This window comes from Brachyistius frenatus, unplaced genomic scaffold (assembly GCF_029030835.1).
Source record: "Brachyistius frenatus isolate BFR_SWC_R1_liver_20210118 unplaced genomic scaffold, ASM2903083v1 Contig_21, whole genome shotgun sequence".
NCBI classification, from domain to species: domain Eukaryota; kingdom Metazoa; phylum Chordata; class Actinopteri; family Embiotocidae; genus Brachyistius; species Brachyistius frenatus.
Window position 1 is genome coordinate 5473924 of NW_027210620.1, and position 72089 is coordinate 5546012.

Here is a 72089-nt window from a genome sequence, read left to right on the forward strand (position 1 = left end):
TTTTCACAAAAAAAAAATCGTTTACCTACCAAATCAATTATCGCAACTTGGATTAGGAGACTTTAAAGACCTACTAGATTTTCACAACATCACCTCGCTGACATGGTTTAAAGATACAGCAAGTAAAAATCAATGGAGCAGCTGCTCCTTTCTTTGAAATCTATCAGACTTGTGCAGCTTCCTGGGCAGCCCTGGTATCTCAGGGGGGTCAGCAGCTCTAAAGGATCTCCACTGTGCTCAAGATTGCCTGGAGGTGACAGCCGCCCTCTGATCTACCAGCCCTCTGAAGATCTAAGGACAGACTTTGCCCATATCGTCAGTCGCAAGCGCTGCTCACATTAAACAGTGGCACTTGAGCGAGCCACACAGACACCCAGCAGGAGCCCTTCCTGAAAATAAAGAGCGAGTTACAAATGCAGAAAAGGAGACAGATAAAACCAAATCAGTCCAAGGCATGTACTGAATAATTCTAAGGTTGTCTTAATTAGGCAGTCATTATCCAGAGGCTCAGTCGGTGCACAGTAGAGTCGTGATGGAAAGCATTTTAACTAACACCCACCATGTTTCACACCTCGGATGTTAGAATATGCTGAATGTTATTTTGTAGCCCTCAGCAGCAGCTTTAACACAATTTGTCAGTCGCTGTTAAGAAATGATCCAGTTACCACGCAGGAATTTTATGCTTCAAAATTCTATTTTCTGGTCAATTTAAGAGAGCAAGAGGAGGCTGCATGACTGAGCTGCAAATTAATTCTACTGTCTTTACACTGGCTTTCTTTCTCCTTTCCCAGGGGCTTTGGGTGACACACAGCTTTCTGTCACCGCCACCCGCAGCACATGGGCAGCAGATGTTGGCGGTCTGTGTGTGCCAGGATGATATTGGTACCATTACACCATCAACAGATGTGGCGACGTTTCAGGTGGAGAGTTTGACAAACACACCTGTGGCCGGGACCACCTGCTTTTGACGACCGGCGCATTCTCGCAGTTCGCGGTAAGTGGACTTAAAGAAGCTGTTCTGAGTTCGCTCTGTGTGTGTGTGTGTGGGTGGGAGGAGTGGTGATGCCACGCTCCAGAAATAAATCCGCAAGACCAGCCCTGTGCGCGGCTCTTTGAAGCTACGAGCTAAATGCTAAAGTCAGCATGCTAAAATGCTGCAATTCTAACTTGGTAAGGATTAGCAGGTATAATGTTTAATGTTGCGTTCGAACGGAGCTCGTGACCTCATGGTAACTGCATCGAAAGTCGTGTGTACAAAAGCAAAGAGCTTACCAAGTAGCGGGCGGGTATTTTCCCCTGTGATTGTAGTCCGGACATGCTCAGCCACTCTGAAGGCCGGACCGAGCTTTCAGCCTTTGCATTACCTGCATCACGTCACTCGCCAGCTAACTTGCTAATTTTCGAGCCTCTGTGGCTTCGACACAGCATCCATGTTGCTGTTGGCCAGTAACGGCGTTCTCATGACTTAACCTCTTGACCTCATGCCCACAATGCAAACGACCTCCGCAAGCTCGATTTGAAGGCAGCAGTGAATGCAGGAAATGCAAACGCGTAATGACAGCCGTTGGGAACGTGGACATTTTCCTCTGACATATTATGAGATTAGGAAGAACCAAGGATTCATCCCCAGGAATAGGATGATAGTGTGTTCCATATTTAATGTCAACCCATCCCGTGGCTGTTGAGATATTTGGTTCAAAACAAAACACTCAACCTTGCTGGTGGCAATACAGGAAAAGTCGGGGGGGGGGGGGGATTCACCAAAGTCAGGAGGATTTCTCCTCTGAGGACCCTGAATGTCTGTGCAAAATTTCAAAGCTATCCATCCGTCGTACACACTGATAAAAGCTGGAGATCATTGTCTAAAACTAAGAGAAGATGCAACTTGTGCATGAAATATGACAACTTAATGAGCAGTGTTCAGGATTTTTTTTTTTTTTTTTTTTTTTTTTTTTTAAATATTTAAAAAGATGTTTCCATGGCAGAGATGTTAAATTGTGAGAGATTTCTCCTCTGTCTGCTTAATAATGGAATACACCAGGTAGGCACATAACTAGCAGAAATGGCTGGAGACATTGTCTTCTGCTTTGAGCGTTTTTTGTGCGGATCAAACGATCATCATTCGGAAGTGCACACACTCCAGACATCACTGTGACAGCCATGAGGAGTTCACAAAGGCGAATATGTCTCTGCCTACTTGAGAGAGGATGAGCAGATTTCAGCATAGTGGATACGAGCTGCAGAGAGCTGGTCCATACATAGCCGGCAGTCACAGTCAGTCTCCTCATCTTCCCCCCAGTAACGGTCCCAGGGGAAGCAGGAATTGACGTGCAGTTAAAGAGGCTTTGAAGAGAAGCGACTGTCAGCATGATTGCTTCTGCTTTTTTAGCAGTGAAGGAAAGGGAGCGGGTGCAATAAGGACAGAGTGAACAGCTTTGGAAATACATCTCACTATGCTGTGAGGCAGGAGGGAAAAAAAAAAAGGTGGAGCTGTCGCTAAAGCAAAAACTGTGTTAGAGAATTTGAAGTTTTTTCCACAGACAGAAGATAACAAGAACAAAATAGCATAACAAAACAATAAATAAAGATCGTTACCTGCAAATGTTGGCAGACATTTCCCACTGAACACACTGCGCGTACACATATTAATACACTGCGAGACAGCCAGAAGCATAACTTGACATTTTTTATTTTTTTAAATTTTTTTATTCTATACAGCTTAAATTAGAGTACATAAGTAAACGAAGTGAAACGGTTGTTGTCCCAAATTTCAGTTTTTCCATAACCCGTGATATCACAGTCCCAATTATTTTTGAATGTACACACACTGCTGGGGAGCCAAGAGTAACCAAAACCACAATGATGTCATGAATGACCGGTAAAATGACTTGGCAGAGGAGATGACCTCATTTCCTGTGCGGTTGCCATGTATTTTGGAGACTTTCTTTTAAGGACTCAAAGTTGTTTTTTAAAAAAAAATTAGAATTATACAAAAACAGAATCATGCTAAGTTTTTACATCAGATGCTGAGATGGGTTGAATGTTCTTTTAAAGGCCAATTCCTGGTTTCTGCCTCAACGCGTGCGGTTCCCTTTAATAGTCTACTACGACAGTCTGCTACGTAGACGTGCACATTAAACAAAGGTCTGTGTAACTACATACTTCCCTTTCTTTGCCAGCAGGTATTCTCATTGCTCTTCAGGGTTTCTGTTATTTCTCCCCAAGCCAACACCATCTCTGTGCCCTTGTTCTTTTTTCAATGATAAATTATAAAGGTGTGGACAATGGCGAAGACCAGCACGCAGCCTCTCCTCAAAACAAGCATCCATCCATTTTTTTCCCAGCACATGTACAGTTGGGATGTTTGCAGTGCCGACAGTTCACACGGTCACAAAGTTTGGGCTGCAGAGACTCTTGCGGTAGATGCCAAAATGTACGTCACACAACTCTTCCAAACATGCAGACAGCATGACTTTGCCGTATGATAGGCGTCGTGGCAGTACTCAAAGAGTCTACAAATATAATGTATGGATGCATCATAGCTGTAGAATCACGCATGTCATAAATATTATACTCAAAAGCCTTCTCTTTTTGTAATTGTTCAGATCATAACACATCCAGACAGTTTATGGCACACATCACAGCAATCACTGAAATAAATAGTGTTTTCTTGATTTCAGTATCATTGATGCTGAAAGCTTTCTGCCCCATTTTGTATGCTCTTCCTTGAATGATTTTCCTCATTGTTTGGCTGCTGAATCTTTGTGAAAAGGCGTGTGCCCCACCCCTCCCTGCTTGGTAGCACAACTGGTGAGGGATCAAAAGAGTCGTGTAAACAACCCATGAAAAGGGTTATGTTACGGATGACACCATCACTTAATTACAGGATCTTTAACACAAAGCAGACTCTTGCTTCTTGGTGTGATATACAGCCGAGGATCCAAATGATGTCTGCTGTTATAAGGCTGAATTTGTTTTCATAGTAAACCCAATAACAAAGCTTAATAGAAAATGAAATGAATGTGATTGGCCCTTGTACTGAGTTGCTTATCTTGAATGTTGTCACTCCCGCTGCCAACCACACCGCCTCCTTTGATGTATGTTACTTAAATCACAAGTCCTCAATGTGGTTCAAATAAAGAAGGATTAGGAGTCCAGCGGTATGAGACGACCTTTGACCTTGTTTGTGTGTTTTCTTCCCTCCGGGCACGACAGGAGATCAGAAAGTTTATTGTGCACAAAAAACAGGCAACCTTCTTCTGACGGAGCTCAATGACATTTCTTGCTCATTCATAATGACCAAATGTCAGAAAAAGCATACATCTCCACTATATCTGTAGCATGTCATTGTCATCTTCCTACTGAGTAAATAAAAAGCTGTTTGTTGTCTTTGTATTTTACATTTACAGAAGGAAGTGAGATAAATCAGTTTGTACTCTATTTTCAGAGATTTATTTAAGTACCGAATGATGTAAAAACCACAATAAAAGAAATAGATGATTGTCTGTCACTTGGCTGATCTGACCTTTAACCCCATTAACCTTTGATCAACGAATGAGCTCTTCTCGTGGTGCTCTTTAGTAAACCCCTCAATTAGTTTGTCTATTTGGTCCCATTCGTGAGATAGTTTTGTCTATTCATAGTTATTCTGCTTTCGTGAATGTAATGTCGTGTGTTGACGAGACCTTATGTGGTTATCTTTGGTGTTGGCTTAATATTTTTAGTCCTTGTTGCTCTCTCAGGGCGGCATTTCCAGAAGTGAACCTCATCTGTCCAAACTAAAACTCAGCCTTAACATTTACATGCTGACTTCATTTTCCTGAGAAACGCCCTACAGGTTCTCAGTCTGCAAATTTTTGGAGGCATGACTTTGAAGTACCCCCACACTGATTTAGACCAGGGAGTGAATGTTTGCTCAGTAGGTCAGGGCAGAGGCATTCAGAAGGACAGAAATAGCTGCAAAAACTTTTCCCGCTCCTTTTGGTGGGTGGACAGGAATTTGGGGTTGAAGCGGAGGTAAACAATGACATCAGGATCACCTACGCATATGCGGGCACACACACACATTCCAATGCTTAGCCTCAGCGTGGCGACAAAGGCATCGACGCATCAGGATTAAGTGATGTCATCCTTTAAGCAGCTCTTTTGTGGTCTCCCCGTGGGACCCCTGAGGAGCCACCTGCAGGTCATAAACATCAAGGGGGTTTTTACAGGAAGATCACCACCCAGGTGGCCACCGTTGGGCGTCCGAGAAGTAAAGGGCCACTGAATCATAGCATTCCTGTCACGTGACCAGATCGGGGGGGAAATCCACCATAGAAATGTCTGTTACTTCATTGGCTGAAACCAGTTGGGTCACTGAGTTTGAGACCTTTTAAACTGATGACAGCCCCATAATACGGTGGCAATGCCACCTTGTTAGTTTTATACTTTATTTTTCTCAAATTGATAGAAAGTTCTATTTGAGATTCTCATGAAGTACTACTACTTGTACTACTACTGCTAATCCGTTTCTTCTCAGCTGGAGTACATCAGAAATGTTTAATACAATTTTTTTTTTTAAATCAAGTTCCACTTACTCCATTTTACCGGGGTTTCAACTGCAAAGAAAAAACATTGCTTCAGAAAAAGTGGACCTAGAGTTGAGGGAATATTGGGAAATACACTTATTTGCTTTCTTGCTGACACTTGGATGTGATACCATTTAATCATGTCTGCAGAATAAATATAAGGTTACAGCCAGCAGCCTGTTAACTTAGCATAAAGACTTGAAACAGGTAGACACAACTAGCTAAGCTCCATATGAATACCCCCCTCACATCTCAACATTTTCTGAAACTTTCAGAGACGCAAAGCAGTTTATTAACTTTTATTTATTTATTAACTGACGGCTTATAAAAAAAAACTTTTGACCTCCTCACGTTCTCGTAAGCCTTCAAAGTTATAGGAATTGATAATATTAGTCATTAAGTCATTAAAAAAGGTTGTGGGTTTCTCCCTTTCTAACGAGCCATCAAGATGAATTAAAGAGGCGATGATAAAGAGGAGCAGGGAATACACCATTTGAAGGGATTTTCAGCAACCTAAATCTGTCATGAATGTCATACCGCTGATCTATAAAACATTACCAACTGATTTAATTACTGCAGATAAACTCAGCAGCCTTACTAGAGAGTAAAAACATTTTTCTCTGTTCACTGACTTGAACTGATTACCTTGAAAGTTCTTCCAGCAGCACCGTACCTGTACTGTGACTTATTAATGTGAAACTAAGTGCAGGAACCCTTGAGATTGTTTAGTATTATGTACCTCAGTGACTCCTCAGGTGCAGCAGAATATCTCTACATCTTAATTAGCTCTTCTGCTATCCGTCCAATGCAGGGAAACTGTGACGCAAACAGCTCAGGGGTGAAGGAAACGGGCCCACTCCTGTACAGACATTGATGCATGTCTAATGAGTCCATCAGCCTGACAGTACTGCATCCTGGGGGACCCCCCGTTCATGATTACCAGTGTATCACGTCTGAATGTTCCTGGATTGAAAATGCCATCTGTCATTACATCTGACTGTGTGTTTGCCAAACAGGGGTTCAAGGTAATTCATGTGCAAGCGCACCTGTTTGTTGTTTTGGAAAATTAAAAACAACCCCCCCCATCACATGTCACGGCACTCTCATTTCCTCTATATCCTCCACATGCCAAATGTGTGCGTAACAGAGCCATAGGATGAGTTTATAAATGTTAAAAGCCACCAGACTATAAATGATTTACCAGCCATACCTCAAGAGCACATGCTTTATATTAAACTTTCAATAATTGATTGACATGCCGTGAGTCACCAACACAATTTTCACACATCAGGTGGAAGCAATCAAACCGAAAATAATGTATATTGAGTTTATTTTGCATTTCAGGACTGAAAAAGGCCCCCTGGGGAGACACACTGAGGTGGAACGACTCGCGTAATATAAAATGCTTTTGCATGCTACACATCAGCATCCTCTTCGCAGCACTTCATGCTGAATGGTTTTACCTTTCAGATTCTGTCAACACTTGGATTGAGCAATTTCCTTTCTGCTCTGAGCACCGTAAATATTTGAATCCTCAGTTTGAAGATAGTGAGCTTTTCATCAGTTGACACAACAACAAGCATGTAAAGATCACATTACATGTCTTCATTCAGCAATTTACTTTCATCTTGCACCGTGTACAGGTGCACTTCTCTCTGTAGTGGTGTAAAATCATAAAACCAGGTCAAATAAGATGAAAAAAAAAAGAGTGTGAGAGTGGGTGGGTTTAATTTGCCAAACATGATTTAAACAAACACACTTAAGCTCTGTGAAGTCTCCCATACGGTATGTATCCATCAACAGCTACTTGAAACAGCACTTTGTTGTAAAGGAAACTAATCCTGCAACCGTGCTATGAAATATATACCTGTATTATACACTTAACTAAAACTCAATATCACTGTTATGTATCAAATTGTTTTTACAGGGGATGTTTTCAAATGCATTTCTAAGGCTTCATTTGCATGCTAATATTCTTGTTTATATTCATCACAATTGTTTACTTCATCTTTCAAGTGTTTTATACTTGTGGAATTCAATATTTGCAGCCACCCCAAAACGAAGTATTACAGGAATAACTAGAAGACCTCCACCAAGGACAATAGTCCACTCTACTATGTTCTGCAAATTTGCATCCGCAACCACTATATATATTTGGATATATTTACGATTATGGCGATGTTCCATTTTCACCGGATGCAGTTTGTCCTGATTAAACCAGTGCAACCAAGTTCTCACAGTGGTGCACTGTCCATTGGACGAATGCAGATGCAATGGTGCACCGTCAAAAACAAAAAATCGAGGATGTTTTTACAGATGCTGTCTGTCCCTTTACCGGCCTTCTCTGTGTGCCTGTTATTCATGGTGCACATGAGAGCATGCTGCAGGCTGTCTGGTCCCAGCAGACAAGTCCAGGGCTGAATTTCTTCCCCAGTAACCCTCTGGTGCTCCATAATGACTGCTTGCTGTATTTAATTTGAGCAAGTACATGTGTACCCCAAGGGATTACTGGTATCCCTGAATGTTGATTGTCGATGTCGTATTTTTAGAATGGCCTATGTTTTTTTGTCACGATTGAGATTTACTGCCATCTACAGGATTTTTTTTAGATGTTTGGTATTTAGAAGACCAAATGCCCTATCTGTCATTGTTAATGAAAGTGAAAAATGATTTGGTTCCACCAATGGATTTGAATGCACTCCAAACTTGAATGGGTTCTTCCTCTGCCCATGTTACACCCCTCCTTCACGCTTCAAGAAAATCAAGCTGAGAGTTTTACTGCTGACAAACAAACAAACTGAAAGATAACTTCCTTAGCACAGATAATAACTATAGCATTGAAAGAACAAAAATAACAACATGAATTTTCACATCAACAGTTTATACATGCAATGTATCAGTGAATAATAAAGTGCCATGTGTTTAGCTGCCACGCTGCCTTGTTATTGCTCATGTTCATATTCCACACACATTTGTGGACAGTTGTTCTTTCTGCAGCTGTAACACACGCTCTGGTTTCGGGTCGACTTCCTCTAGGTGTGAAGGGAAGCCTCCTCTGCCCCGTGATTCAAGTGTGACATACAAAAAGCAATCATATGATAAGGCCGACGCTTATGGTTTCAGACAGCTCTTTTTGCCCAGATACAGCCTGTGTGTGTGTGTGTGCGTGTGTGTGCGTGTGTGTGTGTGTGTGTGTGTGTGTGTGTGTGGCGGTGGTGTGGGTGGGGGGTGGGAACTTGTTTACAGCTCACACACGCTGCTTTGAGTCCTCTCGACAGGGGAAGAAAGACAGCGTATAGCAGAACTTGGCGGAGTGAAAGTGCAGTGCACTAGCGGTGAGTTTTCAGGGATAAAAATACTGCCGGTGAGCAGCCTCGAGCTCAGCGGTAAGACTAGAGGTGCAACAGCCTTTGGGCTTTGAAGCATCACTTATCTATGGCAATCAGCCCAGTGTGCTGAAGTAGGTTAACCAAATCTCCATAAAATGCAAATGCCCGGTAAGTCTTCAGATTCAACTTTCTGGGAAGTGGAGTTGCCTTTTTATATCACAGGACTCGTGTGTTCGTGCTGATGACATATATTTATATTTTGTCATGGCTGTCTTGTTTCAGAATCCATTTTGAAAGAAGAATTCTCCCACAGTGTGCATTTTCTTACAACCAGCAACCGGGCTTTGGAGCGGATAAAACCACTTAAGCCCTAACTATAACACATAGCATAATACATTTTTACAGAGAAAAAAAAGGTTGTGTGAAGCCAGGGAAACCTTAAATGAGCAGATCCTGAGGGTGAGGAGCTCAGCGAGGGACTCGGTGCCAAACAGCCCTGCAGCCTGGCAGCTCTCTGCTTGATTGGTCTCAGTGGGAAACTGGGATGGAGGGCAGAAATCCCATCTACATACACATGCACGCGCACAGCCGCCATAGACACGCAGGCCATGCTGGCACATTTCACACATTCAAAGGGATGTGTGCACATGCTTTAATAACATCAACCTGAACTCATGTTCAAGCTGACATCCTGAAAAATGACGGAAAAACAGCATAAAAAAATATATATATCCAAACACACAAACACACACACACTCCCACATATTCAAACACATAACACCCACATTCAAACACATGACACCCACACACATTAAGAGCCTTACACACCACAGCTATGAGCACAGCACAGGGGGGGGGGGGGGGCTGGGTTCACATTGCCTGCATGTTCTGTTCCTATTCAAAAGCTAATTCTCCTGCTCTGGGATTCAAAGAGCCTGGCCAGCCACCTGCACTGAGGATGAGGAGAGGAGGGAGGGAGGGAGGGAGGGAGGGGAGGAAAGGGGGGCAGACAGGAGGGGAGAGAAAAGGAGGAGGAGGTAGCAGTGGAAGAATGACATCACCTTCCCTGAAATGTCACCATTATCTCAAGCCTCGGCTTAGCTGTCTACAGGGGTGACATCATCCTCTCTTCGCCCCTCCCCCCTCTGTTCTCTCCAAGGCCGTGTGGTGTGGTGAGTGAGTGTGTTTGTTTGTGGTGCATGTGCATGGAGGCGTGTGTGCAGGGAAGTGTTTTCAAGAGAGATACAAGCATGAGTGGATGTTTTTGTCTTGCGCTGCCTCTTTCATGCCTTCATACTGACAAAAAGTAAAGCTGTGCTTGACTGGCACTGTAATGGCTTTTTGCCTCATTTAGTGATGATGCTTTAACACACCTGAAGCTTATCATGCTTTTAAAATTGTGGTTCTGTTTTTGGGGGACGTGTTGCTTTTCACATATTAGAATGTACTTTATGCGTATAATATTGAATGTAAACAGTGCAATGAAGTCACACCGGAAAGGAAATATTAAAGCAACAGTTCATCCAAATTAGACAAATAAAAACATACGTGTTTATTGTTTATTTGTTAATTTGCAGGAGATGATGCACAGTGAGCAACATTGAAAATAAAATAAAAAAATATATGTATTTGTGTAAACCCAGTTTCAGACAAACTTTTAAATTGTTAGTTTGTTTCCGTAGGCAGAGGTTTGCAGTGTATCAGCAACTAGTTAAGTGTTTATATGACCTGGTTTTGATCCATCAGTCTGTCATTTCTGATTCCACCCTACATTTGAAGTGTACGTCACTGCTTAAAGTATAGAGAAAATTGCACGAGAACATTTCAGTGCAGCTTTGATATGCTGGATAATCCCCAGACCTCACTGCAAAATTATTTCACAAGGACTGTTTCTTTTCTCTGTTTTTTTTTTTTATGACAAGCTCACACTTATCATATGTAGCTGCTCCGCCTGCAGCCACTTTGAACCAAAGTCACTTCAAGGACAACATGTGGGGTTGACCCCATGTGACTTTGTGAAACTGTACGAGGTATTTTGACCAAATTTGATTGCAGCCTTAGTTGTGGTTCACATTGTATTTATTATTATTAAGAAACACTCCTTCATTTCATCCATGTTAAAGACATACAATAAGTTTCCCTCGTGAATCATTTCTTTAAATTATCTCAGGTGATTCAATCTGAAAAAAAATCATGCTGGGAAGTTTGCTAATTCACGGATGACATTTTTCTGTTATAAGTTAAGTTCAAGCAACTCAGTCTTCCAGCTCATCAAATCAAGTAAAAAGACGTAGTTCTGAGGTGACCTGAGAATTAAAACTGGAAAACTACTTTCAAAACTTGAAATTAACAAAACATATATATTAATGTTGATGAGTAATGATCAGTTATTTCCACTGAGAAAGTATTAGATCACAAATAAATATCCAGATAAATAATAAACGTATCTTTTCAGGGGTGTGCTGATGACCAGGATGAGGGTGTTGACCGAGGGTACACAATCCCTAGTTCACGTCCGGTTCGGGACCTTTGTTGAATGTTATTCCTCCTTCCTCGGTCCCATCTTTTCCTGTCATCGTCCTCTATTGATCAAATTTATACTTTTCTTCTAGAAATTCCTTCTCTATGGTGTGTTATAAGGCTTTGATGATAATACATGTCACACAATCCTTACAATTTACGGCGTTACACAGATGCACACTAACAAATGTTCTCCATGAACTCATTAAGCCGCTGCTCCTGTCTTCATCATGTGTCTCACTGCCAGGATTGACCTCTGTCATATCATCTGATGCCCTCGGCAGCTGACGCTCGTAAAGGCCACCGAAGCATGCCAGCCATGCCATCACTGGCCTTTGTACGTGTCCCAACACTCCCCGAATATTCTCCGACTGGATGACATCCCACGAATGCCTTTGTTTTAGATGGTGTAGAAGGTGTGACAGGTAAATGTGCCATCTGACCGAACTCATCTCGTTTAATTAAAATAAATCTCAATTCTTCTTTTTAAACTCTCCGCTGTTGCATATAATTGTGCATAAGGGGATCATTTCCATGCCACGCTCAAGTTGTCTTACGTTCTGTTAACTTGCTTTACTCTACTTGGAATCTGGAGGAAACCTCTGATCTTTTGGTGTCACTGGAAAGTAAAATAAAGATCTAACAGGGCAGTGACTTTGTGGAAGCAAAAAGATTTTGGTCAGCACACCAAAAATAACTTCATATTAAGGCATTTGTAACAGCTGTGTATGACCTGGCATTTAAACCTCACTTTACCACAAGTCCTCCCACAAAAATGTGATAGGTCAACAGAATCAATGCCCCTTTCATTCTGTGGAGCATAGCTATGTTTTACATCTCAGTGAAAGCAGTGCTTAACGTTCAGTTTAAAGTTATTCTAATCAGCATTTTTGTTTTAATAATGGATCAAATGTGTGTAATGTAAAATGGGTCACTTGTAGGGATTTATGCCCGTACTCTGCATGTCCTTGTGGTTTTAAGGAGCAATTTAGTTTTTTCAGAGTGTGAATACTTAAATTAATCAGATGGACAGAACAATGAATGAATGCTAGTTTGGCTCAATGTCTGCTGGATGTGTTTTTGTAGACAACAGTTGGCGAGCACATCAGCCATATCAATTTTATTGGGTAATAATTGTTGTGTTTTCATTGTTCAAGTTTCACATTTTGGACTTAAGGACAGTTATCTTGGGACAATGGAATAAAAACTTCTTCATTCCTGATATTAGTGATATTATTAGACTCACTAAAGACACTAAAAGTATGTCTAGCTTTCATTTTGCTGTTACATATTTCAATGTCTTTACTATTTACAGTTTGTTTTACTATTTACAATATTTTTTACTATTTACTTTGGTGATTAAATAATTTTTTTCATGCTTTACACATGTATTGTAGATCCTACAAGTGTATCTTGCTTTGTAGTTTTTAAAGTCATTTAGTAGTTACCAGTAACTTTATACCAAGTAGTAGTAATGAAAAAATATTAAGCATGATAAAAGAAATAGAAAATAAGACAAAATAAAAGAATAAGTATTATATACGAGATAAAAAAAGAAGTTATTCTCATCTTGTCGAATAATTTGAATCACTGAATCTAAATTAAGAATTTGTTTAACTTCATTGAAAATTTACTATAATTTTCTTTCTCTTATGATTTAAAACAACTGAGCTTCAGTGTTTGAGTTTTTTTTTTTTTTTTTTAATCTATTCAGCAACTAATGATTCTTTAATAGTCAAAGTCAATCTCCTCAACGTTTGAGAGTCAGTGTGAAAACTGAAAAGTCTTTTGTGATGTTATCAGTGTCGTCTAACCTGTCTTTAATGACCTGCTGTTTTTTGATGTTTTTACGGTGGGACCCATTTAACCACCACTGTGACCTTTACTCTTTCCTCCAGGGAACTTAATTGTATATCATTTGAAACAACAGGCCTTCTATTCAGCATACTTCTTTGAGGATACGCCTGGTATATTCTTGTGCATTTCAACTTGTTTGCTGAAGCAGTAATGCAGGGCCCCTGCTGCTTCTCACCTTTATTGTAATGCGGGGCCGGGTTTATAATCCAACTCTGGCCCGGGCCACTTCACACCTCAGTGAGCTCTGTGGCCTCCTACTGAGTTTGATGGGGACTTTTTACAGGACTCACAGACTCACACACACACACACACACACACACACACACTAGACCTACACACCTGCCACCCAAACCAAATAACACCCCCTTCTCTCCTGCGCTGTTCTGTTGTACGATCTCTTTGTCTTGCAGGTGTCCGTTCGACGAGTCAAAAGGTGAACAAACAGAGAAACAGGGGCCAGTCATGGCGAACCATTATTCAGAGAAGTGATGTCAACAACGCTCTGACCTCAGAGGTCACCACTGGAGGACTATGGGCTTAATGGCCATCGAGGGAAAGATAAATATTCCAGACATTATTAAAGAGACTGATGGGCTTTCTATGACAAGTTGGGAGGTGGCGAGTGAGGGTGGAGCAGACCTGTATAGGATCAAAGCATTCCTTGTCAACTATTTGCCCAGCAAGCGCTCAGGGTGGGGACTTTGGTCATTAGAGCGGGATGCTTGGACAGCAGTGGGAGTCATTAGAGCATTTATAACAGTTCATCCCTCTTAAAAGAGCAGCCTCTAAAAATAGGGGCAAGTTAAACCTATTCAGCCATAATAGAAATATTTGCTCTGTGGGAACTCAGCACCACCGTCAGATGTTCTGGGCAAAAGTGTCACGTTGGAAGAATTAATTAAAGCCTTTAGACATAACAAACCACATTTCATGCATCATCAGATAATTTGTGTGATGGACCCTCTTGTGGACAGAGAAATAAATGTTCTAATAGATCATCAATAAGGCTGGCAATAGAAAAAGAACTATAAAATGAAAATGGAAATCTTAAAATACACACACTTCATATTTATGGAAAGTAAGTAGATTTACTTAAACCTGCAGTGTGGCACTTTTCTCTCCGCCTTCTGCTAGTGAGAGTTATTACAAAAACGCTGTGGACACATGCCAATGTAATAGGCGTTGTGGCATCTACTGTTAAGGCTGTGAAATGGTGAATAAATTGTTGATGAATGGTGAAATGAATCAAATAAAAAGGGAACGCAAGACCCACAAATAAATTTGTTTCCCTGTCAGAATTTGATCCAATTAGGTCAATAACATTTAGAAAGTCTAAAGGAGCTGTGTGATTGAATTATTATATCCCCATTTAAGTTAGCATAGGGCTAAACTGGAAATTAGCTGCTCAGCTGGCTAAAGTCCTCTCATGCTCTGTAAAATACAAAGAGATTTATCTGGCAGAGATAGGTTTAATCAACATTGTTTGAACTCATTTAGCAAGGGTTTTTAATGTAATGAACGTTCATTCATATGTAAAAGTGCTGTATAGTTTTGAAGTACTTGACTCAGTAATTTTGATTTTATGTTTCTATGGATTTTACAGGGAAAACTTGTCTTTTTACTCCACTAAAACTATTTGACAGTTGATTTACTTTTCAGAATAAGACCTTACAACTATTAAAGTACATTCATACGTTTATGAATCAGTAAAAAAAACAAACTCAATATATACAATAAAAACCCTCATTCAATATTTTTCTTGTTGTCATTACATCCCATGTAAAGACCCCAAACCAACAATTTATTAACCATTTCTGTGACAGTGTCAGTTTCACAGATCTTTATTGTTGCCCAAAAATGATTAAGACCACATCAGTGAGCCCTGCAGATGTTTTTGGATGAAGGTAACGTAGGTATCAGGATTTTAAAGTTCGATGTGCAGTGCATACATTTAATATCACTGTGTCACAATCACCAGCTGTGAGGTGAACTCTGTGAGTGTGTCAAACCAGCAGCCAGAAGTTATTTTAATACACATAAAGGATATATGCTGTCACCAACATTAAGGGGGAGACTTTCTTTGGGTTCCAACATATTTGAAATAAGGATCTTCCTCCCTGACACATTAAATATACTTAGATTTGTGGAGTTGTCTGTGACACCCTCTCCTCACACAGCCCTCCCCTCTTCTCTGGCTGTGTCTCACCCTGTGCTGCCTTTCTGTGCTAGAGGGTTTGGAATAGCTGTGTGAAATAGTGACAGCTGTGAGGGAGTTCAAGTCTGGGGCAGAACGACACCGAACCACACCCAGCACCCATGCACACTGGAGCGGTGTCAAGGCCAAGGATCCACAACAGGTGCCCGCTGAGCTTGGATTTGCATGCATTCAGACAGTAGCAGGCACGGGGCGCTGCCATGGTGAGCTTCGGCAGCTACACTGGTGTCACTGTAGGCTGTGATCATTAACACGGACTTTTTAAGACCCTCTCTGCCCCCCGAAACGCCTAAATTATCGCCATCGCATCCCCATCCTTTTTCATTTGTGCCCTGCGTGGAGCTGTGCCAGTATTCAGAGACGTGAACTCAGGGTACACAGGTGGCTAAAAGGCACGCAGAGCGTCTTGTGCACCCCTCCCTGGGGGAGTGTGAGGTGTGCAAAGGGGAACGTATCATATAGTACGTTATGGCAGTGCATAGCAAAGGAGCTAATAATATGATTCAGTGCTATTATAGTCACCCTGTCATCATGGCTATGTAATGTGAGGATGGAATGAAAAACATTCAAGCAACATGAAGCTCTTATGTTCTGCCTCATGTTTTGTTAATTTTATACACTGTTCCTGAAAAAAAAAAGAAAAAACATGTGTATTTCAGCTGTATTCTTAATGCTCTGATGACAACCGCAAACTTATCATACAGAGTTGTGATAATTTAGCCAGTTTGTAGTTTTAACTACATTTTCTACTTGTGCTTTTCTGCTAAAATATGCAGGACGTCTACTAGTAGTATGAGTATTTTTACACTGTTTGGTACTTCTAAATACTTCTTCCACCATTGTCCATTTGCTTTTGACCAGCAAATTCCCAAACTATAAAAATAATCACACAAAGTATAATATATTTATTACCACTTTTATAGAATACAAATTTTATTTCTATGAAAAATGGTGTCTCTCAAATGAGACATCATTAAATAGTTGTAATTATCTGTTTGGTTCTTATTTATTTGTGTTCATGTCTGCATTTTTACACAAAATATGTTATTTTTCCATATATGACTTGAAGTGTACATGAATAAACTCAGTTACAAAAGGGTTGGACCTTTAAAGTCAGATTTTCTTTTAAGCACACACCGCCCTCTGCTGTTCAGATGATGCAATTGCAAACTCAAAACAACAATATTAGATTTCAGTGACGACGGAACGTAATTGTGTAACTTGTGACTTAGATTACAGACCAAAATTTCAATGTAAAATTACAATATTTTGCAACGTAACTTTATTAAGATTGAAGTCATTATTTTCATTAAAAAAAAATGTGTTTAATGACGTCTTTTGCGCATTTCGTTATAAAAAAAAAAATCAGTCATGCCATTTCATAATCATAACTTTTTGGAGACAGCAGACAAGAGACAAAGACCAAATCATGCTACTTTGAAAACTAGGTAGCTGTCAGTCGGCCACGTACAGCCGCGAACTTGAGATTCCTGAAATAAGGAAGTGGCCCACTTTCGTCCAGGACCGCAGAGGTGAGGGAGTGGCCACCTGCAACCCTCTGCTCATTAAACAGTGCGAGAGACCAAAGTGGCAGGCCTGGACTCTCCAGGAGGAATTACGGTTGTTGTTGTTTTTTCTTCTTCCCCCCCCCCCCCGTCAAGCTTTTCTTCTCGGAGGAGTTCAGTCAGAATCAGGTAAGATTAACTCACGTTTGTGTTTCTGTCAGCGCACGGATCTTCAGCTCCTGCTCAGGTGATTTCAACAAGTCATTACAACCACTACAAGTGTCGGCGACGGCCCCACGTGTAAAGAGGTAATTGAAATAAACAGATTGGCCTGCTTTTAAACAGTTACCTTTTTTTTTTTTTTTTTTTTTTAAAGTCCGTATTTTCGGCATTCAGTTGACCATAATCAACATTACACTTTATAAACGATTACAACATCGTCAATGTGATTAGAGCGACGTGTGAAACTTGGGCTTTGAAGCTTTTGCAAAGTGTATTTTCAAAACTGATTTTTTTTTTTTTTTTTTTTTTTTTTTTAATGGCACAGTGTAAAGTAGTGAGTGCCGTTTTCTCCCGGAGAGAGCGAACTTTGTTCATTATCAGAGCATGTCTGTGCAGGTGAAGCGGCAGCCAGCCGCATTCCAGTGCCTGGGGGTCATGACGGCGCAATGTGCAGACCCTTCAGCTCAGCCCTGTTTAGAGAGCAGGCCTGTCTGAATGCCTGCCTGTGTGGAGAAGCACCCAGCAGGAAAACAGGCTTTACAGTAACATCTGTACTTTTATCATGTGTATATACTGTACCTTTTTTTTTTTTTTAAAAGAGGAGAAGTAACTACTTTCATGCTTGTTAAATCAATTATGTGTCAGCAATGCTCTACATTTCCAGCTAATATTGAACTGTAACACTTTTTATATATATTTTTTAATATATATATTTTTAATATATATATATGTATATATATATTAATTTTTTATATATATATATTTTTTAAATATTTATTTATATATATATATATATATATCAAAAACCTTCTCTTAAAGTACCTATTGAAGAAAATAATAAAATGGAAAATGCGGTAAAGACACTTTTTTTTAAGTTTTCCTTATCATGTCAATCCCAGGATAGAAACACCATGTGATGATACTTCTGGATGTTAACAGTCAGGACTGCATGTCGCCCCGATTTTGACAAAGTGTCTTTCGTTGCACCACTGTGCACTTTACGTCAGCTGTCAAAGGCTGTAACCTGAACGACATGCATTTTGAAATAACCCTCGAGCACGTATCTCTTCCCCACATATAAACAAAACAAAAAATATTTGTACGTAATAGTGACTTAGATGCACACTGAGCAGGACATTTTACAGGTAAAAACTGTAAAAGATTGAACTTTGTTTATGTGACTTACAGGACTGTAACTATGATTCATTGTATTTCTGAATTTTTTTTTATATTTAATCAATGAGTCATGTTGTCCATTTTAAATGTCAACAAATTGGAAGAAAATAACCAAAAAAACTCAAAATGATATCTTTTAAATAACTTCAACTTATCTTTTTATTCTGTTTTATAAAGCAGAAAATATTCCCACTTTATAAGCTTGAACTACAGCATGTTTCATATTTAAATAACTATCAAAATGTTTTTCTTGCAACCGACTAATTAATTAATTAACTAATCTTTGCAGACACACCGACACATGTAAGGTAGATATTTAGATGTCGGTCCGACTAAGTATTGGGAACTTTCCAAATAGAATGAAGGTAATCAGCAGCAAATCTTTAGCTGTTTTCAGAAAAGAACTCGTTGAGTTAACAAAAAAAAGCCACTTCCTTATGTATGTTATAGGTGGTTGTAATTATTCCTCGATCTTTTTTTTTTTTTCCAAGTCTTTCTATGAACAGGAGCTTCCTCTTTTCTCAACTGCAGCCTTGTTTCAAGTTGTTGCCTCTCTACCAGTCGCTGTGGAATTTCATCCTCATTTGTCATCCTGAATCAGATGTTGTCATTCGCCCTCTGACATCCCACCCGCAGATACCGTATAAAACAAGTAGCCACAGAAAGACGGCAGTAATATACAGGTGTAACTCCTGAAACAGACTCGCGTTGGAGTGATGAATATTCCCATCTATTGTCCCACCGAGGCCTCTGTTGTGGCGGAGTTAGTTTTCTCCACCTATTTCTCAATTTGTGAAAGGAAAAAACAAAAACAAAACAAAAAAGATTCTCCCTCGGGAACCGTTGTTACCATAACAACTCAAGTGCCAGCATGACAGTGTGTGAGCGAAAACAACACTGCATGCCTTGCAAGTGTCGCCTTTGTTCTTTTATGAAACGAAACTGGAGTGTTTTTACAAACAAGCAGAAAAAAAAAAAAAAAAACGACTTCATGGCTGTCTGTGATTTTAATGAGGGGATTTTTTTTTTTAAAACTTTTTTATTTTGCATTTCATTGTTCAGACTTAATATTTGTTAGCCTTTTATTTCGTTGTTTCACCACTGTAGATTCTCTTGCTTGGAAAGTGAGGCGAGGGGTGTTGATTTTGTTGCAAATCTGCAACTTCACCAGGAACACTTTTCTGAGTCAACACAGTATTTTGAGTTTCAATATGGCCTGTTTGAGGAATATGAACCAAAGTAATTTATTATATTAAAGAAATAAGGCACATGTCTCAAATGATAAATGTTGTATAAACACAAGTTTTTACATCTCCAGCTGCAGTCTGAACCTGGCAAAAGTCAGATTTAAATCTACAGAATGAGTAAGCAAGACTACACATCTCGCCAGACATTTGGTGTAAGGCTGCAATTAACGATTATTTTAATCATTGATTAATCTACCAAATGTCAGAGAAGAGTGAAAATTGTCCATCGCAATCACTCGAAGCCCAGAACATTTTGTTTTTCTGACCATCAGCTGAAATGTAGAGGAGGTTTAGTTTACAATTACATCAGATAAAGAGAAGCAGCAAACCTGCACAGTTACGAAGACATAAAGAGGACATGTTTGATATTTTAGCTCGACAAATGATTCAATGAATATCTAAATATTTGGTCAGCTGATGAATTGTTTCATCTGTGGATGCATGTTTTTTTTTTTTTTTTTTTTTAACCCTACTACAGGAATACTGTAGTTTTCTTGGTTTTTAAAAGCAGTGTTCATGTTTGGTACTCGGCTCTGTTTAGACCAGAACCTGCTGATCTCTGTGCCTCATTGTTCTGGGTTTTAACGTTTAGGTGTTACAAACTTAAACTAGACAAAAATTGAGTCTCGCTCACTTGTTAACTGAACTACACTGGAGGTCACAGGAATTCAACAGAGACACATGGTCAGGTTTTCACCAGTCAGCCTCATTTAGACCACAGCTTTTCTTTCCTTGCCTCCCCTTCGTCTCATCTCTGTTTATGTTTTACATAATTGATATTTTCAGTTCAAGCCTTACATTAGCAACTCGTCATTCATCGTTTTCTCTCTCGGAGACATGCAAACTATTTTGGCACAGGAGGTTTTGTCACGTCGTCTGAGCATTCGTAGCTGTAGGTAAGGATGCATACAAGTCATTAGGTTTACTGATTGTTTCTGCCACTGGAGCCGAGGAATGTATTTGTACATCAGATCCTCCGCATGCTTTAAATCCACGGATGTTTTTTTTTTTTTCTTCTTCTTAGAAGTCATTTTAAACTTCACCGTCTCTCCTGAAACCCCTCTGTCAGGCCGCCCACACCCAGGTGGTGGTGCAACCTACCGCCCATGCTTCACACTCGTCTTCTCTCTCCTCCCCCCCCCCCCTCTTTCTCTCTATCTCGCTGCACACACGGCCCTGCTGGGGAATTCATGGCCTCAGGCTAACAAAACACGACCTAACAACGGAAAGCCGTGCGAGAAACTAACACAACTCGGCTCCCTCGCAGCTCACAGCATGGAGCTTCAGTTATGAGGAAACGCGTTGTGACAGTTGAAAGGCATTTGTCTGATGGGCAGTATTGTGAGGTGGGTGACTGGTTGATATCTCAGCCACAGAGCGTGTGTTGACAAGATTGTTTTTAAGTATTTAGCCTGCTCATGTTCTGTTTGCTGAGTCAACATGCCCTCGTTTCTTTTGCTTGACCGGGAAGCATCTTAAGTTTAGAGAAGCTCTGAATATATTTTTCAGGTGTTTTTTTTTTTTTTTTTAATTTATTTATCGTTTGGTTGCTGCCTCTCTTAATGTCATGTAACCTGAAAATTCAATCAAAATGTCTGCAGGGTTTAGCGTTTCTAACTAGTGAATATGCTGACTTGACTTTTACAGTGTATGGTTGTGGCTTTGTTTGTATTCCTGTGCGCTAAAGTTTTTACAATCTCATAGAGTCCCGAGCCGTCAACCATGTTGGTTTAAATCAAATGGTCGGAGCGGTTGCTGGGGTCCATTTCTTCATAGAGGATAGTTTGACATTTCGAAACACGCTTTGTTTTCTGAGCGTTGAATGTGAAGATTAATACCACTCTCATGTCTGCATGCAAAGTAAAAAAAAGTGGGGCCAGGAGACAGTTAGCGCAGCACAAAGACTGGAAACAGTCTCCAGGAAGTCACTGCTGTCGACCAAGAGAGAATATCACAAATGTATATGGCAGCTTGCTTGGAGTTAACGGGTGGCATTTAAAAAAAAACATCTTAGTGCACAAGGAAATCGATTCTCCGATCTGTTGAAACAAAACTTTTTGGCCAGAACTCGCAGCACTATGTCTGGCAAACACCAGGCACTTTTCATCTTCTGGCTAATACCATCCCTACAGTGAAGCATGGTGGTGGTAGTATCATGTTATGAGGTTGCTTCTCAGCGGCATGGACAAGGAGACTGGACAGACTTGTGGGACGGATGAATAAAGCCAAAAACTGAGAGCTGAGCCGACCTGAGACTGTGGTTCAGTTCACCTTTCAGCCCGACAAGAACCCGAAGCATTCCGCCTATTTATCCATTTAAATCCACAACACAATAAAAAAGTGCTGAAACTGAAGGTGTCGAAATACTTTCTGAAGTGATGGGTTTTTTAAACAAACCAGATATAATGTGTATGTTTGTGTTTTACAGGTGCCAGTTGGCAGAATTTGATAGCATACCTTCGGACTAGGATTGGGCTAGCCGTTTCCCTCCCGTCTCTCGGCAGTAAAGCGAGTAAGAGTATTTCCCAGAATGTTGAATTGTACCTGTGGGAAAGAGGAGCTGCTTCCCTGCTGTTTTGAAATCTTTTCTCCTCACTTACACATCTAGAACAAATCAAAACGGGTTACATAACGGCCGGAGGTAAGAAGCTGCCACATGGATTGGCTAGTCATCACTGAGTCATTCACTGTACTTTGTCTTCAGATGGTCTGTAGTGTTTATGTCTTGGTTTGCAAGTTTTTTTTTTTTTCTGTAAACAGGTATTTTGCCGCTGGTTGGCCATTTTGCATTTTCAACATTTATGTAATGAAACGCAAGTTGTATTTGGCTTGAGAGAGAAGTCTTGGTTTTTCTGGCAGATGATACAAGTCTCTTCACTTTCACAATTTTTTCTAATGAATCACACAGGCTCTCACTTGAAATCACAGTTTGGAAGGAATGTAAGCAGCAGATCTGAGGATTAAATGATGTGAATCATAGTGACCACATGATACAAGATCACAGCCAGAATGTGAGGCATATCACGACTGTAGTACTACGATGAAGCAAGTCACAGAACAAAGTGTACCCTTGTGTTGAAATATGCAGAATCCACTTTGAAGGTCTTCTTTATCCTGAACTGCAGACCTGAAACCCAGCACCATTTATATAAAAGAAATGTATTTTTCCTTTGTCTGTTGAAAAGATGATGTGGATATGATGACGCCAACCCAGCCTTGACGATGTACGAGGTGATGTCCGGTGACACCCTGTCCTGGAAAGTGCCCAGTCCAAGACAAAGTGAGACGTCCAGCCCTGAAGCGCACTTCACTGAGGATGAAGGACCTGTCAAGATCCTCAAAGTGTGCTTCTGCACGAACAACAACCTGGGCAAGAACTTCAAGCTGGTCAAATGCGACAGCTCCTGGCAAATTAGGGTGAGAGTATAGAAAATATAGGGAAGAGTGTGAAGGAGGAGTGTGTTTTATTTTTGTGTGTTTTAGCCAGAGTGATGTTTTATTTGGCCTCCTCAGCCTGCAGGGAATTCAGGTATCAGCTTTCTTGATCTTTCAGGCCATCATTCGTTCAATCCTGGTCAGCGGTCGACTGGGGCCAAATATTGAACACGCAGGATGTTACGGTCTCCTGCTGAAGCACCTGAAGTCAGAGGAACTTCACTGGCTCCATCCAGATCTGACTGTCGGAGAAGTGGAGCAACGCTACGAGAGCCACCATGTGGAAGCCGAGTGGAGGTACACATAGATTACTGGGATGTTTATCTCTGATTTTACGTCAAAGATGAAAATATTTCAGTTGTTTTCCTTTTGTCTACAGGTATGACCTTCGGGTCAGATACGTTCCCGTCAATTTCCTGGAAAAATTTAAAGATGACAGATCTACGTTGATGTATTTTTACCAACAGGTAACCGGTATCAGGCACTCGATTTATCATAATGACAGAAATTAAATTACACATAAAGGGGTAACGATTCAAAAGCCTTTTACCTAACTATCTGGTTTAGTAATCTACTCAGCTGTGCAAGGCCACAGAGTGTGGGAAAGGTTAGGCCAATTTATGCACGGCAGCCTAGGTCATTTAATTCATCACTATATAAAGTAAAACAGGTAAACTCAAAGCTCCCGATACAATTAATTTATGAACACCACAACACCAGTGATGTTTCAAGCACATTGCTCTTTATCAGCGTTGTTAATACATTAATTGCATTGGGAGCTTTACGTGTGTGAAATTTACTTCTGCTCACTCCTCAACTTCGTTCCTGCACCTGATTCAGAATATTGGATGAGTGTTCTTGGCTCACTTTGATTTTTAATTAATGCCAGTGTTGGTATCTATAAGATGAAAGTCTTTGTTTGGCCCTGCATCTTGTGTCATTGAACCGCTAAATAGGTTGTACAATTGGCAGCCATTCTAATAACACCAGGGGATTATTTTTCACTTGCTACAAAATTCACTTGCTGTTGTTGTTTTTGTCAAAACCTTTCTCAAAAAGCAGCAGTTTTTATACTGCATAAGAGAGTAGTTTCATTATTGTGCTAAATAAAGTAATTAAGTAGAATACGGCTAAACTTAATGCTGCAATAACTCTTCCATATGTATAACTATAGGTTGAATCGTATATCTAGAAGTCTGTCTAGAATGTCAAAATATTTAAGATCATTTGTAAGTGTAACCACATATTGCCATATTTATTTTTTCTGTTTATGACAGGTGCGTAGTGACTACATGCAGTATCATGCGAATAAGGTCAGTGACGGGATGGCGCTGCAGCTTGGTTGTTTGGAGATCAGGTGAGTCACTGCGAGAGTGAGCTGACTGAGTGGGTTGAATCCACTGTATGTTGTTGTCCATATGTTTCAGTGTAGTGTTTTTTTGTTGTTGTTGTTTTTTTTTTTATATCCTTGGTGCTGTTGTGTTTAGAAAAATGTCATTGACATGGTCATCTGTGTGCAGAATTTATTCAATGCTCACAAGATTTCTGTTTCCTCTGTTTTTACAGGCGTTTCTATAAAGACATGAACGCAAAAGGTCTCGAAAAGAAATCTAACTTTGAGCTGCTAGAGTAAGTCTTTGCTTAATATCAACAGCATCCGTGTTGTCACTTGAAAACCTTTTACCGCTAATTTTAGCGGTGTGGTTGGATTTACATTTACTTCAAGATTACATTGAGTGAGCCTTCAGCTTGTCAAAAAGCCAGTAAATGTTAGAAATGTCTGGAATTAAGCTAAAAGCAATGTTGCTTTTCTTAAATCAGTAAAACGTGACATGCTGAAGATGCTTCATTTACATTTTGTGAAAATATTAATGTTTTTAATCCTGACTATTTTGAGTTTTTCCACGCTTCAGAAAAGAAGTAGGCCTGGACCTTTTCTTTCCTCAGGAGCTGATTAACAGCATGAAGGTAAACTTGCTCAATCATGATTTCCGCTGTCAGTGTTGTGTCCTCTCACAGGAACCTACCAATTAAGTTATGTTGTGTACAAATAAGTGTTGCATCAGACTCGTGTATTGTACAGACCATAACTACGTAAATGTGTGTGGTTGTGATCCAGTCCAGGCAGCTACGGAAGTTGATCCAGCAAACATTTCAACAGTACGCAACACTCAAGGAGGACGACTGCATGGTGAAGTTTTTTGAGACCCTCACGGAGTTCGTCAACTATGACGAAGAGGTCTTCCCATGTGAGCTCGTGGTGAGTTGCAACAGTATATTCATCCGGACTCTTTCTGCTCTCTAAATGCCACGGAAGTCCTTTTTACGGATTTCCGTTGCTCCAAACGCAGATTTGCTGTCGTTAACGGTAATATTACAAACATTTTGTTGGTCAACAGCAAGGTTGGAGTTTGTCAGTGGAGCTGGTCATCGGTGGGAGAGGCATTCGCCAACGCACACAGAAGAATGCAGCGGTAAGCGTGGTGAACATTTAGGTATTCTTAGGCTGCAGCCGCACTAACAACTTTTTGGCGTTCAACAAATAGTGTAACTTCAGCTGGTTTCTGATATGAACGCCGCACATTTAAAAACAATAACGTTATATTGTCAACGAGCACCAGTCAATTTTGAGGGATAGTTATTTATAATTGATAAAATGTTTACATACGATGACAGAAGAAGCACCATTATGTTCTAGACTGAACTGACGTGTAGCCACAGGTGTTGCTGATGGTAACGTTACATCAACAGGCTCCTCATCTCGAGCCAGACTCAACCAGACTGATGCTCACGGCTTCAATTTTGTTCGCTGTGATTACAGTCTGGGCACCCTGTTCGCATGAACATTCACCCGGGTACTCTGAGGAACGGACCAATCAGCGACTAGTGTCAGCTATTAAATGCGATGATCTTGAAGTCGAGCGTTTTTTGTTTTTTTCTAAATGTAGTTGCAATTTAAACTTTTACGACCACTACATTTTATAAACACACTTGTTTTGTATTGGGGGACACAATGAATTTCCTCGTGCAACTGTGCAATGATTAAAAAAAAAGTCATTGAATTGAGCCGAGTTGAATGGAAGCGGTTATGTGTCATGCACAGAAATAAATTCCTTAACCTTGTACCATCATAATGTAACTTATTAGATCCCTTACTTTTGTGCCACAGGCTGTGTTTCTAGCTGACTTCAAACAGATCAAGAAAATACAATGTTTGTCGCAGAGCGACGGCAAAGCTCTGCTAAACTTCGACATAGAGGGCGCCAGACAGGTAAGTGCAACAACATCCTTTTGCACAATATCCCATGGAAAGTGTTACGAAATCAAAAGAACAACTCTCAGGAAATTTGATCCAGCACATGTACTTACATGTCATGCTTTTGTGTCCTCTATGATAGCGTTTATCGATCAACGTGGCCACGGTCCCGATGGCAGAGAACCTGATGGATCTTATTGATGGGTACTGCCGCATAGAAAATGACACTGACGACACTGTTATCTACCGACCAAATAAAGGTGAGTCGGACATTTTCTGAACTTCACAATAAAGGGCATGAATGTGTTGTTTTTAATGGATGGAGCTTAGTTGGAGGCTTTGAAGGCTTTACGAATGACTTTTATAATGAGTAATTAAAGTTCAGTTGGAACTCTCACAACAATTTTTTTTTTTTATCCTAGACGCCAATGCACGAACTAGCCTACCTGAGATCCCTACAAGGTGAGCGGCTGTTTTATTGATTCGTTCTGTCAGCGCTCTGAGGAGCCATAATTTTAAAATTTATGACCGGGTCTTTCTCTAATTCTGTCAGCAGCAGAGACACCAGCTCGATCAGACACAGTATGGGTGGGCTGACATTTTTTATTTTATTCTACACTCTCGATTGTACAATATAAATGTTTAACAGTCAAACTTCTGTGTCATCACCTTACAAAAAAAAAAAAACACATACTGTTAGGAAGTGGAGATGTTATGATCAAGACAAAAAGTTTTCTCTTTTCCGTTTTCAGGTTCAGATATCTACTGTGAGATTCTCGACGAAAGGCCAAAATCAGGTTCGTCAAAGTTCATGTATTTTGCTGAATAGTGTTGAAAACCACTTGTGAGCCTTTATATATTTGACTGTTGTTCTCTAGTAGTGAAGTACGGGATCGACCGAGACGACATTGTTCTCGGACGAATTCTTGGTGAGGGTTTTTTTGGGGAAGTCTACGATGGAGTGTACAAACGAGATGTAAGTCTGTCTGCACAGCTACAGTTCAGATAAATTACAGTAAAAATGATCTAAAGAGAGAATCTCCAAAATTATAGGGTTATATTCATTGATGTAAAGTGATGACCATTTGAATAGTGCGACTTTTTTTGTTGACATTTAAAAAAATAAAAAATAAAAACTGAGACCCATCACAATGTGAAAAACTGGCACCATGCAAGCCATACGTGTGTTATTTAGCTGTTTACTACTGTTTTTAATGTTGAATTAAACAGAATGGCGAGCGGGTTAATGTGGCAGTGAAGACCTGCAAGGACTGTTCACCTGATGTGATGGAGAAATTCATGAGTGAAGCAGGTATACAGAGAAACAATAGGTTTAAAATAACTACTATTGCTACTTCTGCAATAAGCTGACAGTATTAACAAGACCTGTGAAAGTATCATGGATAAATTGCGTACTTTGTGTGTTTGCCAGTAATTATGAAGAACCTCAACCATCCTAACATTGTCAAACTGATCGGTATCATAGAAGACGATCCTGTGTGGATTGTCATGGAGCTTTATGAGTACGGAGAGGTCAGTCATGTTTTCAAATGTTTTCTTTTTTATTATTATTTTTTTTTAATACAAATATTAGAAGACATGAGCCATGATTAATTGTGTTGCAGCTCCATCCAGTTATTTGTTCATGACCCTGTAACGGCTGTATGCCCATGCAGATGTTGAACGAATGTGAATTCCTGTCTAACTGATTGTATAACTGACATCCCTGCAGCTCGGAAACTACCTGACTCATAACCAAAACAAGCTGACGAACATAACTCTGGTACTGTTCAGCGTGCAGATCTGCGTGTGTGTGTGTGACCTTTTTACATGTGTGTGTGTGTGTGTGTGTGTGTGTGTGTGTCTGTGTGTGTGTGTGTGTGTGTGTGTGTGTGTGCTCTCGTCTACCTCGAAGGGGTCAACATGGTTCACAGGTGAGACACGGATCCTATTCTTTCTATAAGTTGTCATTCCTTGCTGAACCAGAACATACAGAAGATGAAACATCTTTGAAGAAAAGGCATTATGAACATCTAATAAATTAGTAGTCATTATCAGTTCATCTGTTCATTTGACAAGACTGGGAAGAATAATTCTTGTTCCGCTGTAAATTAATTGGTGCATTTAAGTGTAACATTTTTAGTGAAACGTGACATGGCAGAAAAAACATGTTTCACTCAGTTGATTTTGCAGAATATTATCAACAGATATCAGGCAGCCACTCCTGGATTCAGCCTCCCGTGAAGACAAAAGAAATTAGTTTTTGCTTGCATGGAAAATACAAACATTGCTTTTGTATTGTTTTAGTTTCGTAAATCAAAAGGCAAAGACAGGTCGACCAGTGAGGGCTAAAGGCCATTTAAAACACGACTGCTTATATTATAACTTCAACCTCTCTCTGCAACGTGTTTACGTCTCGTCACAGAGACATCGCAGTTCGGAACGTGTTAGTCGCCACCCCTGACTGTGTGAAGCTCGGAGACTTTGGTCTGTCGAGATACATCGAGGATGAAGAATACTACAAAGGTAACACAGGCACATGTGAAATAAAAGCTTACTTGACTGGTTTTTTTTTTTTCTTAGATGCCTGAATGCCTTGATTGTAATAACGTTCATATTTTGTCAGATCACTCTGACTCACTCGCAAAATACAATTAGAAACATCGTCTAGCAGTTGTTTCTCTCTGCTAACCAATCAAGTTGTAGTTTTACGTGCATATCTGTCCGAACCCACATTGACGTCACGGTGACTTTGACCTTTGACCCCTTAAATCAGTATATCTCTGGACGTGAGGTCATATTGACCTTGACCATTGACCTTTGATTACCAAAATCCTTTGGACCTCAAAGTTGAAAGATGTTGAAAAAAGATGTCTCTTCGACGTCCATTTTGGACGAAAGTATTTTTTGCCTACACATTTTGTGTAGAGGTTAAAAAAACAGACAGAAGGTCAGCAGGTCTGAGGCACATGCTTTTCAATTTCAGTTTAGGTAGAAAGAAAAGGGGGAACGCTCAGTAAACGATCTCATTCATCTCATCTCTTATTTCTTTGCAGCGTCTGTTACTCGATTGCCAATCAAGTGGATGGCCCCAGAATCCATCAACTTCCGACGTTTCACCACATCCAGTGATGTCTGGATGTTCGGTGAGCTTGTGATGTATTAACCTACAAACAGTACAGGGACATTTCGAGAGTTTGGTGAACAACACTCACGCATGGAAAAAGGCATGTGGCTGGTTAATCATCAACTCAAATGCAGGATTTTATGACATGGTTGGGATTATTTGAACTCATAACTGCGTCAACTCCCTGGGTGTGTAATGTAAGCACATACTACACTCCTTTTACCATCTCGTACATCAAACAGCACTGTGCTGCATCAAGGCCCAGCACTTTAGCTTTTGTATTGTGTCGTTGCACTTCGATTGTCTTCTTTCATGCATTTTATGCCAAGAGAATCACAATCAAATAGCTCTTCATGTGTACGTCTGTCTAATTTTCTCCTTTTGTCAGACACAGAAACAAGAAATCTTGGCATATTGTAACATTTGCTGTCCAAAAGAGTGAGGCATAAAAACCTTATTGTTCCATGTTATTAATATGCCCATCGCAATAATCGCCCCTTATAGGAGATAACAACTGAATCTTTTGATTTCTTCCACTAAGGCAAATCATCATCTGGAAGATAACAAAACTATGTTTACTTTATGTTTTCAAGGCACGGAAAAAGAAAAGGGGAACCAGGGTGGCAATCTTATTATTTTTATTGCCACATTTATACATTTAATTTGGGTGTAATATATCAGAGATGGCCTTAAATATATATTTAGTCTGAAATGCACCGAAGTGGACCGTGACAGTTTGGACATAAAGTGGACGTAAAGTCGTTAAAGTAGCTTCTGATTCCCGAGTAATGCAGTTATCCTATAGAACAAATACTGTATGTAAAAACATGAAGTGGTTTCTGACCTGTCAATTTCTTTCCACTGATGAAGAGTCGGGTTTTATTCAGCACAATGTTATCAGAAAAAAACAGCATAATATATTTATTACAACATACATCTTATAGTTTAATCATAGTATAATAAATAGTTATAATAAAATTAATATATTTAGGTTATAGACTGTTCGTTGATATTAAAACGTCACCCTGACCTTTAGGCTAATGTTGGAGCCATTTTTCACACATTTCTGACATTTTGCAAACTAAGTAACTATTAAAATATATATATATATATATATACAGCAGGTAAATCATGAACGAAAATAATTGTTATTTCCCACCCTTGTTTGTTTTTACCCCTCGTACCACCAAGAGCACCGACACAATTACATCAGGGCTGCAGTGCTTCCTCAAAGTGTTACATTACTGTCAGTCTGTTGTCTTTCCTAATGCACTGATTTACATCCCTGTTGCTTAACACTCTCCTTTGTAGTCTTATCACCGAATTTCATAACCATGATTAACAGGGTGAAACATATTCAAGCTTTTTTTGGGGGTTTCTGTGTTTTGTGTTGCTCCATAGCCGTGTGTGTGTGGGAGATAATGAGTGGCGGGCAGCAGCCGTTTTTCTGGCTGGAGAACAGAGATGTAATCAACCAGCTGGAGCAGGGCATCCGACTGCCCAAACCAGAAAACTGCCCCCCTGCCCTCTACTCGCTCATGACCCGCTGCTGGTCCTACGACCCCGGAGAGAGACCCTCTTTCACCGAGCTCGTGGTCAAGATCAGGTATTTCTTTAGTAAATATTAAAAACATAACCGATTACACAGAATAAACAGAAAATAAGGGTCAGATAGTGGAGATTGTCAGGAAGGATAATGATCTTTCTGTAATGATTTTCTCCTTAGGATTGACATATAATGAAATAACCCACCATAGTTTATGGTCCAAATAGTTTATTTATCCAGTCACCTTCTCAGAGTTAGTTTACCATAAAAGAAGGTATCTCCACTGATTCTTCTGGTTACTTTTTACATTATTAAAATTAAAATGTAAGAGGAAATATTGAAGATCAGTGCACTGAATTCAACTGCATTAGGTACTGAAACTTTCTGTTATGCGTGTTTCCGTACCGCCCCAACAAAGACTTGATGTAAACTGTGTCTCAAATCTGTCAGTGACGTCCACAAGATGGAGAAGGAGCAGGAAGTGGAGAGAGAGCGAGACAGAGCGCGCTCCACCAGATACTTTGAACCCAAGTTCCACTTAAATGAGCCTCCTCCAAAGGTATGAATCCCTGTCAAATTCAGCCACTGTAAAATGTTACAAAATAACAGCACACAGTTCTGATGACATTTTATTTTTATATCTTTACTTTTACTGAAGCCTTCAAGAATGAAACCAGGGCGCTTTGGCAACATGCTGAGTATTGGTCTCCATATTCAGGTACTGTAGTGTAACCAAGAAACCTTCAAAGATGCTGCTTTCCTCCAAGATGACGGGCTTTAATTGTTTTTCATGTAATGTGTGTGTGTGTGTGTGTGTGTGTGTGTGTGTGTGTGTGTGTGTGTGTGTGTGTGTGTGTGTGTGTGTGTGTCTGTCTGCAGCTGAATGAGGCTTTGTGTGCCAGCTCCCCTGACCTGGCCAGCCCCTGTGAGTATCAGTCCCCTATTGACTCCAGGAACACTCTTGCACTGCCGGTCAGGTCCCCCCGACGTCGCAGCATGGGGGTAAGAAACACTGAGTTTAAAGGGTTCGGCTTCTAAAAGCACTACAATTGATTAGATTAACACTGAGATATTCATGCATTAACAGATAAAAAAAAAAAAAAGAGAAAAATATTGGGCTTCATTTACCAATATCTTAAGATTTGTCTTAAATTTGTTCTTAAGAAAAGTCTACGCCCGATTCACGACGTGTTCTCAAACCCCGCATTTGTTCGCACCTTTGTTCTTAAACTGATGAATCCCACGGTCCTCGTAAATTGAAAGCGAATGCCAGTTGTCCCTCATTAGCACAAGTAAACGCCCCGCCAATGTCCATAAAAGGACATGAGACTGCAGTGCCGTGTGCACATGGAGTCACAGACAGTGAGGGAGGAAAGAAAAGTTGAGAGAAACCTAAACGATTCTGAAAGACGGTGGAGCAGCGGACTTCAAGAGGAAGACCAACCGCAGTAGTTCTGAAGTGGAGGTGCTGCTGCAGGAAGTGAACAGAAAAAGCACGGTCATATTTAATAGTGTAGCGTAGTGGATGTAAAATTATTTAAAAAAAGATACACGTGATGGGAATGGTCATTCAGCGAACGTGTTGGGAGAACGACGCGAAACTGATGAATGTAAAAAATAACCGGCAGCACCTCCGGACCTGCATCCAGATCCTGTTCACCGGCCCCACTTCTGGTCTCAGATGGTCCTGGACATCCAGGAGCGAACAGCCCAAACAGTGACACAGACAGCCTCAACACTGGTTACAATCCCAGAAACACTTAATTAAATTAATACAAATATTTAGAAACTAAAAATACACTGAAACGTCTGGTTTTTTTTAGTGATGCGTTTCCTTCTTGAGAATAATTGTAATATTTAAAGAATCACACTGTAAAAGTCCAATTAAATTGTATTTACTAACGAGCAATTCATTGCTGTCGAACCTGAAAGGCAAAGCTGTTGTCAGGGTGTGAGTGTGCATAGATTTTATTCTTGGCTAAGACAAAATCCCAAATAAGAAAACATTGGTGAATGCCAGAATCTTCGTCAAATCTGCGCAAGTGGGGTTCGAGAAGGAATTTCTCATTCTGGTGAACGGGGCCCATTGTGTATTAATAACACGGTTACATTTCCCCTGTGCTCGACTTGTAGGAGAGTGAGTTTCCCCGACTGGAGCCAAACAGCAAGGAGGACGCCCAGCGTCTGTGGCAGGATGAGAGGCAGCACAGGCAGCACACTCTCCGCCAGCAGAAAGAGCAGATGGTGGAGGATAAAAAGTGGCTGGAACAGGAGGAGAGACTCCTGGTGGGGAACCGAGCATCATTAACGTTTGTCAACCCCCTCTCTGTGTCTCTGTGTCTCTGTGTCCCCCTGCTCCGGAGTTCCGTGTGGCCCTGGAGGCCGCACGCTACGAGGCCCCGTTAAACAAAATCGGTCCACTCGTTCACCTTCGACGCGCGTCGAGTCTCGATTTGAATGTTCCCCTGATAAGAGTTCCAAAGAGAGGATCCGTGTCTATATTCTATCAAATGAACCTTGCTGTTCTTTTGCAGGACCCCATGGGACCCGAGGACACAGCCGGCGCAGTGGTAGGTGTCCACCTGTACAAAGCTTTAATTTGAATGTCAGATCACAGGAGGTTAACAAGCAGCTTTTGTCAGTGTGGCTCGCATTTCTGAACCCAGTGTGTTAAGTGATTGAAGCTACTACAGGGTTGGGAAACATTTTTATAGATGCGTAAAACTTTTGCAGCGAAATGTTGGAGGTGAAATTTAAGGTCAAACCAGCGACAGTGCAATGGTGACCATATGTGATCACGAGAAAAAGAGAAATGGCTGCATCCATTGGAACTAATGTGAAAGAAAAGATATATTTTTATGTTTAAATAAACAAAAAGAGTGTAAAAGAGCTCTTTTTTTCCTCATCTATTGATTATATATACGGGATTCAATGCACTTAGAATTATTGCGAAAACATGAAATGCTCTTCGTCTCGTATAACAATCAGTCGCATCACTTACTGCGATTACGTTAGTGTATTATTGTGTGTCGATAATGTGAGCTGTTAAATAGACGGTGACAGTGTAGACGGGATTTATTTTCTGGTCCTCATGAGATCTTTCTCTGTGTGTTCTTTCAGTTCCCTGAAGCTGACAGTGAGAATGGCAAGTGCTCAAAGACATCCTCAAATTCACGTTGATTCTAAATACTTTCTCTTTCAGTCCTTTCATATTTCCTTTATCGCTCTTTCTATCCGTCGTATTATTCATCTTTCTGCCCTACAGCACCACCTGAGAAGCCACCACGGCTCACAGTGCAGGTAATCTGGTATTTCGTTTTTGTGTTGGAACAGATTTTTGTAGTAGTTTATTCGCTTTGATTTTTGAATGAAAATGATTAAGAACATACCCTTCGTTTGATAGGGCACTGATGTCACTAAGCAATAAGAATGAGTATTTAAATTATTAAAACATATGACTTCTTCTTCCTCCTCAGCCTGCACCCACAGCGGAGCTGGACCGCTCTGATGACAAAGTATATAACTCCGTCATGGACTTGGTCAAAGTTGTTGTCCAACTCAAGAATGACATCACTGAGCTGCAGCCGGAGCAATATATTAACATCGTCAAGGTACGCTGAGGCAAAGTATCTGCTTTCCACTTTCAAGTTTGCAGTTTTTATTGGAAAATTTTCAATCCAAAGGCAAACCATCTCGAGTCATTTAGCTGATTAGTTTTCTGCGTTTATCTGTGCCCACAGTCTGTTGGGATGGCCTTAAGAGATCTGATTCGCAGCGTGGATGACATTCTGCCCACCGTACATGAGTCTCTCAGGACTGAGGTACAGTATGCAGTGTTGTCTTTACTGAATTTTGGCCCAAGTTAGTCCTCACCTTTATGTCTAAAAAAAAACTAAAAAAACCCAGACAATACTTCTTCAAACAAAGCAGAGAGTATATGAGCATTTTATGTTAAATCCTCTGGTGGAGGAAACCCCGAAATCCATACCTTGCATATTATAACTTTTTCTGCTGCAGTCAGTGAGAGAGACCCTGAATAGAATTCAGGCAGCATTTAATCATGTCGACCTTTCAAAAATAAAAGCCAATAACACCCTTCCAAACAATTGATTTTGCTTGATTTTCTACCATCGCTGCAGATTGAAGGCACCCAGAAGCTGCTAAACAACGACATGGCGGAGCTGATCAGCAAAATGCGGCTGGCCCAGCAGAACGCCATCACCTCTTTGAAGGAGGAGTGTAAGAAACAGTTACTGACTGCTGCACACACCCTGGCCATGGACAGCAAGAACATGCTGGACGCTGTGGACCAAGCGAGGGTCAGGTCCAATTTAGCAAAGCCAGTCGTCCCCTAGTGGACTGTAGACTCTTTTTTTTTTTTTTTTTTCAGTTTTCACATCACGCTAACATCAACATTTTTCACAGCTGTCAGTCAGAAAAAACATTTGCACACAGTCTGACATTGTTAAGGTGATCAACTTAATCCAAATTAGTCCCACAGAAGCCACTAGTTCTTTTGACAGCCATCAACAATGAATATTAAATAAAGGTTTAGTTTAAGTGTCATGCTACAACTCACTGGATATGGACAAAATGATATGTGTACGCTAATAGAATTTATGATTGGTCCTCTGGCATCATATTTGATGCAGTCAGTTCTGAGACATTTGAAACGTAAAGTGTTCTTCTTCGTGTTTGGCGAGTTATTGACTCGATCATCTGCTCAAAATATGAATTATCTTTGTAAATATGGAATGTGTCTTGTGAAAAATAGTGGGTTTTTTTCTATAGCTGAGAAATAGCAGTCATACAAATTAAAACGAATGCAAATGGTTTTCGATTGTAACCCTGTCAGTAGTGAAATGTAAAGATGACTAAACCAAAGGGTGTTGGACACTCAACTGTTTTATATATATAGAGTATATCAAGTTTGACTCGAGTATGACTCATTAAAGTGTTAATTATTAAAATGATAAAAATGAAAACCATAGTAGTACGGGTTATACATTCTCAGATATGTTTCAGGGACTCTCCAAGGTACTTGAAAGAATCCAGGTTTTAAATTTTTTTTTTTTTATCATGTCCATTATCTTTATTTTAGAATATAAAATTTTAACACATAATGCAAGATATATATATAATATATATATATGCCACGTGTGCCCATTTATTAAAACCTATCTTTTATGGAGTATATAAATGTAATAATATTGGCATCCCTTTCTCACTGTTTACAGGCAGGATGTTATATTGCAATAATGCATTCCAAAGCAACAGAATGTTTGACCTCGGGAATTGCAGCTCTAAAAAGTTAACATCATAAACCGTGCAAAGTTAGAAAGGTTTTTGAATTGGTTAGCAGTAATGCACTGTTTATATCCCTACTTCTCTATTTTAACATGCATTTAATAATCATGATGGACAAGTTCTAGTAATTCATGTCAGTGCGCCGACATGAAGTTTAGGTTGCCGTCTCCAAACTATTTCTTTTTTGTCCAAAAATGTCATTATCTACTAATGTCAAGATGAAATGTCTCTGTAGGGAGTTAAAGCTTAAAGCAAAAGCGTGTGAATATGTCCAACGCTGTGTCATTCCTGCAGTCCTATATAGTTTCACAGTCGCGTTATTTTGGCCCAAATTTAAACATTACTGCACATGTAATTCCTGGCGGATGTTTTCACACGTCAATAAATGCTATATAGTCAGAATTTTCAAAGGGATTTCAAGAGGATATTTATTAGTTTCAATACGACGGCATCGCCAGAAAGAAAAGACTTAACAAATGTAATTTCTGTCCAAACCGAATGTTAGTGTATGCAGTACAGTCTACCATAATGGGCTCAGAACCCGGTTTAAAGCATTCCATAGTTCACACAGGGGCCCGACTTATCAAATTTCTTTTCAATCTGGCACAAACACTAGACATGACTGCAAGACTGGATGCGTCTAAAAGTACAGAAGGAATTCGTGTCAGCTGAAGTTTTAGAACTACGCCACTCGGCAGTGTTGGCAGGTTACACGGAAACTGTTTGAGTAAAGTCTAACGCCGCCTGGAGCACAGACAGTCCGGTTAGCCCCACTGACCTCCAGACCTGCGAGTCAAGTCTTCAAAGACTTATTCAGACCCCCTCTACTTCCAAACAATCATGTCGTTGAAGAAAAAATATTTGGTTAATCTGTAGAAAAAAAAATTAAATATCAAAATATTAAATAATAATAAGTGATCAGATGTACTGTCGTCAACAGCTGCTTCATATAGGTGTCAGTTGATTAAGCCCTCCTCCGGTGGAATCAACACTTGCCAAAAGGATAACAATCGTATTTGTAGGTAATTTTGGAAAAATGTACAATCAATCATGCCAGAAGTCCCATAATGTACAATGATTTGGCACATTTTTGACATTCAATGCGAGTATTTGCAGAGATGGGAGTCGGCCTGGGGTTCTGCTGACTGACTGTGAAACAACCAATCAGAGATCAACAGGCTTGCCACTGATTTTACTGCTTCCCAGAAAATGTACCAAGAACTTTCAACATTGACTGAACATCCACATTATAAAAGTGGCAAATTTACCTGTTGACATTTCCCACCCGGTGACGGTGGGCGGGGTTACGGTCAGGAAGTTGTATCTGCGCGCTCTCGTGTCTTTAATCCCAGCGCTCGGTGTATTGATTTGTTTAACAATACCGATATGTTTTCTGGTTATGCCGCCGGCTGGGCAGATCGCTTGGAAGATGACAACACGTGAATACGAGAATGTAGAGTTGCAAAGTTTGTTTCCGGTCTTTCGCCGGAGGTTAGCCGCCGCCGCCGCCGCCTCTCACAACACCTAACATCTGGAGGAGACGCTGATGACGCAGGTAAGACGGCAAAATCACAAACAACCCTCATGTAATTAAGTTTTTTTTTTTTTTTTAAATTGCAACTCCTGAAAGTACAACAAAAAAGTAAGTACATCACTGTAACACCTTAGCAAACACAGCAAACCACACTATTAACCTTTTTTTTTTTTTTTTTTTAACCAGCATGTTATGACATCATGCTAATAAGATAACATAATTACTCATGGCAGCTCACAGACCAAATCTACATTCAACATGTGATGTTGGCTCATTAAACCTGTAAATAGGCTGGTTTGAGATGAACTGCGCCTGGAGGACGGACGAGAGGCTGAGCAGAGACAACCAGCTGCAGTTTAAGCAATTCTCCAGTTTTAGAGTATCACAGTAAAGTGTACATTTCTGATCTTCCCAGATTGTTCCAGCTGTTCTTTTATTTGCCTTCATCCACCGGGTCATTATATCCACATTACTGACGTACATTCTCATGTATATCGGCGTCGTATCAGTTTTCCACTGGATATAAATCACCTGAGCATACTCGTCCCTCTCAAACTACATAAACGAATTTAAAAACACGAATAGTCAAATACAGAGGAAAGAAATGCAAAGCAATAGGTCTCTGTAGCACTTAATCGGAAGACTGACAGCTTCACATCTGTACAGATGTTACTTTAAGAATTCTCACGTCCCACTTACTAGAAGTTTTTAGGTCAGTAGATCCCTCAGTTAATGTGAGAATGCAGTTTATTGATCTGTAATCTGAATCTATTCCATTCTCGACTGATAAACGTCAGCGTCGACCAACAGCATTTGTTCTGTTCAGAATTGTCTGACAAACGTGTTTTACTGTAGCTGCTGCAATGATTGTATGTTGAAATGCTTTACGTCAATTGAATCACAACAATAATAGCTGTCCAAAGATCTCACGAGTACACGCTTGCTTGTAACAATTAGAAAAAAACTGCCTAAAACGCTTTTTCGAGGCAAACTCAAAGTAAACTTAAAAGTTGTTCTTAAACCATTTTTGCGCACGCGTGAGTTTGTTAACACTAAAATTGTATCCCCCAAAGTCAGAAAGAGTAAACCATTAAAATCAGACAAATACAAGAAATACAATAAATAAATCAATAAAAATAAAATCTCTCTAATGAAACAAAATTAAAAAGTTTCTATAAAACATTATATTGTTCAGCCGACATAACTGAACCAATCAGCTGTTGGATCAAGTGAGAGCCAGGCATTTCAGACCCGCTTCATCTCAAACGAGCCTAATGTTGATAGACCAGTGCTCGCATTCGAGTCAAACACAATCTGAGCAGCATGCCGGGTGAGTCTGAAGAAGTTCACCTGAGGCTGACAAAGTGCATCTTGGACGGATAAAAGTTGAGGCCGAGTCTGGGTAGCTGAGCCGGACGAGCCGAGTCGGGGATATCCTAAAGACTGCCGCTGTAGCTACAGAGTAAACCTTTTTGATATTTGCCCCAGTAGTGGTGAAAAATCTGAAAATAGCTAGGTTCTCTGTTCTGTTATTCATAATTCTAGTTTTGGGATGTGTAAAGAGCATTATAGCCTTTTCGAGGTCACACGGGTTATACCGTGTTACACAAACTTGAGTCACATTCCCAGTTTTGAAGCAGAGTTCAGCTCGACTTGAAATGTCAAACATCACTCAGGTGGTGGTGGTTGTGAGTTTTCTGGGTCTGTTCAACACTTTCCCAAAAGCATTAAATCATGCCTGCTAGCCACGGGGGCAGGAAGAGGCCAATTGTCCCAAGCAGGCATACAATAATGAACATCCATAGGAAGATGCGGTCAATCACCATGGCGACATACTTCCAGTCCTCTTTCACCTGTGCAGAATAAAGGGCGACAGAAAGGGAACAAAATGAAAGACGAGAGAAAAGAAGAGCTGCAGATACGAGATTAATGTTCTGAGGCGTGTCGGTCGTGTGGTAAAATAACAAAAAGTTTCATTGCCCACGTCTCTCATATATTCACGCACATTTCCGAGGTCGTCACTTTGGCCGGCCAATTCCCACTAATTCTTTCAGCCTGTGTGACTTTCTTCAACCAATCATCTGATCGCTTTCACCGATATGTTGTGTGCGCCAACTTACCTTCCTTAAATAGGATGTCGCTCCATGCATTACTGCTTCAGTTTAAGATCAGCCTTCAGAAAGATGTATGTTATGTATCATAATTTAGATAGATGAAGTAAACTAGGAACCTCTGTAGGACAACAGCGATGCTGCCGTTACAGCAGAATAATGGATTTTATTGATACTCACGCTGAAGTCGGCATCTTCAGCCCTCAGGTGGTCTGCAATGTAGTGCACCCCTTCTAACGCACGTATAACGCTCGGTGAAAGCAGGAACGTTGACTGGGCCACTGTGTTGTCGAGCTTTGCCGGCCGCTGAGTGGCGTTCACCCTGGCGCCGGTTAACTGTCTGTTCGTCCCAGCAGCCGCCTCCTGACGGTTCTGGCTGTTCTGTTGGGTCTTTTGTTGCGGCGGGGGAGTCGACCCCGGAGGTCTGGGCGAAGGAGGGCGGAAGGAGAAATAGGACGTCAGCGTTCCCAGCTCCAAATCCTCGTAGCAACTTCTCTCGGAGTCTTCCAGCGCGGTCCCGTCTCTCAACCAGGTGGCCGAGGTGCTGAGGAAGTTGTCGGACTTGTACCCGGCTACGCGGACCTGCCGCCGCTCCGCCGCCGCCCGCTGCTGGAGCAGCAGCAGCCTGCGACGCCGGCCGTCGGGCGCGGGCCGCCGCATGAACAGCCAGCGCGGGATCAGGTCCAGGAACACCGAGTGGACCCAGCGGGGCATCTTGTGAGTGCTGGGGGAGCGATGGTGCACGTTAAGCACAAAGACGGTGATGACGATGGACAGGGTGACGAAAATCATAGTGAAGAGGAGGTACTCTCCGATGAGAGGGATGACGAGGGATGTGGACGGTATGATCTCCGTGATGAGCAGGAGGAAGACGGTGAGGGACAGCAGCACAGAGATGCACAGCGTGATCTTCTCACCGCAGTCTGAGGGCAGATAGAAAACCAGAACAGTGAGGCAGGAGATGAGCAAACAGGGGATAATGAGGTTGATGGTGTAAAACAAGGGAAGCCTTCGGATGATGAAGAAGTAGGTGATGTCCGGGTAGATCTCGTGGCAGCAGTCGTATTTCTTGGTGTTGTACGTCCCCACGGCGTTGATGATGGCCCATTCCCCGCTCTCCCAGTAGTTGTTGAGGTCCACAGTGTTTTCTATTCGCTCCAGGTCGATCTTGGCCTTGTCATAAGTCCAGGAGCCAAATTTCATTTTGCAGTTCTGCTGATCGAAGGGGAAGAAGGTGACGTCAATGCTGCAGGAGCTCTTGTAAATGGCCGGCGGGACCCAGCGAACTTTGCCCGTGTAGAACAGGTGAGCTTTCGTCATGTGGGTCACCGCGAATTCACCGTCGGCACTGGAGGAGAAGAAGCAGTCGCGAGTCACGTTGACGTACGTATGAGACCTCAGTCTGAAGAATTAATGGGAAAAACGACTACGGCAGATGAGAAATCGTATCCTGCATTATGAAAAGTTCTGTTCTCCCTTAAGAAAAATGACTTTTTTTTTTTTTTTCATTTTTAGAAACCATGCAGTGATAAGCTGTTATGATTTCCTAATAATAATCTTTGCCGGTAATCTCGTCTCCTTTCGTCGTTTTACTCGGGATAATGGCTTCTGCAGAGGACGTAATGATAACTCCTTATCATCGCATCAGTCTCACCTCTTTTAATTTCACTTCCCGACTGTGATCACACCGACTCAGTGGAGCAGAACTGGATCATCAGCCTGCTCCGTTTAATCTCCTTCAGGTGAGCGGAAACGTTTCTTTAGAGTGGCGGGTTTTTATTATGGATTTAACACCGAAGCAAGAAACACAGGATGCTTGTCCTCACGTTAAAATACGAGAACTCCACCAACAGATACTAACAGAAATACATCAACCAAGTAAAGAGAAATGTTTTTTTTTTACATGGCTCCACACTGGAACACGGACTGTGGAAATAATATTGTCATTTGACCAAGACAAGTAGCAGGCTGTGTATTTTATCACTAGATGGCGCCATCTTCATACCACACACACAACATGGTCTTCAGGCATTAGTCTGAACACCATTTATGGTCTTATAATGGGTGTAGCTCTTATATTTGTGCAGGACTGTGTCCTAACAGTCCACTGTAGCAGATATTAAATAGTTGAAGGAAAACCTTTCTGAAGTTTTTAACTTTTCTGTACAGTAGACAGAAACAGTTGCCTTGGTCTGATTTTAAAACGACTGAAACGATTACTTGTGCAGCAGCAAATTAAACAAACTATTTAAGTACTTTATCGTTTAGGTAAATTTGTAAAGAGGTTTCAAACTGTTCAGTTGTGAATGTTTGCTGGTTTTCTCCGTTTTGTTAAAATACCTTTTAGTTTTTGACTGCTGTTCGTGCAAACCAAGCAAGTCATGTTAAACTGTGATGACCATTTTTCACTATTTTTACAGGTAATACACTAAAGGATCAATCAGTCAATCGTAAGAATAATCGACAGATTAAATTCTGTAGCCCTAATGTTATGGTGTTTGTTTGGTTTTTTTGTATTTTTCTTTACTGTTATGTTACTTTTATCTGAGCCTCACTTGTTATAGAGGACGATGTCTGGTACCCATATGAGCTCTGACGGCACTCTTATAGACGTCACGTTGTCGAAGTCAGACGGTCTCCAGCGAAGCTTGTAGTCGTTCCACTCCTGGGAGATACAAATAGCACAGATGTGTTTTTGAGGGCTGTGATCCTTTATTCATTCATATCAGTCAATCTCTTCTTTAAAACTTTGTCAAATGTGTTGCTTTTTGCGGTCTTAACAATGCGTGTCACCATACCCCCCCGACCCCCTTGTCGAGAAAAAAAAAATCTTAATAATGAATCAACACTGACACAAATCTTTCTAACCTGTTTGAGCCACACATTGGTTGTCATCATCTGGTTCTTCTCATCCTGACAGACAGACAGACAGACAGACAGATGCAAAAAGAGTTAAGGCTGTCGATGGTGGGTTCAGGCCAGAGGAGTATATGTGAGAGTTTCTTGGAGTTTTGTCAAAGCAAACCCAAATATAGCTTTCAGCAACTTGACTTCAATAACTTGATGGATGTGAAGTGTTCTGTTGGAGTTTTTTTTTTTTTTTTTTTTTGCTGTGACAGGGCAGAGCGTCGACAATCTAGGTTCCCAAAGTTTGTTTTTACAACTGTAGAATCCCAAAATATGTCACTAAAAATGTCATATAGTGTAATCACAAGAGCCCAGTCCTATTGTTAGTATAGCAGGGACAACAGAGTATAACCTTGACATTTTTGTTTACTTGTAAACCAAAGTCATCTATATAAAAAAAATCAAAAAGAAAATCCACTTATTTAGTAAATAAAAAGGGACAGAAATAACACGACCTTATTCTAGGGTCTTGGATTCTGAAGATATTTCATATTTAATAATTCACAGTGCAAAATATTTAGTATCAAACTATTATTTTGTTTTGTTTGAATCACCAGTTCCTATATCACATCAGTGTGCTGCAAATAGTTCACGCGTGAAGACTCACCACGTCGATGAGCTGAGCTATGGAGAGTCCAAACTTGACGATGACCACGTCGGAGATGTTGGGCACGGGTCTCGACCACTTGTTGTAACCAGCAAACAGCGACTTGAAGAGATCATCCTCAGCGTGCGAGTGGGTCTTCTCATGACAAAGACCTGCGGGTGAATTATTGCTTTTAATTCAAACGGTATCCTCTCGTTTCAAAGTTCAACATTTGCAGAAGGCAGGTACAATAAGCGGGTAATGGGATTTATATATTGATCCCATTTATAGTCTTTTTTTTTAAATAATTAAACATGCGGTTTAGAGGTTCTTCAAATATTTCTTGAAACCATCTATCTTTAACCTGCAATATAGTTTTTCAATATTTATATAAACTAATATTATACTGTTAAAAGAAAACTTCTGCTTTATTTTGGTTTTTACATCAAATTCATTTGAAATGTTTTAACTGGTGCCTTTGTTTGCATTCAACAGTTAATTATGACATGGAAAGAATGTGACAAAGAGATTGAAGAGGAGCAAGTTGAATTGTAGCAATTCGCATCCGTCTTGTCTCATCCGTGTCTCTCCTAATCCTCACTTAACAAAATAGTAGTAAATCTGGCTGGCACGATATCGTGGCTTTTGGGAGTGAAGACGGGAGCTGTGAACATGTCGTGTTTCATCGCTGAACATCTAAGACTTTCATCGGTAAAGTCTTATCGACTCTTCCACATCTTGGCAAATCTTTTGATCTCTTGATCTGAGCTTCCCACGAGGGTCGCCCGCTGAGATCTCTCCAGTTGGGCAGGTGGAGCCCGAGGACGTGCCTCTCCTCCCTCGACAGTAGCCCCATTTCAGTTATACAGCCTCTAAAAGTATCGCTATTACGTACGTGTGGCTTCACAGCGAGAGGCGGCTTAATTAAATTGATTCTGAATATGCCGTCTAGACAGATTTGCGTACAAGCTCAGACTGAGTCACCGTATTATTTTTTCTGCAGAATGAAAAAGCGGGGAAATGGACAGGAATCCCGTCCCAACGGGGATTACGGCTCCCACCTTCATCAATGTAGTCAGAGTCAATTACACACATCATTACTTGCTAGTGTTAAGTGGAGGTGAGCTAATTTCTCAGTAGTGAAGGGTGTTTATTGTTGAGCTGTCTGTCACTGTGTTACAACTGATGCATAAAACGATTTGCTGATGGTTTTCACTTGAAGTAACAGTAGTGTGTGTTTGCATGTGTATAATACACCCTGACTCACACTAGATTGTTTAGATAGGAGCTATATGTTAATTTCAGCATATTTGTTGCACTTCAGTGTGTACAGTACGTTTAGACCTGCATGAGACATTTATTCTCCCTTTTGAACATTATGGGAATAATATGATGCACTTAGTATTAATACACTTGTTCATATATATTTTATTTGCATAACAATTGGAAAGAGCCCTCACTCCGCCCAAAATCCACCAATTACCAACTCTAGAATTTACTAGTTATTTCTGCTAAAAAAAAGAAAGAAGTTAATGTCCTGCAAAACAGTTCAGCATATTAGTATTGCTTAATTGTGTAATTCAGAGAACGAGAGCTTGGAAAATGTCTTGGCAGCATCTCTCACAAAATGTAAGTTGTATAAGCAATGTGAATGTACATTTGAAGCAAAGTCAAAGAAAGACCTTTACAGTCAATTTAAAAAGAAAAAAAAATCTTTTCAAATGCCATCGGGTTATAATGCCACTAATACCCCGGCTCTCTTTGATAGTGTCGGTTATAATGCAACCCAATGAGGTGCGCTACCACCAAGGACCTGCAAACAAAAGCCTGGACCACCGTCATCTGGCAGCAGCGCTGGCTGCTAAGCCAAGGCCACATCATTACCCGTCCATGGGTGAGTTCTGTCGACGGCATTACCAAGTCTTTACAAACTGTAACTGTAGGACAGTGCAGTGGACGATGACAGGGCGCACGGCTTAAATGCCGCAGAGCTAAGCTGAGGGATACATGCAAATCTTTTTCAGTGATTTAGTGCCCATTGAACAAATATGCAGATGCAAAGCTCAACGAGGTTTTTCTGTGTGGCATGGTTTTCTTTAAAATGCCCTATCTAGTTACAAGTTAAGTAAACAAGTTGTAGATAACGTGACATTAGAGGTGGTAATTAGTATGTGAATATACTGTTAATTTGCCCGAGGCACACTTGGGCTCGTCTCCTGCCATCATGAACTAATTTCAATTTGGCAAACAAGCATGCACCAGAGACTTCTTATCTACTCTCTTGACAGTCAGGGCGGCGCGTGTTCATCTGTCCGTGCATCTGGGACGGACCAGATGTGGAGCTTGGGAAAAAAAAAAAAAAAGGCTTTCTGGTGCCATAGATCAAAGCCTCCTGCCAGCGGAGTCTTGAAATGAGATGACACCTCCAACATCCAGCACGCTGGGCCGATGATGTTGGACCGCGGCCAAGCCCCTTGGCGAGGTGTATGAAACACTGACCAGTCTGGATGATCGAGTCAGCAGCTTCTGCAGCCGGAGGCTCTCTCGGTGAAATTGGATTGTCAAATACTTACAGTAAAAAGTTCGCTAAAAACAACATGGAACTTTTTTTTTTTTGGGTGTGTGGGAAAATTGCAGGGCTGAGGTCACAAAGCTGAACTGTGTCGGTGTCATGAAGAGAGATGAGTTGGCACGAGATCAAGTACCTGCCTGCTGTAGCGTGTAGAGACGGAGGGAGGAGACGCGTAGCCTGTGTTCTGAAACCCTCTCACATGTCACAGGAACACGCGTTATCTTAGCCTGCCGTGTGAGCACTAGTCTGCATACACAATTTATACTTGAAATAATAACTTCTACACATCTATGTAAAGACCCTGAATTGACTTTCAAATAGATCCTTACGGGAAAAACAAAAACATGCGTTTCCCGTGTTTTCCACCTTGGACGCATGGGATCACACGTGTGATACACGCTTACCACATGTTGCAAGGAATGATAACACGGGGAAAACAAATATGGGGAAAAGTTTTCAAATGGGAATCTACATGGGCTTCACACATTAAATCATGAAAATGTTCCAAAACCACGTTTCCCATTGGCAAAATACATGTTTCAAATGTGCACAATCACGTGTCCTGTGGTCACATGAGTTTTTGCACATGTGGAATTCATACGTTTTGGTTTTTTTTTGCGTAAGGGGAGCAGCTGCAAGTTCTACTGTGAAGCTGTGTGGATTTAAAGTTGAACTGAAATGGACTCGTTTCCACGCTGCTGCCACAAACATGTCCAGAAGGCACTGTGCTCCCGAACGTTTGCACAATACGCACCATTATTTCACTCAATAAGTAAACGTGTGTTTAAGGAAATAACTGGGGTTGGAGCCCACTCCAAATTCTGACAATTAACATATATATATTTGTCTTGTCCTCTATTACTTTTGAACACATTTGTGACCGTTCGCATCCTCTGAAAATATAAATATGACTAAGTTGTTGCAGCAAATTTTGTGGTTTAATTATTTTGTAGTAATTGTTTGTGAAATTGACTGATTTTATTTTCTAATTTTAAGCATTTAGAAAGCTAACATTAACTTTATGCTTCACTGACACTGTCTATGGCTACTGTGGCAATGAAAGGTCATAATAGGGGTTATTTCAGTCTTGACTTCCTCCTGCTCATTTTTTAAATGTGAGACAGACGCAAACCAACTGGAGCAGGAGATGATGAGGCGACAGATTGGGAAACTGGCGCGTGAATTTATGTAAATATTGAACGGCATTGTGGGACTTTTTTTTTTTTTGACTGAAGACTTTTTGAGGCTAAGACTACATTTTGTTACCTGTAAGCCTGATAGCCTTTTTTTTTTTTTTTATTTTTAAATGATACGTTTATCAATTATAAATAACGAAAATTCTTCGCTTACCTCACAGATAGTGGCTCGTGCTGTCACACTGCAGGCAACGTAATTTACCTTTCCTGTTACGAGTTGCACGAGGCAATACAAAGAAGCAAAATTTTTTTTTGAATTTTAAAAAAAAGCAAAGAAGTACTTACCTGACTGACTTAAGAGTAGCGCCCAGAAAATAGCCGTCCCCGCTGAGAACAGGTGGTCTTGTACCATTATGTACTCTGGTAGAAAAGAGGAGTCCAAACTTCACCGGAGAGCACGCGGCAGGTTCCGTCCAAACGTCTCAAAACGTTATCTAGAACCCGCGGCGCGTGAGCAACATCTGTCATCTTCGAAGCTGGGAGGCATATCGGGGCAAGTTCAGCACCGCTGTCGCAATAACTGCTTTTTTTTTATATCTGTGGGCGGGGAGTGGGCATGACGGGAGTCCGACCGGCTGACTTTTCCCTACAGCTCAGCATCACTCTGCTCACTGTCAGCGCAGCTCAGACCGGATGAGAGCGAGCTCTGTTCCTTCCGTTTGCGCGCGATGAGTCGGAGGGCTGTCCGTCACCAGGTGATGAATCAGAGAGCAGCACCATTAACAGCTTGTCTTACCTCGAGTGTAATTGCTCATTTAAGTAGCAGCTCATAAAACTCCCGATGCAAATCTGATATGCAGAAATACATTCACAGAAAATAGTCCGGGTTGCTGCCGCGCGATATCCAAACGATTGTGCGTTTTTACGCAGCGTGCCAAGCACTTAGCGTCCTCGGTGATCTCACCTATGACGGGTTGCCATTTTCAAGTTTAAACTAGTTATTCTCCATGACTCGGAGCAACTGAACTGAACACTTTTGGTCAATTAGGTCCGCAAAACAACAGCATCCACCTCAGAGGGACAGGACACAGCTGAGCACTTGCCACTTTATCTGTTACCTATAAGTCCTTCCTCCTCTCTCTCTCTCTCTCTCTCTCTCTGTGGCACTCTCGCTCTCTCACACACGCATACACACAAACACAAAAATAAATTCACTGTAAAATTGATTTCATGGCAACTAACATGCATTGAAAATGATCGACCAGTTATTCCAAATAAATCTGTTTTGTTTTTTTCCTTGAAAGAGTATGAAGTCTGACTATTTACAGTTTTCATTTTTTAGAGCATTAAAAGTGATGAATGAGAGATTCAGCTGGACAAACATCTGTGGGATATTTCTGTGGCAAACAGCTAGAGGGCAGACTCGGTGAATGAATATGCTTAGGGAAGTTTTAGTTCAAATATTGATGAGTTTGGAAGCTGTGAAAGGATACAGAACACTGAATACAGAGAACATGTAAAATATGCTTACAAAATGACACTATTTGTTTGTCGCTGTTTACCAAAATCAAACATACATATCAAATCATACATTATGCAAATGCATAACCATACACATTTTATGATTGCAAATACCAAAGCATTCCCCGTCCATGAGTCCTGGCAGGATTAAAGAGAGAATAGCTGGTGCACAACTGAAGTGTGATTCTCATGTTTGAAAAGGTAAATTCAGTTTTACAATCCCACAAGCAGTTCTTGTGCAGATTCACAGTTTTTCTCATTTCATCCTTATTGCAATGTTCTAATTATTTATACAGTATCTGCCCCCCCCTCCCAGATGGTTTTATCCAATAGTCGTTATCTGTTCATCATAAAGCTCTCCCAGTCGCGTGTCTTCTTTTCTTGATGTTTGCAGAAAAACAAAATCTCCATCGCCACACTAGTCATTGTATCCTGGCCTCCATCCTTACCCTGGAACCAGATGGCCAAACCAAAGCTTCCTCTGGAGAAGACTAACAGACTCATTATGTGTGCTCTCAGAAGGCCCATCCAGTTTGATCCATAAACACTCAACTTGGCTGAAACCTGCACCACATACTGTTGCTATGGTTGACCTCAACAATTGCCATGAATAATGCCTGAATGGAAAATACTATTTATTTATGTAACGACTGAGCAGAATATAACATTGCAGAAAGTTTTCTTTCCCTCACTCTGGGCCTCACACAGGATGCCACACATCATTCACAACTTTCACAGATGTCATGTGAACTGTTTTTCAGCACTTTCTTAGCGATGGATTTTGACTATGTCCTTCAGCTGCTTGGTGAATGAAGCATGCAAGGCCTGTGATGAGCTCTCCAACCTGCTGGCGATGTCCGCTGCAGCACGAAGCATCTCTTCAAAGGCCAAGGACTCCTCTCTAATTCTGCTCCAGAAGACGAACAATCCAGATCACGGGTGGAGTGATGAGAAGGAGGAGCAACACACACAGGGAGAAATAATGGGAAGGAGAGACTGAGTAAGTGAAAGAAGAGCTGAGGTCACTATATATATTAGGAGGAGGGGGCACAGCTGCTTGCATAATGGAAAAGACTGTAAAGTGGAAAAAACGGCTATGTGTCACCTTAAGGGCCAGTTCACACCAAAGTTTTGCAACAAGATCATTTCAAACTTGCAACTGCTTGCATTTCGCCACTCTGCAACCGTCTGAAAGCAACCAGACAAGATGGTTTAACATCTCCAGAGCAACTCCTGTCTGTCATTCTGTTTTAACTTCTGTTTTGACAACCTGAGTCGGAGGTGTCACCATCACCTGACTTATTCATTTAATGTGTATTTGTAGAAGGACAGGTATGGGACATAAACCAGTCCACACAGCACCGAATTTATAAACTAGGCTCATTTGCAGAGCCCGTCCACAGATGGACTCGAGTGGAGCCGAAAGGCTTGTTCAGACTTCTGCAACTTTCTTAAACAATTTCATCTCATCGAAGGTTTTTGGTCTGTACTGGACTTAAGATACTTCGGTCTTCTTCGAGGGATATACTGCTGCATATCAGGTGAATTGCTGAATTCAAATCTCCTGGATGCGTCTAATGATTATTTTCATCAATGATTTATTTGTTAGGAAAGAAAATATTGAATAATGGCTGTCCGAATTTCCCAGAGCTCAAAGTGAATCCTCCAAAATGCTTTTATGGCCGAAATGGAGGTCCAAACCCAAACGATAACTCCTCTTGCAATTAAATACAGACCTTAGAAAAGCTGCAAGTCTTACATTTCAGAAACAAGAACCAGCTACTGTTTGGCATTTGTGATAAATAAATTAAACGGTCAAACTCAATGATTGTAGATTGAGGTTCAGGTTGATAACCGAATCAGCTAATTTCCTAATTGTTTCGGACTATCCATCTGCTGTCACAAAATCCACCTCAGTTGTTGCTTTACTGGGAATGGCTGCCTTTGCTCAAACCAAAAGAAGCTCTCTAGATATTATAGTCATTTCACTGTCTGAGGTGCCCGGGGATGGAGTTGCTGAACTTGGTGCATTTTTACAGCACTGATGAGGTCAATGGCTGGATGCAAAGTATCAGTTCTGTGTATTTATATCTGTCTGTTTTTGGCACACTGAGAGCTCAAGTTACAACCGGAGTCAAATTCCTCGTATGTGTTAACATACCTGGCCAATAAAGCTGATTCTGATTCTGATTCATCTGATTTATCTGATAAAAACCCTTTTCACATGAAGTGGCTGACTGAAATAGCTTCTGCTACCTGATGAAAATTAAAACATCACGTCATCATGTCATGTCAGCACAGACCTGCCCTCACATTGTCTTCGATTTCTGTTTCCTCGATGAATTTGTTTAAATATTCTGCACACAAACAAATAAGAGCACATTTTGTTACATTTCAGCCATTAACTTTATGAAGCGCAACACAAGCACGTTTGATTTACTGACTCACTTCTGCATCCCAGCGAGGGTGTCCATCACATCTCCCTCCAGCTGCTTCTCTAGATCTTCTTCAGCTTTCTCCACCTCCTCATGGCAGCTCTTGTGGTCCTCTTGGATGCCGATGACATTTTCCTTGATCACATCTTCATAGCTCTGATCTCCCAGCTCTGCCCCCACAAACTGCACTAAGTTTTCCATCACGGCCTTGTTTCCATGCTGTATGGCCTGTAGATAGGCCAGTTCCTCCCTCTGGGCCTTCAGCCTTCGAGCTGAAGCGGCGTTGGTGCTGAAGTGGACTGAGCACTTGTCCGGTTGGGGCTCAAAGTGGAACTCGGGTGAAGGTGGTGGGGAGAAGGCCGCTGATGTGCTCCAGTCATGGTCTTTTTTCACCCTCGCAGGCTCATCACCAACCGCCTGCAACGTGTCATTGGTGGCCATTATCGCAGAGTAGACGTCGAAGCCCGAACCCCAATCACCGTCTCCACTTTGGCAGAGTGTTGGGGTTGCCATGGATACCCAGGCCAAGATGCAGGTCATCCAGCAATGCCACATGGTGACCTGAAAAGAGGCAGAGGTGAGTGACTGAACTTGATCAGCAGGTGAGGAGCTACTTTTTTGGTTGAAAGAAATAAATATTATAGAATACAGTGTACAGAAAATATGTAACTTTCAAAATGAATTTTATTCAAACAGCAATTTCGCATAAATCGAATAATCAACACTATACTTGGCAAGCAAACCTTCGGTGGAACTATGAACAAGGATCATTTTTCCATGATTGAAGTTGATCTCATTCATAGTAGATTAATAAGTCACAACACTAAGAATGTAAAGTTAAGATTAAAAACTTTGTTATAAAAATCAAGATATCCACAAAGCCCTGGAGAACTGAGGAAATAACAAGTGCAGTCTCACTATCACCTTTTAAAATCCAAGTTAATCTAAGTCTGCTCCCTTAATGATCAGAGATAAACACATTCATTTTTCCATGATTCAGCTGTGAATCTTAAGAACCACAGGCTGTTCATTAGGCATCAGCAGAGCTTAAAGTCTAATCTGTTGGGTTCCCCTGATATTTTCTGCATCTCTCTCTTAAACAGCTTTATTTAATTCACGTCATCATTTTAGTTATCATGTTGAAAGAAAGGTATTCTGGTGCTTTCAAAGGGTAAACTGCATAAATACGACTTAAATCTGTCTCATGACTTTTGACATTTAACGTGTGCTTTTCTAAATTGTATTTCCTTCTGTCACGCCTTCTGCAATATATCAATAGCTTCTGTTTAGTCTTTAACATGGTAGTGGCTCAAAAATGTGACAGTGTGAATGCCATTTCATGCCATGCATAGTTTACTGGGTAAAATGTCCTTTTTCTTGAACTTTTGTTTGCCTTTTATAATGTTATGACATTCAAAACAGTAGTTAGTCACAGGAGCAGGTTGCTGTACTAAGAAAGTCTGATTACAGTGATGTTAGGAAGCCTCAGGAGTTTTGCCATCAAGAGTCACTTTTACAGATATGGAATGCACACACCATGATAGTTCATTTAAAATGTTTTAAATTTAACTAGATCAGTGAAATTTAAACATGAAAATTCAAGACAAAAAATACCAACTTGAACATCAGGGTTACAAAATATAACAATCACCAATCCACTCTGAACAACGTTCAGAGTTTTTGACAAGACTTTAATTTTTCAATGAGAAAAGAGACTGAATCTGAATACTTGACAATTATTGATTTTAAAAAGTGACAAAAGAATACTCAAAACCAACTTTCTGAAATTGGGCAAAATTGGTTTAAATTATATCAACAAATAAGGAGTACAAACTGTATGAATAGAGATAGATGTTTTTTTAAAGTATAAAAAACAAATCTGTTAAAATTAAATACCAACATTAAGTATGTTCAAATTTAACAAACAAATTTTCCGTTTCCCAAAAGATTTTGAGAAAACAGCAGTTCCTTCCATCGAAATCCACAACATTTCTGTTTGTGCATTTTAAGAGAAAATACAAGCCTTTTATGGAGAAATGTGACAGTTTTTTTTTTTTGTCATCGGTGTTTTAAAAAAATGTTGTGAGCAGCTTGAGTTGTGGTTTCACAGTGGAACGAGCTTCACATTCTGTGGTTGGGCCACGGCTCTGTGGCTCTATGAGCGGTGTCACACTCGGGCTGTAAAAGCCGACAGCAGTTTTAGTGTTGTTTTTGGTAACTGGCGGTTGTCTGGGGATCTTTCACAACATCTATTCACCTTGTAATTCCTGACAACACATGAGAGTGAAGAGTGACCTGCTTGCTTGTTTTTGTCAAACCGACGGCTCCACTTGTTTCAGTTTTCTGTGAAATGTCAACAGAGTCACTTTTCGTTGTTGGTGATTTCCATCCCAGCTTCTCTCTTCTCCATCTGGAAACATATTTAAAAGCCTGAACCAGGCCTGTGAGGTGGTAGAGGCATTGCAAAGCTTTGTTAGCTGTCAGAGCACATTTGGTTTCAGCTTGCAGTTCCAGCAGCCTCGAAACTATTTCGACTCCTCCTAGCCGAAGTGGAAATCTGAGTTAATTAAGTGGCACCTATTACCACGTCTTGAACACGAATGCCCAGTCGTGACTGCTACGAGAACAGACACTGTAAAATTGTCTGTTTATTTGAAGATACGTTGTGTCTCCCCAACCCATAAAGCAACCAACTTCTGGCTCCCACTGTGTTTACTTTAAACAGTGACCTCACATATGTTGCAGCAGCTGCAGGACGAGCAGTAAACAGAAACCTTCAAACCAATCCAAAGCAGAGACACAGTCCAGGAGCCTGGCGTCATGATGTCAGAGCAACAACACTGCTTTCTTATGTTCACTGTAGCAGATAGGCCGATATCCCCGAATGAGTTTTTGCAGAGGTGACATATGTCACGATGAGGATATGCATTCGATTTTTATTAACATCTCACACTGAATGAATGAGGTTTATTATTTTGAGCATTTGAAGCTAGCTAGCTTTGTACCAGAATAGATATTCTCAGTCTTTGTCCTTAAACCAATCCATTCTATATCAGAAAACACAAAGATCTACGTTTTTTTGTTCAGCCTCTGTTTTTCTGTTATCTGTCTCACCGAAATAAAACAAAAGTCATAAAACAACCCATTTAGGTGAATCCAATGTGAATCCTGTCATGAGATGAGAGCAAAATAGACATTTAATGCTCCTTAATGAGAGAGATGCAGAACAGCATGTCCTAAACTTTTTTTTTTTATTACCGTTGAACTTTTACTGCACTTCTTTGGCCATTAATAAATCAAAACCTTATGGCACCGAGTGACAGCATTCAGCCTAATGACATACTACAGCCAAATGGAAATGTAATTTATCTTAAAATATAATGTTACTGTCTCTGTTTTCAATTACCATCGTGGCAGTAAAAGACACAAGGCAAAGGACATTTAGTGACATTAATTCAGTCTCTGAAAGGCCTGCTAACCAGAAGCACACATGCTCCTCTCTGTGTCACAGACTGGCAGGAGCAGTCGCCTTTCTCTTGGGGAAATCTCTGCACGATTTCCACGCTGGCGTCTTGAAATAGTGTTTGTGGCCTGCAGTGACCTTTTTTGGCTTCACTGTGAAGGAACCGTCACTCTGAAGTGGCGAACTTTTCTGTCGCCTTCAAATAGCAGAAGGTTGTCTGCCGAAAGAGAGCAGCCATAAAGTCACACCATTCGTAGGATATTTTAGTTCTAAAATTGAGTCTTTAAAGAGAGGCAGACTGAGACCTCGTAGTCTCAAGCACTGAAAGTTTAGATGTTTTGTTCTTTTTTTCAAGGAAAGCATGATGTTTCTTGTGACAGAAAAATAATAATGCTTGATTCACTGATTGATTGATTAACATGAAGTTTAAAAATAACTCTAGTATTTCCTCCTACTGTCAGCTAGAACTAGAACAGCTCAAGCTCATCTTGACTGAATAAATGAGTAGATAAATTCAGTAAATTACTTCAGTTGTCAATCAAATGTTAGGTTTGGTTCTAAAAATGCCTGAAAAATGTAAAAATCATCATTTATTTTTCTTGGACAACAAAAAGTAGCAGAAGCAGGAAGAGGGTAATATTTGGATTTTGTGCTTCAAAAATGACTAAAAATAGTTATTGATTATTTTCTGTTGTTCCTTAAATAACTAATTTCCTTCGCAGAATTGTATTTGCTCATCAAATCCCTGAATGTTTACGCTTGAGATGTAAATGTAGATATTGTTGAATTCGATAAGCATCTCCGGCAACATCCTGAGTGTTTGTAGCGTGGCTGCAGTTCAGCCTTGTGGCCCCTCATGTCAGAGACTCAACAGGTGTGTCTCACAGGTGTCACAACACACAGTTACTTCAATGTTGCTATGACAACAAGGTTTGCCGCACAACAGACAGAGACCTTGCAGATTGCTGGAAACCTACTTGGCAGCATAATGACAAGAAAGAGCAGGACAGTGGACACATGGTCGCATGTGCACACATATACACAGACACTATACTTTATAAAATCCACATGACAAAGAAAAAAATTCTCACTTAGATTGTAATTCAACTAAAAAGCAACCATCCACATTAATATCAGTATTATACAAACAAACTGCAATTTAATTAACTTTATATGAGGTATAAAAGCACAGGAATTGAACTTATAATGTGCAATTCACATTTTTATTCTCTACTTATACCAGGGAGTAAAAAGGTGAGGAATCCCCTGGTGTCTCATTATACTGTACTCTGACTAAAAATTGTATAAATCCAAAAAACAAACTTACCAAACTCCAGTAATTTTTCACAGTCAGAATCCTCCACTTTCACTTTTTCAGTCAAGCAAATCGACTCAAACAGTTCAGGACTCCCATTTACAAGCAGAAAGAACAAACACTCACTCGGTTTCCTTCTTCATGTCAAGGAAAAAAAAAAAAATGCAGACACACGCACACACAATTAGGGTTTGGCTGGAGAGCGTGGTCGTCTGTGTGCCCCTGTCTGCCGTCAGGAGAGGTCGGTAGGGGAGGGGGATGTTTTCAGAAAGGGCTGAAACTGAATGATTCCTTTCTTTGCAGTGGAAAGAGGGGCTGGCTGAAGGAGGGGGAAAAGAAGGGGTGTAATCTACTCCACATCTGGGGGATCTGGTAGCTGCAAAGGAAACGTGAGGATTCTTTAAGGTGGTGGTGGTAGGGGGATTGGGGGGGCGGTGGGGGGTGTGTGTGTGTGTGGGGGGGGTGTCTTTCTCTGACCATGCTGGGTTTACGTTTCTTATTTGTTCAAGGAAAGGTCCCATTAAGGTTTGTCTGAAGTGTGCACTGCAGCTTCCAAATTGAAGAGAGACAGAGGTGAAGGATGCAGCGTTGCAAACATTAAAATAGTTTATTAGAACACAAAAGTACTTTTTATATATTTTTTATTCATATGATAAATTTTCTTTTTAAATATCACAGTACTCATGAGTATCTCATATCTTACTGTTATTAGTTCAAATAAATTGAGAACATTTGTTTTTACTTGCAGAAAAAGTGACAAGTGATATAGATAATAAAAGTATAGATCATTTCTTGTTAATTTTGAACGAGCACATGCCAGAATATTCAGTTGGCTCCTTGTGAGTCATGCAAAATGTAATTACTGTGCAATCAATAGTGTATTTTCTGTTTCTGCTGTTAGGAATCACAGTTGGTGTCAAATATGACCATGAATATGCTACTATGTTAACTAGCAGTCAATACCAAAATCATTATGATGTCGTGACTACATTGTCTGACTAAAGAAACACAAATATAGGTTCATGAAAACAGCTGTACTCTGAGATTTAAAATGAGTGATGACAGAGAGGCTCAAAGGGTTGTAGAGCCACAGAACGTCTAAATGAGCTGCAAATTAGGATTCGGTGTGCTAAAAAAAAAATACGAAAAATGTCGGCAAAACAACTAGAAGTTTTGAAATTTGTCTGCTGAAGGAGAAATGGTCTGCTCCTGAAACCGTTCCAGTGGACATTGATTAGTGACGGAGTCGTGAGTGAGCTGGAGCGCAGACAGAAGGCGATGTGTTCTCCTGTGGAGGTTTGGCATAACTATGACCTTTCCCAGATATAAGCATACTGTAGTTGCTGTGCAGGAAGCAAGAATTTTAAAAAGTTGGCTCTGAATTTTTTAGGTTTTGTGGAGATGTCTTGTACTGATAATCGTGTCTGATCTCGTGTTGATAATGTTGATGAAGTTTGCCTTCACTGAGCTTCGTCGGTTGGTCTTGTTGCAGTCTGTGCCCACCACTCTTTGTTGCATCCCTTCATACAGGTTGATGGAGTCTCATAACTACAGCTGCACAACAGAGCTGAAAGAAATGACCATGGTTTCTTTTAGCTCTCAAAAGAGTCAATGAAAATGTTACATACTATTTAAAGTAGAGAAGATGCATGTAATGACCAAGCCATATTTGTTTTGTTGTTATTGCTGCATGCATGCATTTTCCTGTTAGGTATCAATGGGATCATTGTCCTCTGCTCTCTCCCTCCCCTCACAGATGTTCTTGTCTCCTCAGTGCAGACTAATAGAACACAAAATTGCTAAGAAACAGAAGGAAGATATTTCTTGAATAATGCCGCAGGCAGGTGGATTCACTGACAGAAATTCAACTCTTAATCTTGGAGATGCAAGCCCATGACAGCTGCTGATGGCAACCAATAATCCAGATCAGTTATGGTTTGAATGATTCATGGTACCTGCTGCAACACAATGTTTCACTGGAGGGGGAATTTTAAAAGGCCATGAAAGGGATCTATGATTTTTATCGACATCTAATCCGCAACCGAGATATAACAACATTGATGGGTCTCTTGCACAGCTTAGCAAACCTAAGAAGCGGATAAACACATTAGATAATCAAATATCTGATGCAGTGACGTGTCATCACAGTTACAACGCCGTTGTGTTGACATAACTACTTTGCCCTTTTTGGGGGCTTTAATAAACACATGTACCACTTTTTAAAAGCTGCTTTGAAAGATAATATGATTTCAAACTAATTTTGTCTTTAGTTAACCTTGCATTCACTCAGCTAATGCTAATCGGCTAGCTCTGGGGCTAACTGCCTGCTGTTATTACACAGGCTCCATATAAAGAATTAATAAAATATTGATTAAGTAATCTGTATATTGATTAAAAAATGAAAGATAAAAGAATCAATAAATACAAAATAAAAAATGCACACCTTGTACGTTGGCCCTCAGAGCTCAACACACTGCAACAAAAGAAAGCACACGCATACAAGCACAGCACAAGCAAACCAAGACTTTAACTTTTAAATTAATGCTGACATCACTCATGTATGGTTACACTGTCCTGTGGTTGGTCCATTTCGCTTTCACACCACAAAAAAACCAAACACCAGAGCCAGCCTTCCTTTCAACGGGCCACAGTCGTTTATTCTGTATCACAGTTTGATAGACATCTTTCACTCAAACACACCAAACATGGCTTCGGTTGAACCAAACTGAGCATTTCGGGTGTGAAACCACTATAATATTCTACATACTACAGCATTAGTTTAAACTTAGTTTTCTAAACCACAACTTGATATATTTTGAATGCCCTCACATAACCAGAATAACACATTTCACTGAAAATCAATCATCTACAATCTTTTCCTGTTTTTTTTTAAATTTTTTATCTCCTTATTTCTTATTCCATTTACGAGAACCTTGAAAATTGATTTAACAACAACACTTGGGAACCGCACATGTTATCCTTATATTGCACAGAGCCAGATGGTCTTTGTCAAACAGCACAGTGTTAAAAGCCCTCGGCCGTGTTTGGACACGCACGTAACATGTTTGGACATGCAGGTAACATGTCCAAGATGCTCTGTTCTTTACCCAGAGGACAAGAAGTCACCATATGGGAGATGTTTTTCATCCTTTATGTAAACTATGTCACCTAACTGACTGCAAAATCCTTGACATGCGATGCATATTACATGATGTGGAAATAAAATGCAGCATCTTTTGCAGCATTTATGGGGAAAATGTTTTATAGATGGCTGTTTAAATTGTATGGCAAGTAGAAAATCCAGTCATCCATGACTGAGGGAGGCTTTTTAGGGAGGAAGAGGAATTTTTGGACTTTATGCCACCTAACATCTTAGTGTTTTTCTATAAATTTGAATGAGATTCACACCATAAAACAGATTATAGTATAAATATGTAAAAAAAAAAAAGAAAAATTGTCTTTCATTCGTAACACATTTTATTTTTTCAAGCTTATTTAACACTTAATAACAAAACAACCTTTATAATTACAAAATATCCATATCTTGTGTTTATTTTCTCAAAATTTGTGGTTTTCTTCTTGCTTATCACAAAGCAATAGCAATAATAGTTTTTTTTTACTTTACTTTTTTCCATGCTCGATTCTCCCACTTGAACTCTCCCTTGTGAAATGTATCCAATAATTTAATTTCAAATGAAAGCAAACTATGAATTCACAAAATGTGTGTACAAAATACATAGTGGATAGGACTGTGACCGTGAATATATTGACCAAGAAACTGTTTCCGCATTTTATAATTGACGGCACCTTGAGTACCCCGAGGGCTGTTATTGACCGAGGCCAAGGACTCGGTGCTCTCTGCAGCCACTTATCCACAGCAGTGTGCGAGCAATGAGTGCCACAGTGTGCTGGTGCTGATAAACTCTGCTAATCCACTCTGGGACCCAAACACAGTTCAGGCTTTTTTGTGGCACTCAGAACCAGTGTGCTCTGCCACTTTATCCACGGTCCCCTTTTAGAGCACAGATTGTGGAGCTTTGGGAGTAACGGCCAGGGATTTGTGATAACGTTCACGTTTTAAAATCTATAACATGTCAAACTGTGTGCAGCAATTAATACATCTGTCAGCGGAAGTGTTGTGTGAAGTTTAGGGCCGTTGCCAGTGGATATTCTGTAATAGTGGCAATTTGTATTTTTTAGGACATTGACACACAAGGGTGACCTCAAATAACCAACGCGAACAAAGGCCCATTAATGAAGCTGTACTTGAACACAAAGCAGCTGACAACCAGCTGACAAACATTCTGGCATGTCATGTAATGCCTGTGCCTCTATGAGAAGGAGAAAGGCAAACAATATAAATACACACAATATAAAAACTTGTTACAGAAGGATGGATCGAAAAGTTCAGAGACTGCACCGTGACATGCATGGAGCACGGGGAAGCTATAACCTTCATGAGTAAATATTCCAAGTTACGTTGCTTTATCAACATCAGCATCTGAGTTACACACTTTTTTTGTGACCCCTGGTCCGGCACACCGGTGATTTCTCCCTGGACGTGAGCAGAGGGCACACATCAACGTTTGTGTCAAACTCAGTAAATCACCAACGGTAAACTTGAAGTGCTTCAGAAAGCTTACAGCTATAAAGCAACGAGCCGGGTGACGTTTTTTTTGAGTGACAAGACAAGAAAACGTCAGTCAACAAACAAAAAATGTGGGTTTTCTTTGATATTTGCAATGTGGTGCACAGTGAATTAGTCCCGCAGCATCAATTCTACTGTGATGTTTGTTCTGAGGCGTCTAAGGGAAAATGTTCATAGCAATTGACATTTGGCACTTTGGTTCTCCAACATGACAATGTGCCCGCTCACAGTGCACTAAACAAGTGCAAGATTCTCACCCACAACAACACAGTTGTCGCTCCCTGAGCGATCCCACTTGCTGGATGTGGTTTCCAGTGACTTCTATCAGATCCCCAAAAATGTGACACAAAATTTGATGTGTGCTCTCTGCTCAAGTTTTGGGTCCATGGTGACCATTGCAAATGCTCAGAAACCAGTGGTCCCAAAAACACGTGGAACTCAGGTGCTGATGTTGATCAAGCAACGTAACTTGGAACAGTTACTCAGAGAGGTTATTGTTATTGCTCTGAGCACACTACCTAACTCTGTTTGTGCTTCCTGACAAGATTGTTCATCCTGAATAAAAATGTTAGTTTGCTCTTGGGAACGGATGCCGCATTACTAATTTTTGAGTATGTCACGTTGGCAGGAGCAGTGCTTTTAAAAGAACAAGATGGTCTGTGATTAGCTACAATAGACAAAGCCACTAATATTCTAAGATACTGAATTCTTCTGATTCCATCACATTTCCAAATGGCTCAGATGTCAAAGATACCAAAAGTGCCATGACGCCCACTGCCCACCTCATGTTTGATCTCTCTTCTGGCTGCACCTCGTTTCACAAAGACAGGAATCTAAACCCTCAATGGCGTTTAAGTGGAAGCTAAAAGGCTCTATGTGGCTGGCCGGTGCAGTAAAAGGGCGCTCGGCTCGGCTCAAGCTGTCTGTGAAATGTTATGTTGTTCACAGCGGATGCCACCCTGGAAAAAGAAAACACAGACCTCCATCCAGATCTCATTATGTAAGTCAACCAGCAGGAAATGAGACAGCCTGAGGAAATTGTGAACACTGATCAATCAGACTGACACTGATTCGAACCAATGGAAATACCAGTGTCTGCACATATCTAAAGCAGGGTTCCTTAGCATCCCCATTCTCTTAGCTTATATTTAATGCAATTAAATATCCCTGGATAAATATAAGATGAATGGTTAGAAGGCAAGCCAAAATGTAATCAGGCAAACATAATTAGCCAGTTTGTATGCTTCCTGGAGACCATGAGGGCAGAGTAGATGACTACATAATGGAAGTCACTTCTTGACGCCATCCTCTTACATCTGCAGTACGTTGTCACTTACCAGAAAGGCTATCAAACAAAATTACATGCAAATTTAATATTTGATATAAATACTATATTATAGAGTTACTGGAAGATATTAATTGTATGTACACAACATACTGTATACACACACACACATATATAATTCACATGTTGCACTAACTCATGTAATATGGAACTGTGCTCTTAATTCAGACAACTTTAGACATTTTTAAAGTGCTGCTGACTGTTTTAACTGCAGTATTGTTAAAAACTTGGGCATCTTCCACAGTGTCGATCATTAAATTCAGAGGAGATAATGCGCTGTTCATTCCTTGCTCGCAATTCTTTCTATTGATTTATGTGGCTTAGGAAGAGATGTGTTGTTCCAGAAGGGGAATACTCTGCTGGAGAGAAAACTAGGAGGAGCTTTGATCACCTCCACAAGAATGAGGGGTGTAAAGTAAATGGGGTGTCGGGTGTTATGGATAACTAATTTCAAAGCAACTTGTTTTTCATGTCAGTGATTCTCAAGTGGGTCTTTCACTGACTGTGTAGCTTGGTCATATGGTGTGCTTTAGTTTTTAGGGTTGAGTCCACTTTATTGTTGTTTAAGTGTCGGCGCTGCCTGCAATTCTACTTACCTGACCTCAGGAACATGATTTTGTCGTCCAGTTTTAACAGAAGGTCTCACCCCTTTAAAAAAAAAAAAAAAAAAAAAAAAAGATACATGCATTAGAGATTACGTCATCACATTTAGAGTAAAGAATTTTAAATAGAAACTAGGTCCGGATAATGTGGACAAAATCAAATACGAGGCTATTTTTTTTTTTACCAAATATTGTAGTGATGATTATTGGTGCTTTGACAAAATATTTACACAATACGATTTTTGAAAATAATCATCAGTAATGTGGATATAATGACTAACTGGGTAAAGGTAAACAATAGAACAGTGAGAATAGTCTGGTCACTTCAGAAAATGACATCACTTTACTGTAATCCAGTCAATAAAACCATAAAAAGACAACACTTCTAATGATTTTATATCCAAAATCTCCGACGATATTTAGTTTTATATCACAGTATCAATATAATACTGTATATTTTTCCCAGTGGTAATTACTCCACTAAGCAGAAATACAGTCCTGTCCAGTTGGTTAATATTCATATTTTGATGTTCAATAAAAACATTACCACCATTACTCCGTAAAGCAAGATGCATATATGAGCTAAGTATGTGTTGTAACACTGGTACAATATAATGCTCTCCAATACAGCAACTCCATGAAGAATGGCCTTAAAAAGATACTGTATCATTGTATTAGACCATTTATGTGGACAGAATCTGAAAGCTGTATGCTTTTGGCTTTTAGTTAGATTGGAATCAGTCAGTGTCTTTGCATGTGGTTGCATGTTTGTCATGTTGGAGAAAAGCTGAAACAGCACTGAGTAGACGAACAGCTTCTAAAGGCTTCTCTGACGGAACATTTATTTCCCTGGAAAGCATTGTAATGTAATTTGTTTGCATAGCACCCATCCATATCATCTTGTTTCATACAGGGATACAGATACTCTTGTGACTAGTAGAGTGTTTCATTTCATTTCCTTATTCAAAAGGACAACTCACAGAGTTAGCCAGCCAAGTCATTTTACAGTCATTTGGCAAGAGGATCTCAGACCAAAGCAGTACAGGTTGAGAAACTCACAACTCAAGACAATAAGATGCCAAAATGACAACAAAAGGGAAACAAAATTAGCATGCAGATGACAATGCACAAATTCAATTCAGAGCAACCACAACAAGTAAATTGTTGATGCAACAATACAATGGCCACATTCAGTATTCAGAACATGCAACCGTGCAAAACAGCATAAAGCAACAGAGCACAAACCAGCCTGTTAGTACTCTGCCACCGTCTCGGCCTGGATTCACTAAAAGTCTCCTCCTCCGGTTTAACAGTGAAAGTTGAGGTTTTTCATTGAAAACCTCGCCTGCAGCAGTCATTGTGCACATTCGGTGTCCCACCCACTGGCAAAGGTTTATTGCTCACTCTTACTGTCTGACCTCTTGACGGGGTCATTTGTTTGTGTGACGTAATAGTGTCATTGATACAGGCCCCCCAGTTTACTGTAGTCCTTGAAGTAAGTAGGAGAAATCAAAAGAGGGGAGCAAACAACTCTAAAGAAAACAACATTTGAGAACCCATGGTGATCATTCGCCTCGGTCAAGCCTCCAATCTCAAATAACAAAGCAAAAACTCTTCAGTGGGGGCAAGTTTTTAAATTTCTCTGCTATTTTTTCTGGCTTTTTAATGTCTTCTGCAGTGTCCTACACGCTAATCTTCATTTTTAGCCCAGTTTTTTGGGTCTTTTTTACCATTTCTTTTTCTGTCCTCCCTTCTCCTTGCAAATATCCATGACGTTAAGAATATTGTTGGAAAAGCGATAAGGGACCTTTAGGCAACAATTTACTCAATATAGCAAGTAAAGCACTAAGTCTGTTACACCATATAAGTCACAGCTGGAGATTCACTTGCTGAGGTTGTTTGATTAAGGTTGGACATGTTGATCTTTTTTAAGATTATGATATGTTTGATCTTTTCCATACATCTGTTGTACATGAATAGAAATAGAGAAGCCATACTGTGCCAGAGAGTATGTGGGCGTGTTTGATAGCTGAGGAGCGATTTGCTTCCACCGGTGCCCAGGTTTTGTTTTGGGCTTATGGCCACTTAAAATGAAGCAATGTCCATTTGTGACCTCCTGTCATAGGTTCTGGCTTTGGTGTGTGCACAGGTAGCCTGGTAAGCGGTTTATCCTCTCAGAAGAATTTTTTTATGTGTGAAGAGGTGAAACTAATTCAGAATCTGAAAACAAACAAGCTTGAGTCAAAACATCAAATATGGCTGAACCTTGTGCTTTGTGTTAAACGGCAGAGGGCTTTTAATTTGATATGAGAGCTTTTCATTTAATTAGCCTGGGCCAAGCGGCAGCAGTGATGTGGTTGCTGTATGAAACTCGTGCGGTAAAGAGGATGCTGATCCGTACGTCAAAGCTCTCTTTCTACCGGTCGGGTCTACATCCCGACCCTCATGTGATCATCAACTCTTTGTAATGACTGAAAGAATTAGATCTCAGATCAGCTCCAGATCGGGTCATTTGCAGGGAACAGGGACGTCTGGGCTTCTCTGCTTTCGCTATTGCCACTGAAATGAACTTTTCACTTGAAACAAATAGTCGCAGCATTCATCCGACCAATGGGGTAACTTTGATCAATCAGTCAATGGCAGACATTCGCAATTATCGGACTGGCCGACCTAACCTGGGGTTTCCAGACCCAAATTCACTGCATCATTAGATTTGACCACCAAATGATGAACTGTATGTTCTGCAGCAAACCTCACCAGGCTATAAACAACAGAGACCTCCCCCCAGTATGAGCAGAGTGCAACGCCATGGCATACATGACCATTGCAGACCAGACTGTGCAAAGTAAAAATAAAGCTGAGCTATAGGTGGGCAGAGCCAGGCTGTTGCCAAGAACAAACAAATAAACAAAAAAGCTAAATGAAAAACCAATTACATGATTTAGCATTTTCTCATTTAACCTTTTGATCATCATTTTTTAATATTCTTATTATCCAGTAATATCTCTAATGGGTCCTAAAAAGCAGAGTTTATTTGCACACATGAACAAGTAAAGTAAAATATCACTGGGTTTCCTGGAAATATCAGCTTGTTTCAATAATTCATGGAGAAAGTAATAGGTGTGGCTTGAAATGAGAAATAAGACAGCCATTTGCTGCTATATTGCTGCTGTTGCTGCTATATTGGAAAACATAGTGTTTTATATTCTTTTAGAAGTGGGCTTATTCAAAGCCACACCAAGAAGTATTCTCACTTGTGTCCACAGCATCCTCGGTCCCTCAAAGCCTGTCTGTTAGGTAACGGTAGAAGGTCAGCGTGAGGAAAGTGAGAATCAAGACCCCAGCTGTGTTCTCAACCAAGCAGGAACTCTTAATCAATACCAGGCAGCCAAAAGAGGCTTGTTGAGAATAGTGCGGGTCAGGGTCACGAATATCTAGCCAGCCTTATGTGCCAAATTGAACACTGGGAATCCACGGGTGCAGAGGGTCTGTGGGTGCTGACCTGCGTGAATGAAGACAAAGAATAGAAAGCATTTATTATATTTCTCTCATACCGCTCGATATGATTCTGCTTGAAGTTTCAGCAGGGAAGTTATCAAAGAAGTTTTTCCTATACTTTTTATTCTCTCGGCCCCCCCATCAAAAAGTCACAAGTAAAATTTGATTGGAAAAAGCATACCTATGCAGATATAAAGGTAAAATTAAATCACACTGAGTTCAGCTCTTCCTTCATCCTTTCTTGATGTTGGTTTTCAAACAGGCACGCTGCTCTACCACCTGCCATTGACATTCAGATCACACCCGTCCCAAATGCACTCAAGATAGCTCTCTAAAGGAATCAGGCTGTCCTTCAGGCTCTCGTCAAGTCTGCCTTAATAATGGGATTTCCACACATTACATACAAATTCACTGGGCACTAATGTGGGAGAATAATATTTCCAGGAAAAGGTGCACTCGAGTCCCAAATTGAATTTAAAATGTTACATTGGCTTTCAAAAGGGGCCGTGGCACGTGTAATGCCCAGGAAATAATACTGTGCTCCACTGAGCAGCCAAGCACCGGGCAGAGGATTAAATGGTGGTGCTGCTCTGGATTTGCCACACACTGGGGCAGTCTCAGCGCAGTTCAAACAGTAACACTGCTTTTGGCAGATCTGCTTACTGTAGTCGAACCGTTATAGTGCTAATATCCAGACACACGCTGGGTCTGGAATTTCTGTTGTTTTGGTTTCCTGCTCCTCATTTCCTTTGTGTGTCCTGTTCTCTCACCTTTACAGGAATACACACACACTAATACACTTACATGTACTCTCACACAGTCATTACTAACACGCCGCTGCATGAAGTTTAACAGTGGCTGTATTTGCTCAGTGATCGCATTAACACATGGACATTACCTGTCTACAAAGCTCTGTCTGAAGCAAACGTGTTGCATTAAATGTATGCGTTGCATTTTAATGAGACGCTTGATCTCTCAAGGTGGACGGAGCTATTTCGAGGATTTGCTGAATGTGAAAAAAATCAGCATAGATATTGCTTGATTCATGCATTCATACTGTAGCATCCTCTGTTTTGTCTGACAGAACAAATATCCGTGAGCAATCTATTGATGCAGCCTTATATTTTTTTGCTGTATTGTTTCATTATTATGGACAGTGTCACTCATGCATCTTTCATGTCTTAGTTGTGGCTTTCCTGCTGGAGTCTTAAATGTCATATAGAATACTTGAGCAGATGGGCTGGTGGTGCTTTGTCCAAACACCTCCACCTGGTCTTCATCTTTGCTTTGGGGGGAAAAAGCCTCCATGAGGTGATTAGGGTTATTTAATTGATGTTCTCTTCCAAACGCAAAAGGCAAAGAAGACGGTCGGAGGAGCAGGACACAAACAGACATTGACTTTGTTAGTGGAAATATGTTTTATAGGAAACACAAGTCAAAGAGAACGAGAGAGACTTTATTTCGGTGATGTAAGTACATTTGTGTGTGTGTGTGTGTCTTGTATCCTGAACTGCTGAGGTATCACTCTGCAGGCTATTACCAGATGATGAGACACTGTTGCTGCCAGTAATAGTTTTGACTGCTGCACACTTTTTCTGAATCACTGCATTTTATGTATTCATCAAACTATATTTGTGAGATATGACTGACAGGTTGATAATACGAAAGCACAAATGTAAACAGTAAAAAGATTTGAGGCTGACACACACCAGCGCACAAGGAAAAAGATAGAACGCAATTAGTAACGGCACCAAGAACAAGATTTTAAAATAATACTAAAATAACAATAATAAAATACAGTAAAATAGATACAAGACTTTGACAAACAAAATCAATGAGTAAATGGAACAGAATAAAATATTAAATAATAAAACAAAAAGTTGTAAAACAAACAAAATAAATAATGGCAATAAAACATTTGAATCAGCAGCAAGGTTAAAAAAAAGTTCTCAGTTGTTTTCTCCGTTTGCCCGAAACCAAAGACTCAACATGGTCTCCACAATAATTATTTGCCTGTCAGACAAGTAGACTGGTAAAAGACGAAAAAAAGAGAGTGTTTTAAAGACAAGGAAACAATTTTGTAAAGCAATTTTAAAAATTGACAGGCAGCCACTGTAAGAACTTTAGAAACAGTAATAGCTTCTCTCCTTCTGATCCGAGTCAGCAGTTGAGTATCAGAGTTCTGAATCGATTCTAAGTGATTTAGAAGTTTTTTAGGGTAGATAGATCAAATAGGAGAGAAGTATCAGATACTGCATGTCACTCAGAGTAGAAGTCATATTGTGACTTCAGCACAACAATCAAATGTTCTTTGATCACCTTCAAGACTGTACTGAGACAAAATTGTGATTGTAAACGAGAAAAAGTTGTTTGAATTACCAATTAGTCTTTAATACTCATGTTCGGCAACTTTATGACATATACATCTGTCTGTCTGTCGTTTCAACTCTCTAGTAAACCAATGAAAGACCTCGTGGCTCGGTTGGTATGCAAAATTTTAGTTGATAACCATGGTCCCCCTAATGATTGCACTAATTTCAATATCTAATCAATGTCTGTATGACATCTTCAATATCCTCAGAACTAAATCTATTTTAGTCTTGATTCTTTGAGACTCTTATGGTGGCAAAACCATAAATTTGCAAAAATAATCTTAACATAAGATCCAACTCGCTTGTTGTTTTTGTGACTGGATTCGTCTTCCAGTCTGTCCTCCACATCAGCCAAAACGAAACTATCTCAGTAACTGTGGCGTTGCGTTCCATTTAAAGGTGTACTCACTTTGTTGGTCACAGTTGGATATTTGATATTTGATGAGTTACCATGAATTTGGAAAACAGACTTTTATGTGACTTTCTGGAGGAGTTGTTGAAATGTCTTAATCCTCTGACTTTCTGCTAGCGCCGCCATCCGGTCACAATTCTAGTTTGTACGATACTTTGATTTGACTCTAATTTGTGTTTTGTGCTTATTAACAAATGTTAGCATGGTAATGTTTAGCCTAGTGAATATGACCTGCTACACATCAGCATGGTAACATTCTCATTGTGAGTGTGTGCTGACGTAAGTGTTTAGTGCTGTGCAGACTGCTAGAGCCTCTAACATGGCTGACGACTCTTAGTACTGTTTATGTTGAACTGCTGTCTCCGAGGTCAGAAATGAACATTCTAGCTCAGTATGAAAGTACTCTTTTCTCAGTCTCGGACCTTTTTTATTAAGCATTGTGAAAACTGCAGCATATATGGGATGCGAGCACAGCTGTGCAACCTCAGTCTGCTGCCATGTTTTGATATGTGTTTATGTGTTTGTCACTGCTGTAAGCTCTGGAAACTGCGACTCCCAGGTTAATCACTGGGAAATAACAGGAAGGTTCACTGTTGCCGTACGCGACATGAGAATAACCAGAGGCAGTTCGTGACGCCTTTAGAAATACAAATAAGTATTCACCATATTCCCTTTTTTTGCATGCATTTGCACGTTGTATTTCTCTGCTGTTGCTCGGCTTCACACAGAAGGAGTGTTTGCTATGAAACCGTCTTTGTCAGTCTTTCTCCCAAGGTTAACAGCCTCCCTTTGGCCTGCTGTAAAACCACCTTCAAAGATTGAACATGTTTTACAGTATATGTGATTACTAAGTTGGATCACTGCAGCTATAGCTGACACTTCATTGAACACTTGATATATTGTAACAGTGTAAAGCCATATGGCCGGCTGTGAGAAGTGTAGGAAATGGTTGAAACTTCGCATGTCAGCCTCGTCATGATTTGTCTATTCCTGGTTAAAATCTTTAACATTACGTGGAAGATATCAAAGTATAATAAATCAGTCAATAGCTAATTAAAACTGACAAATAGGTTTGGTTCTGAGGTTGCAGTCTGTTGACCTTTTTGAAGAAGTTCACTTTTATCGACTGGATCTTTTTTTTTGCAACTGTCGGACTGCTGATTGTCAGGAGAAGCTTTGTGCACATGTATTTTTTCCAATCAACCTTGCACTTATGAGCTATGTTCCTCCTCCTACCTTTGTCCATGGATCGCAGTTATACAAGGCAAACAGTATGGTCTGTCTGTGCTGTTCTGGGGCAAGGGCTCAGTTCAGGACAATGCTGCCTTGTTCCTCTCACATTACTGTGCTTAGTTACAAAAGAAGCTGATGGCATGGCTTTAGTCAGGGTCAAACACCGTCGTCCATCTCTATATATCAAATTCCATGTTGACTCCAGAGAACTATGATTTAGCTCTCATAATGGCTCAGTGCTGGTGGAGAATGCATGTACAGGACAAGGCACTTATCCAAAACTGCAGTGACCATCATTTGATAGCTCTGAATTTGTGCCATATTGTATTTTTCTGTGCTCCGGCCTGACTTCTAATACCAGGAAGATAGATGCTGTGAGACTGTTAAGCTGACACACCACAGATAAAGGAAAATAGGGAGTAAGTCATCGTGCCATCGTTAACTCTGTGTTTTCTTCTGTAAGACGTACTTGTTGGTACACCAGGAGATAATAGGACGAGTTTTGATCATTATCAGAGCTTTCTGTTTACATTCCCCACGCTGGCAGATTCTAGCCACTAATGGCTCCTGCTGGACACTCAGTCCTGATAGCCACCTCTCTATTAGAGTGAGTATTACCACTGCGAGTACTAAAAGACTTTGATTTGCTGTATCTGGTCACCTTACGAATGATTCCCATTTTCTCACTCTATGAGCAGTTGAAAAGATTCTTTCTTGCTGTTTTCATGCTGAGTTGTGTGATGATTAGTTGAAAGGATTTTTTTTTTCTTCCTTAAAGCAAAGTCATTTGTAATAGCTGTATAGTTTTCAGCATTTTTATAAAATGAAAAGCCTCGTATTACCGGACACACATTCCCTGTGAGAATAGATGGGGTCTGACCCTGCTTCATTGCAGATTGGTTTCCGTCGTTGTGTCCTAATTGGCCTAGACCTCGGGTTCATTTTTAAACAATTAAAGCAGCCTTTAACCAATTATCATTGCCCACCACATGTTTGGCACCAAAACTCACCAAGCTGTAAACAACAGAGACCCTCCCCCAATGTTAGCAGAGAGCAACGCCATGTTGGTGAATTACTTTTTTTGGTTTAACTTTAGTTCTTGCTCCGGCTCCAATTTATTGATTTTTGCTAGCGTTGCTATTCCTGTTCGTATCGCCTCATATCGTTCTACCACCGCCACCATTGCTGGAACTACATTTTGAATCAATTGCTTGACTTCAATGGCGTCACACTTAGACACACTCACTGGCCGCTGATTGGTCCACCCTTCAGAGTGGTTGAGTAAACATCTGAGTTTCCAGACTACAATCACTGTTAAGACTGAGGCAGTGGGCAGGTGAAGCAAGGCTATGAAATTTTATTGTAACAGAATTTGATTGCGTATAAAGCAACAAATATTAACTCCTGCCAAATCTCAGCACTGATGGTAAATGTTTTGAACAGAGGTGTCAGAAACCAAACAGCACAAATGCACCACAACAGTGCAGTGACTTGTAAAGAACTCCACTTTGGTGTATGTTAAACTTTTTGGCTGATTGGTGATAAACCTGGCATGGTTTCTGTACTTTGTTCCAATGTCATTTCTGTTTACACATTTGTTTTCATTTCTGTGAGCACTATGTTGGAGTCTCAGAAATTGTTCCAATTATGCAAATAGGACACCAGCTCATTAGTTTTGAAGGGTATAAACCAGGTTTGTTTATGAAATGTCAAATACGCAGACATTGTACTTGGAAGAGGACCATAATTATCTTTTAAAATAAAAATGACCCATCCATTTAAAGGGCAAAGAATCCTGTGCCTGCACAGTCCTCTGGTAAAGTGTGATCAAATGTCTATGGAGAAATTGATGACAGCAGCAAATATGTGACTGAGGCCCATTAAGATTCCCTCTGAGCTATTGCTGCCAAAGGGGTTTTTATGGTGGAGGAATCTTCTCTCCCCCCACATTTTCTCGAGGTTTTTGTTGCTGGCACTCCCATGTGCTTTTCACCACTTCCAGAGATAAGTGTTGCATGACATGGGAAGTTATGAGGGTCCTATCAAAAAGATAAAGGCAAAAATATTTTCAGCATTAACCAGGTTTT

The 72089-nt window shown here is 40.4% G+C and overlaps 3 protein-coding genes across 4 annotated transcripts; 1 reads left to right on the top strand and 2 right to left on the bottom strand.

Annotated features, from left to right (window-relative positions):
- Positions 1 to 17077: 17077 nt before the first annotated feature.
- On the top strand, positions 17078 to 35990 carry ptk2bb (protein tyrosine kinase 2 beta, b). The gene is given in 33 exon segments (XM_069696659.1): positions 17078 to 17185; positions 22070 to 22153; positions 22827 to 23058; positions 23195 to 23373; positions 23456 to 23543; positions 24354 to 24433; positions 24643 to 24705; positions 24990 to 25044; positions 25196 to 25336; positions 25476 to 25550; positions 26246 to 26347; positions 26475 to 26592; positions 26755 to 26794; positions 26886 to 26920; positions 27085 to 27129; positions 27211 to 27308; positions 27563 to 27644; positions 27765 to 27865; positions 28065 to 28140; positions 28227 to 28266; positions 28758 to 28858; positions 29389 to 29478; positions 30861 to 31065; positions 31456 to 31564; positions 31664 to 31723; positions 31885 to 32007; positions 33139 to 33330; positions 33333 to 33575; positions 34126 to 34150; positions 34271 to 34305; positions 34482 to 34616; positions 34746 to 34826; positions 35145 to 35990. Coding segments are annotated over 31 exon segments (3228 nt in total). The 5' UTR covers positions 17078 to 17185; positions 22070 to 22153; positions 22827 to 22863; the 3' UTR covers positions 35361 to 35990.
- Positions 35991 to 37646: 1656 nt separating this feature from the next.
- Positions 37647 to 48229, bottom strand: chrna2b (cholinergic receptor, nicotinic, alpha 2b (neuronal)). Its single transcript, XM_069696656.1, has 6 exons — positions 47504 to 48229; positions 43472 to 43623; positions 42826 to 42870; positions 42513 to 42622; positions 40138 to 41305; positions 37647 to 39699 (listed from the first exon to the last, which is right to left on the bottom strand). Exons 1-6 carry the CDS (start codon positions 47568 to 47570, stop codon positions 39574 to 39576), a joined length of 1668 nt encoding a protein of 555 aa, XP_069552757.1. The 5' UTR covers positions 47571 to 48229; the 3' UTR covers positions 37647 to 39573.
- Positions 48230 to 48516: 287 nt separating this feature from the next.
- LOC138619850 (uncharacterized) lies at positions 48517 to 56075 on the bottom strand. Of its 2 annotated transcripts, XM_069696657.1 has the most exons (4): positions 55905 to 56075; positions 51128 to 51675; positions 50983 to 51036; positions 48517 to 49586 (listed from the first exon to the last, which is right to left on the bottom strand). In XM_069696657.1, exons 2-4 carry the CDS (start codon positions 51667 to 51669, stop codon positions 49448 to 49450), a joined length of 735 nt encoding a protein of 244 aa, XP_069552758.1. In that variant the 5' UTR covers positions 51670 to 51675; positions 55905 to 56075; the 3' UTR covers positions 48517 to 49447. The 2 variants fall into 2 exon arrangements, with proteins under 2 accessions (XP_069552758.1, XP_069552759.1); XM_069696658.1 differs by lacking the exon at positions 50983 to 51036.
- Positions 56076 to 72089: the final 16014 nt, after the last annotated feature.

Excerpts from the sequence above, each read along its gene's own strand:
- chrna2b (XM_069696656.1), bottom strand. The coding sequence starts at position 47,570 with ATGGTACAAGACCACCTGTTCTCAGCGGGGACGGCTATTTTCTGGGCG. Across the intron at positions 42,871-43,471 it reads TAGCTCAGCTCATCGACGTG|GATGAGAAGAACCAGATGAT; the intron begins GTGAGTCTTCAC and ends TCTGTCTGTCAG. Across the intron at positions 41,306-42,512 it reads GACATCGTCCTCTATAACAA|TGCCGACGGTGAATTCGCGG; the intron begins GTGAGGCTCAGA and ends CTTCTCCTCCAG.
- LOC138619850 (XM_069696657.1), bottom strand. The coding sequence starts at position 51,669 with ATGTGGCATTGCTGGATGACCTGCATCTTGGCCTGGGTATCCATGGCA. Across the intron at positions 51,037-51,127 it reads ACCCTCGCTGGGATGCAGAA|AATATTTAAACAAATTCATC; the intron begins GTGAGTCAGTAA and ends GTTTGTGTGCAG. Across the intron at positions 49,587-50,982 it reads CGAAGACAATGTGAGGGCAG|AATTAGAGAGGAGTCCTTGG; the intron begins GTCTGTGCTGAC and ends CTTCTGGAGCAG.